We start from the raw sequence: 71,675 nt of genomic DNA, 5'->3' as shown, positions 1-71,675 counted from the left end.
TGGTTTTGGAACATTCGCTCATCGGTTCGGAATTGCGGATAGCTCACGAATCGCGATACCAACACATCTGACTCTAATACTTTTAACAGTTAGGCCATCACGCTTACCAAGTGAACCATAGGCATAATATGTGCTTTTAAAACCTCATCCTATGTTCTACTAAGCTCATAAGTTGGTTTCAAGTCAATAATTTCTCTATGCAAAAATTCACTCCTGTCTTGCTATGTGGATTTTGATATTAGTAAGCTGATACCCGTATCATGCCATACTATAAAAAGTTTTTTGTATTCCGTTAATTGCTATGCTATCCTTTTATCCCTGATCTCTCATGACCTTCAATAAAACATGCTTTGAACAACGAGGCATCAAAATATATGGCATAATATATGTCTAATATCATCCATCACCTTTGCCTGCATGACAAAATTTTATCAAATTTATTTTATGAATTATAAATGAGAAAGTGCAACAACATTATATTGCATTCATTAATATATAATGATACATATATATCTTATGGAGAATAGAGAGTTTGTGGGTTGAATCTGACTATGTTATATTCAGGGTAAAATTTCTTGTTTCCTAATAAGTATAAATTATTACCACATCAACGAAACAGGCGATAAAATATTTGATAAAAACAAACAAATAAAAACTGAATACAAAATCAGGAGAGAAAATAATACCTCAAATAAGGTCCAAACATGCAGAAACAAAGGAAAATAAGCGGTATGCTTCCTAAAACTGTGTTGTGGAAGTCCCTTTCAGCTAGTTATTTTTCTAACAGCGTCGAAATGATTGCTCCCAGTCTCATATCTCTCACTGTTCTAATCACATCTCTGATACAAATATAGCTCTTTCATAGCTTATAGCAAGTTTAGTGTAGGTAGTTGTGACTTTTCCAAAATTACTTTTTTCTCCTTTCGTTGGGTGGTGCTTTATTGTTTAGTAGCATCATCTAAAATGAAAATTTTTTGAAATATGCTAAAATTATTTCTATACACTTTGTTATTGATATGTTATTACATGACAGGTTTTGATAAATAATATTAAATAATAAATATATTCAGATCAACTTATTACGTCCAAACTAAATCCAATTAGGTTACATGCAAAATTAATAAGGATAGTTTATTTATTCGGAAGTTTCATGCATATTAAATTTACATCGTATGACCTTTGAAACTTTTGCTGCGTTGATCTATCGATACTTTTTAGGTTTATTTAGGTTTTATCTAAGAATAAGTGATACAAATATTTTTGTAATATTGAACAATTGTCCACTTTTATTTTTTAAGAGGGTTCATTTTCTCGATGAACAAATAATAAGTCTTAAATGTTTGACGTAAAAATGGTAATTTGGATATTTAATTGTGTTTATCATGGTTTGGTTGAATAGGAGAAATTCAACAAAAAATATATTACTTATGATATATTGTTTGTGTGGCCGTAGGAAATAGCTAATATTTATTGTCTTAATTCTTGTTCATATTTCGCTGAAATTGAAGACTTACTATAATGAACAATAAAGAAATTTTGGATGGTTGTATACATTTGTAATAAAACAGCTAATTGTTTTACAGGGTCAATTGTTTTATTTAAAAGTCTATATTGCTCTACCTTTTATTATACGTTCAGAAATTTCTCGAATGTTCCAAATTCCAAATTTTCTAATCGCTCTTACCTCTTTCATTTATTCTCTTTACACCTTGATCTTTGGTTCTGGTTTTTGGTTTGAAAAACCCTGTTAAATAAAATAAAATTGGCTGTAATTTCAATTTATGTGTATACAAGTTTTTTTTGACAGTGTTTCTGTAGTTTAACATACTCACACTCAATTTGCTTGAATTCACAATCTTCACTCCACAAGCAATTTGATCACAAAACATTTGTATGAATGTCACTTGCAAGTGTTTGTTGTTATATTACTTGTTTTTTTTTCTTGGTATTCAAACATTGTTTCACTATCATTTTGGTTTTATGCATGAAATTATTTTGTAACATTGGTGTTAATATAAACTTAAATTGTAATGGCAAAATAGGAGTTATTACTGATAGCAATTACTAAAAAGACACACAACCTATTGAAAGCCAAAAGTTGTCTCCTAAATCACTGGAGTTTAAATGTATTTCCTGTTTGTAAAACACAATCAACAATTTGCTTATTCAATAAGGGAGACCAATCTCAACTTTCTTGTTTGAAAGCTTGAAATTGTGTTGGTCTGCAACGGCTGGAACTGGGTGAACATGTTTCAACTCTTTGCAACAAAGTATTTGATTTGCCATTATGCTATGTTCAATATTAACAAAACCATGAACAGGGATTAAATTGTATTTCATTACTAGTACATTTTATATCTACCCTAATTTTTCATTTGAAGTTCAATGCATGCTACAATTTGGGTGTCATTGTATGTATACAATCTCCAGATGGGGAATTATTATCTTTTATTCTTTGTGTAAATCTAACACTTCCCATTCCTGACATAAATTTTATTAATGTGATGATTTGCTTGTTTGTTTTGTTAATAACAAATAATTTGGTTTCTAAGGTGAAGATTTTGTGAATCTATTTTATGTGTGTTTTTTTAATTTCTAATATTATGAAAGCATATCATTTTAAATATTCAATGAAAAAATATATTGGCAAATTGTTCGTTCAATGGTAATTTCAGTCATCAATCTGTCTAAGAGAAGCAATATTTTACTGTTTCAATCTCTACTCCTGAAATCTATACTTGCCTCACAATAATAATAAGGTATTCAATTTAATTCCAAGTAATTATGAAAAAACTTCCTAAGTCAATTACTTATCAGTGTCGAGAGTAAATGATCGTGCAACTTGAAATGTTTGAACAGCAGAACCATTGACAGAGCAAAGCATTTTCAATGCAAAATACAGAAATGGATTTTTTACAATGACACTTAATCAGTCTTTAATTTTTGAACAAGGTACTGTAGAAGCAGCAACTGATATATAAGGAACTACTATTTTCAAAAGGATCAATTTTTTCAGTTCAATTTACTACAGCCATGGTGAGGTGGTGGGCATGCGATTTGACCTACCAGAGATATGAACCTTGTGATGCCAACACTGCTAAGTCTAACGCTTTACAACCACCAGGCCATCTCACAACAAAATTAACTCATTCATTAATTTTTGTATATAATTTTTCATCAAATATTTTTCATACGCTTTGCATGTTGTTTCAACATGTTATATATTGGTTAAAATTTTGAATATTCATTTTGTTTCTAGAAAACAATGGATTCACCAGGACCATCAAATCTTCCACCTCAACCAACTCGTTCTACAAAATCTCCACCAAAGAAGGTTAATCCAAAGAGAACAAAATCGCCAACCTTAACATCACCTATTCCTGATAGAGAAGGTAAAGGTCAAAAGTCGCCATTAGGCAACTTTTTCAGTCAGCTCTATGAAGTCTATTCTCTTGAGCCATTTGGAAAACGATTATCGAATTCGGAACCTGGTTTAGTGGAATTAGAATTACATCTCATAGCTATGAACTCTGTGAAACCAAATTTTGTTCATAAAAGCTTTGGTGTATGCAAGCTTTTTATATTTGCCTGTTGAGGGTGAATTATCGATAATCAATTTATGCTTACTGCATACACTCTAGGTGGTTTTACAATCTGCATCGACATTAAAAGCGTAATAAACTCTTGACTCAACAACCTTGATTTTGGTGCCCTGAGTATCCAGTAATGCCTAATGTAAATGATAAATACTCTTCATTTTGAAAATTAGTATTCTTATAAAGATTTTTTTTACTACTTTTCGATAATTGGGGATGGCGGCATTTGTCAAGGATTACACTTTCACTCTTCAATTTTCATCCGTTTTCATTTCCAGCTTATGTCTTGCGACCTGATCATCATGTAGCAAGACCAGGGTACGAGGAAGTATATGTCATTGTTCATGGTGCAACAAGCTTACCTTCACGATCTGATGGACAAGATCCTCTTCCATTTGCATCTTTGTAAGCATGAACTCTTTTATCAATATTATCACATGCTATTCATCATTATGTGTGTTATTTGCATTTACTGATGCACAATTTGACACAGAGCATTTCAGTGGTGGTTCCCAATCTCTGGCCCACGGCTTTCAAGCGAGGAAAATTTTTCGTTTTCTGTTATTTCATCGTTTGGAGGTTATTTCCAGTCACAAGTTATTTTATTTAGTTTTGCATGAACTGTTGGATCATAATAGGATATGGGAGCTACCAATTAAAATAACACATAATTACTCACTGCATCGCGAATTCTAAACTTTTGTAGTTACAAAGGATTGCAATCTTTCCCGTTCAGCATTACTTAGCCAATTTATTACACCCCAGGTGGCGAGCATTGGATTTGAACACGAGACTTTAACTAATTTTGATATGGGGCAAAACTTTTCGTCTATTTTTCTAAGTTATCAGTGTCTGTATAATATGCTCTTTTTGTCAAATGCCGGTATTTGAAATATCTGCTGAATTTTCAGATTATAAAATTTCTCTTGTGTTTTGGATTACAGGAAGAGTATAGCTGATGAACGTGGTGTTAGGAAAGCGCAAAGTGCAACTCATGCAACATTACAAGCAACTCACTCACCAACATGGGAAGAAATATTAACTATGGAGGTATTTTTTTGGGATGAAGACATATTGTTTTGAGATAAATAGGGGATTAGCTGGGGTTGAGACAAGAAAATAAAGATGTGTTTTCTCAATTGTCCACATTAATTGGTTACTATCAGATGGGGGCTTACACAAGTCCATATGCATATAATGGAAGGATGCTGGAACAAGAGCAAAGATGACTATTTTGAGTCTTCCGTAAAATTATCCACTTTTAACTCAAAATTATTTTCTAATCCCACTAACAACCCTGTCACTTTCACCAAAGTTAACTATTGAATTTATGTTTTTATTATTTTTCAGGTTTCTGAAGAAACTGCTGACGAAGAGGAAGTTATATTAACAATATCAGATAGTGCATCAAAAGAGAAACTAGTCACCTATCGTGTGGCTTTGAAGAATTTAATTCCTTTCCATCCATATCATTTCGAACTCGTACAGGTATATGATATTTGTTTGCTAAACTGACATGGTTTATATACTTTTAGCCCCAATATTTTTGGATATTTACTCACCAAATTAGTTCCAGTACAACCCTAGCTATGCCCACAGATGTCCTATAAATCCACATATACCGTATTTATTCGATTATAACGCAAAAAATTTTGAACTGAATTTTAGGCAAAAATCAATGCTGCGCGTTATACACGAGGTCTGAGAAATGCGGTATTGAAAATGTGGTTTTAAACATCTGAAATGTGCGTGCGCTCGCGCATGCACATTCCAATGCAGGACGATTTCGTGCAAGCACACGCACATGCGACAGCTCAGCGTGCGTTTGACATTCGTGCAAGCGTTCGATTTCGTGCAAGCACACGCACATGCGACAGCTCAGCATGCGTTTGACATTCCCGCTGTGTTGAGAATATTTATTTGCCATTATCGTACTGTACTGTAGATACTCATTATATATTACCCATTATCTATTATGGCAAGACAAAAACGTTCTGCATATAGGGCTGCATTCAAACTGGAGGTTGTTGATTATGCGGAAACTAATGGAAATAGAAAAGCTTCTAGAGAATTCAATGTACCAGAGACAAATGTCAGAGATTGGAGAAAGCAGAAAGTTGTTCTAAAAGATATGAACAAAACAAAGAAAGCGTGGCGAGGGAGACAAGCCCGGTACCCAGAGTTGGAGAAGGAGCTTTATGATTGGATAGTTGATCAAAGATCTAGTGGGTACATCGTCACTTCGCTCCATATTAGACTCCGTGCACAAAAGATTTGCAAAGATTCAACCTTTAAAGCATCTAATGGTTGGGCACAAAAGTTTATGAGAAGGCATGGACTTGCACTACGCCAGAAAACAAAAATTGCACAAAAGTTGCCTCAAGATTTAGAAGAAAAGATCCATTTATTTCATACATTTATAATCAGTATGCGTAAGCAGCACAACTTTGAACTCTCACAGATAGGCAACATGGATGAAACTCCCATGACTTTCGACTTACCAGCCAGCAGAACAATTGACACCAAAGGAAAACGCACAATTCAAATCAGGACCACAGGTCATGAAAAGACTCACTTCACAGTAGTGTTGTCTTGCATGGCGGACGGCACAAAACTAAAACCTATGGTAATATTCAAAAGAAAGCGCATTCCAAAAGGAGAAAAATTTCCGCCAGGTGTTGTGATTCACTGTCATCCTAAAGGATGGATGGATGAGGAGGGGATCATTTTATGGCTCAACAAAGTTTGGGATGCTAGGCCAGGTGCCCTATTGAAGAAAAAGTCCATGCTCCTATGGGACCAGTTCCGATCACATTTGACAGACACTGTTAAGGCGAAGGTTATTCTTCAGCCATTGGATGTCGTGTTAAATAAACCTTTCAAAGACAGAATTCGGGAGAAATGGATTGCCTGGATGAAAACCGACGACAAAGAGTTGACTGCTGGAGGAAATCTTAAGAAGCCTGGTTTATGTCTTGTTACATCCTGGGTTAAGGCGTCATGGGAGGACATCCCAAAAGAAATGGTCATCAAAAGTTTTTTAAAGACGGGCATTAGCAATAGTATGGATGGTACAGAAGACGACTTGTTGTGGGATTCAAAATCAGGGTCAGAAGAAGAGGTTGAAAGTGATGTTCCCGCCGATTGGGACACTGATTTAAACATAACCCAAACAGAAATCGAACAGTTGTTTGGTGAATCAGAGACCGAATCCGATTTTGAAGAGTTTTGAATTACTGTGTGCTTTTAATAAATATTTGTTCATGCTGTGAGTTGTTACCTTATGTGCTTACCAGTAGTTAGTAGAGAAAAAATAAAAAAAAGAATTTTATACCAATTTTCATTCAAAATTTAAAGGTGCGCGTTATACACGAGTGCGCGTTATAATTGAATAAATACGGTATATATCATTTTTGAAGTCGATAAATTCAACCTTCTTATGGTTGAGAAAGTCCTTGGTGCAAAAAGTCTGTATACCATGTGACATGGGAGAACAAAAAGAGCACCACTTGTTAGCTCTACATTTTTGATATTATTTAGGTTTTAGGTTACAATTATCTGTTTCTAGCTTTTTCCAGCAGTTGTTTTTTGATATGCTAGATAGACTGGATCGGAGAGCTTCACTTGTCCAAAACCTAGTCTGTTTTATGAAACCGTGTTTGGAGTAAAGGAATAAAATGCCTTATAGAATGAAATCACTGTTTCATACTTTTTTATATTGTTTCAGCCGACAAAGTCGATTGGATCTGGTATTCGAGCATATGTTACCATACAACGCCGAGGAAGTTACCTGCCTCGATTGCACAATTTTGGATTCTGCGGACTCGAAGTTGTCTTGAGGGGTTTACATAGACAATTAGCAACACCTAGTGGTCCTCTCATTGCTGTGGCAAGAATTGTTCCTGATTACACTGTTTACAAGTAAGCTGATTGTTGTTTCACAATGTGAAACCTGAAAGATAAGATAGGGAAGGATTTACATATTTATCTAGAGGGGAGAGGAAAGCCGATAAGACAGCCCAATCATAATTCAAACCTTGGCCACTCGTCCGGTTACCAGTCCATGTCGTGTATTGGATTAGTTAGCTAATTAATTGTTTTCAGACTTGATGGCGGAGGAAGCCGTAACTGACCATCGGCTCTCTGAACAGATTCGAAAGACTTCAGATCAACCAAAAATACTTCCCTGCCTTAGCCCTACTAATGATGACTCTTGTAACGAGCTATGTGTGGAGTTGATTAGTAAAATCTCCATATAAAAATATTGTAGTAACTTGTTTTTGAAAATTTAACCTTTTTCAAATACTTGACTTCGGTAATTCAAAATTGAAGTTATCTTTTAGAATGCAATACTTTTGATTGTTCACCAGCTTGCTCCGGTATCCCTTGGGCCATTGATGTGCCCCACAATTTCACTTTAAATAATTATTGCAGTCGTTTCAATCAGTCGTTTTTAAAGCTATTCAGGCCAGCGAAATTTAACAATAGCAATAGTAGTGCTGTTTTGTTTTGCCTAATATTTGAGAATTACTCTTTGAATTTTCTCAATTACTGTTTATTGACTGACTCTGAGTGCCTTCTGTAGGAACCAGCTTCGAATGCCTTTGAAGAGCATCATAAGTATTTGAATATCTGGAATGATTATTATATCTAATATTATTTTCTTTTTTTCATAATTTGATAATATTTTTACAGTATTTTTACTTTATTTTTCTTGTTATGTGGGAGGATCAAATTCTGACTCTTTTTTATTTTTTAGAGAAAGAATGTTATCAAAACAATCTGCTGGAATAACAACAACAACAGTAACATTTCCATCACCCCATCCTAATGCTTTTGAAGTTTCTAATGAACAGATGCAAGGATTTCCTCAGGTTAGAATTAGTAACAAAAATGTTGTTCTTCCGTATTACATTAATGACATAGTTTGAAATGAATTGTTTTATTTCTTGCGACCAAAAAAGAGGCCTTTAATGTCTTTAAAATGGTTCAACAATTAACTATAGCACCATTCGGTAACGAAATTTGACATAGGCTTACATGGATGACTGCGCTATTGTAAGCAATACAAAACCTGGTTTTCGCATCATTGCAAGCTATACGAAACCTGGTTTTCACATTTACGCGGATTCGACAAATCCGAAAAACAATGGACACATCCCATTCTTAGATAACTATAAATGAAAAGTCATTGTGTCTACAACATTTTTCATTTTGTTTTAATTTCAAACTTGCAAATAATGATTTGTCAGTTACATAACAAACAAACTTTCTGATTTATCTTTTTTTTTTACAGCTGACAACAGCAAGTACAGGTTCTGACCAACCATCTTGGGATCATACCTTCATGTTTTGTGGAAATGATACTGCAACTATGTTCAACCATAATTCTGCTCTTGTCATTGAATATTATCCAGCTACCAGTAGTAAGTTTGTTGTTTCTGGAATTTGGAATTTTTTTAATTGTATTTTCTTTCCTTGTCAAAATTTAGTTTTTGCATAATTCAACTTGAAAAAAGTTGTACTATCTGAACGAATTGCCTTTTTAATTCCAATACTTGAATTTGTTTTTCTGGTAACAGCTCTGGTTATTCTAAGACCTATATAAAATCATTTTCGATTTTTTGAAGAGTGTATTTAAATTTAAACCTTTAACCTTTGAACTTTTCATAATTCAAGTAGGCCTATTGGTTTTATAAATTTATGCCCGCTATTCATTTTGGTTTTGATAAATCGTAATGAATCCATTGTATTTTATTTTTGACAATCAGATAAATAATAGTTTTTTCACTGAATTAGATTTATTTTTGTGCTTTGTCAACTTTTCATGTGAAATATGTTTGTGTTTCTCAATTGTGCCGAACTCACTAACAACAGGTTCTTTCATTCGAGGAATGTAAACTTGAAATGACACGCTTTAAATAAATACAAAACATAGCAAACACCATATATTACCTTAGTCGTCAACAGCAGTGCACGTACAACGTCTAAAATAAATAAAACAAGAATTTCGCAAGCTCATGCGAACCGCTTAACCTGACCACAGGTTTAATCATCATCCATCACCTAATATAAGTTCATGCTCATTTGAATTTCAGGTATGACAACTGTGACATGGACAATTCGAAATCCAATCGGTTTTTCAACATTATTATTGGATGATGAAGTATTCAGAGGTATGTGTATTAATAATACTCTGGAAAAATGTTTTTGTTGAACACAAGGATGTTTCTCTGATCCTTGTGCCTGCCGGTTTTTCCCCTTTACCTCATCAACTCTAATTTTTTATGCTTATATTGAGTGTTTTCAGGAGTTGGCGATCATAAACTAGTTTTTTTTTCCCGCAATCATCATTGTGAATCAGAGTATTTAACAACATGCCATTCAAAATTACTGATAAATAGTTTTGTTGCCTTTTTTTCGGATCTAATTTTTTTAATAACTGAACAACGATAATCTGAAACTCCCAAAAGAGGAAATTTCCTTCAAATTTATTTGATTTATACCAAAATTTTGGGGAAAACAAAGGAAAACTGACAAATAACTAGCAAATATACTAAAACCAGTAAATATGAATTAACATTGCTGAAATCTGTCTGAGTGAATTTGCTAAAATTCCAATTGTTAAATCACCTTTGAGATCTTGCTGATTAGTTAAATAGTATGGAAGTACACTGTAGATGGGGAAATATCCATTGATGTTTCAATTGTTATTTATTGAACATTTTTTGCAGCATTAACATCTGAAAGTGGTAGACTTGGGGTCAGAGTTGAAGATCTCTTAGTCCAGTCTTCAAGATTCAGAACTTTAGCCGGAACTTTCCCTAGCGTTGATCTTGTGTTGAGGCTCATTTATACAGAGGTTTGTTATATAGGAAAAATTTTGTATACATTGGTGCAGAAAAAATACTGACAATCAGAAATAAGAAAATTTTGAAGGAAATACCTATGATTTTGATATTTATATATATATATAGATTTTGAGCTCTTTCACAAAATAAGTCTTCACCTATAAATGTATGGAACAACTTGGTTCGGAAGTTACATAGCACCACTCAATTTTTCATGGGCTTGATGAAGAAGTAAATTTTAATTGGGGAAGGGCTTGAATAATTAGGCTTCAACCTTCAAGTAACATTGTTTAATTGGACATTGTTTCAAAAAAAAGCATCATACTTCTTTTTGTTGAATTGAACATAACATATGCAATCTGCACTCTTATCATTTTTGAATTCACTATTATGCAGAATCAAACTATAAAATAATTGTCTTAACCAATTCTGATAATAGCATGCCGAATTATTTAATTTCCCTAATTTTTCAAGAAATAGCCATTCTTCTATACAGAATTGAGATTTGAGATTTTTTTTCTTGTATGACACTAATCTGTTGTGTTGTTACCTCGAATAAGGCCCTTTATAAGCAGTTACTGATATCTAACTACGTGTATGGAGCTTCTATCTTTGGAGGGACAGGAAGCTTACCGGTATTACAATGCCTTCTCAATTCATTTTATCTTTGGCAGTTATCTGATTATCATCGTACCAATTAGATAAAGACTTCTACGAAACTAACTTCAAATTAGAAAACATGTTTAAACATCAATTTATTTCATTTCTTAGAGGCCTGATTCACTCGCAACTGCGGCCGCTCTCACACTCCTTCCTTCGCTCGACTCAATGCCGATACCAGGTAGTGCTGGTAATCCCCTTGTTCAAGATCACTCACTGACAGCATCACCTCATCCTCAAACAAGCTCTAGTGAAAATCCAGGATTACTCGATACCGAACCATCTGATTTATCATCCCAACAAGCTCCATTGTATAACAGAAAGAAAACTCAGATTGTAAGTTGTTTTTCAATTTTGTTCATTCAGTTTTCTAATCCATTTAGGATCCCAAAGCTCATCAGTGCTATGGAGCGCAATCGTATATCTGATTTTTTTTAGACATTATATCAAAATAATATGGAATAAGTCTTCACTAGCACCCGCTTGCAGAGAGCTATAAATGCTCATGGTTGGTCTAATGCAGTGATTCCTAACCGTGGCTCTTAGAGATCCACATGCAGCTCTCAACTATTTCTTCTGCTGCTCTCATTATCTTCTAAAAATTAGTCCTTTTCAGTGACATTTTTTCATCGAAAATTAATCAATGACTTGAAATTGAAAGACTAAAGTGACACTGATTTCATTGTTTCCAGCAATCACAGGCAGGCATTCCATACACTGCAAAATTTAGGTATTTTCCAACACTTTGTTACTCCATAAAAAAATTATTATATGACTAGTTCAGATATATTACAATTTCCGATATTTAGATTTTTTCCTGATATTGTTCTGGCCCAAGCATATCAAGATAAATTTCTTATGTCCTCCGCATATTTGGTATAACTTGAAACAACTTTAAGTAAAGACATTGTTAATACAGTGATTTGAAAAAAAAATTCTTAACTTGCTCTGATGCCCAACCATGCATTTTCCATTCGTTGCCTAGATCTGTAGATACATATTATGTATTTTTTCTCTCCATATTATCTTCGTGTACAAATTTGTCCCCAGCCTTCATGAACCATGCATCAGCACAGTGCCCGTACCGGGCACAAGCTTCGCAACCCAGCTCGGCTTGTGTTATTGTACCCCAGTTACATTACTGTATCTGTGCTGTAGTTGACATGGTTTTCTGCCAGTCTGCGTTCGGAGTCGTTTGCTACTAGTGAGTCCAGAAATATCCGGTGTCTTTAAACATATTCATGCCAATGGCAATTTTGGTGTCCGACTTTTCACTTCAGTATTTAATGTTAGATTTTTTCACAATTTACTCTTGTATGACCTAATGTTGGACTTTTCATAGGTGTTGCTGCTCGATAACCAATATTGGTTTATCGTGTTCTTTTTCACCATGAAATGCATTTTTTCTTTTACCTCGTTCTGTATGTACAATGTGTATTTCCAATATGGTGAACTGATTACTGTTAGTTTGAGGTACTTGAAAAAAAAATGATAGCTCACCAATACAAAATGGTAATCAAACTAAAAAAAAAAACATTTCCAAGTAATATAGTTTCACTTTTTTATAAAATAAACCTGTTCATAGATCAAAATCATGTATTTCCATCCTAACATGTATAAGCAAACTTCAATTGTACTTGAGTTGAAACTTAAACACAACTTCGAATTCTTAATTTCAAACATTAGTTAGTAGCCTGGCAATGCCTCACTCGTCATTTTAAGCTAACAATGTATTTCATTGTTATCCTAATATTTATTAATCCACCAGCTAAGACCTATTGTGTTTCGTCACAATGTGTGAAGAACGAAAGCAAAATGCTATTGTTACAATAAAAAATGAAACCTATTATACCATAACACTGTATCAACTTAAAACACAATATACGTGATATATGCTCATATCATTTATTCAGCTTAGCGAACTGAAAATAGGTTGATAATTTAGCGTGAGTTTCAACTAGTACAGCCAGCTGTAAATTTAATTATACAAAATAACTCAATTGGGAAAGTTTTTTTCTTTGCGAATTTCAACTTGTGATAGCGTACTATATCATTTACCAATATAAATATATCTATATTACAAGGTTATTGTTTGTAACATAATAAGGCTATACTATGAAATTTGATATAGGTAAGACATGATTTCCTTGGAAGTATTTTAGGTTTATTGAAGAAACAGTACTTTTTAATAATAATGTATGAAATTTTGGTTAAATTTTGTTCATACAATGTTCTTTTTTCCTGTTTTGGTCTATTCTACAGGAAGCCCTCTGAAAACAACCCAGGTCATTTGGAATGGTACTCCCGTAATATGTGTACCAGGTTAGGGTTAGGCCATAATTATATTTCAATTTATCTCATTTTAGTTCGATTACTAGTTTGGGACTGTCTGTGTTAGCCAAGTGAACGGGCTTCCGTCTCTTTACACAACTTGATGTAAAATGAGCAAACAAAATTAGTTATCTCCATATTGGTAGTTTGATACACACTCTTCTGGAGCGCCTTTCGAACATATTCTAGATAGAACATAACTTTTTTGCAAAGAATCCTAGATTACTGAAATTCATGGGTACAATCACACATGAACAGAAGTTAAGGGTTAAAGAATTTTGTTCATTTCCAGGTAGTAGTACAGTAGTCTGTAAGTAACTCTATATTTGAAAACCTTAAGTAGTGTGTTTATTTGGTTGAAACTGTAGAAAGTTGGTTTAAAAATTTGTAACTACCAGTACTTAAAAATGAGGTTTTATTAAAATTGTATGTTGTTTGATTTTGTTGTTTTAATCTGGTTTATTCCAGTACAAACCAGTTATTCAGAAATAAACTGACTGGATAAAATATGTTACAGCACTGTGGTAGTAGGCTAGTTGTTAAGTATTTGAAACACTCATTGTTGCTCATTTATGAGAACACTTGAGCTATACTTGACAATCACTTATCACTCTGAGGAATCACTTTTACTTTTGGATCTTTTTTATTTAGCAATTGTTGGGAATTTGTTAATTATATAGCAATAGTTTTTGCACATTTTCTCAACAGTCTCGTTGAAGTTGATATGTCTGTGCCCTATCACAGACCAATTTCTGGAAAGGTGTGTGTTTTGAATGTTGTTAGGTTACTGTACTTGTTTGTATATTTATACTGGCAGTATAATATATAGTTAAGTGATTGGAAGTAAATGGATTATGCCCTGTTTTTACATTTAGCAAAGATTGGGAATTGAATAAGTAGGATTTAAATTGAATTTTATGGTGGCAACACTTAAGCAAAATCGTAGTGTAATTAGGAATAGATTATATCAATAAATTACTGTGATGTTGGGATTAACATTGAGTTGATAAATTACACTTAGAATTTTCATGATTTGATTTTGTGTTCCAATTATAATAATTTGTAAAAATACCTGGGGAAATGGAAGGAATATCATATGAACTTGCTGGTTGGAGCTGAGTGAAAGGCAGAATAGAAAGTTTACTTCAATTCAAGCTCTGCTCACTTTCGTTGGACCGCATTGCCTTACATCTTAACCCATATTGTGAACTAATCTACTTCTTTTTTTACATATATTCTAAAATAGAAAGATTATGTAAGACCTTGTAGCTTTCTTTGCCAACAAAAATCTAGTTTTTGTGGAATTGGTAGATTACATCTTAAAATAAATTCAAATAAACAATTATGGGTTACGAACTGGAGCCCCTTAAATTTCTGCTAGCTCCAACCAAAATATCATGGCTTCTGTCTCCTTTGATTATAATCATCATAATATGGCTTCAATGGCTTCTTTTTATTTTAGTTGGTAAAAGAAGACGAATATCCACCAAGTGATATTTTGGAAACAATATTACCTGAATATGTTTTAACTGAGAATGATCCAAACTCCGGAATGGATACTAGGTGAGTAAAATTTGCAAATATCAATTTCTATATTTCTAACTCTTTTTTACTATTTTCTGGTTAGTGATAGGAAAATTATGGTTAAATATACTACTGCTTGTTGGTTCAGAGCAGTGTTTACTAATCAGAGAGGAATTTTGGTGTTTTCGGAGAGAAAAATATAAATATTAGGCTACTTTGTTTTCAGTGTCGTTGTACTAATTTTTTGATTATTTAGTATCACAGTAAGACACAATGCTGATGGATGCAATACAAACTATGTGAAAGCCGAGTGCGAGCAAGCATAATACCTCCTGCTAGGGATCTTTGAAGTTTGAATAAGCAATTGAAACATAGTTTTTATTAAGTTGGGAATTACTGATCTAGAATGTTACTTTGCTCATTGCTGGCCTATTTGTGTCAGAGGACTCTATTCAGTACATGATCTAATCTCACATCTATCAAACATTCATTTATATCAAACTTTGAATTTTTATTCTCAATTACACAATTTACTCACAGAAATATGATACGATTATGAACAAACAGGGACAAAATTGTAATAATATTAATAAACTATGTCAACTGTTTTTCAGAAAAAGACACCCAGATAAAAGATCTGCCAAGCAGCCTTTGGATAACAATAATTCAATGTCTCTTGTAGGACACCAATCTAAGGTTAGTTTCCTGACAAGATGCCCTCATTATATAGCCTAATGTGAACCACCCTAAGATGAAAAGGAATCCGGCAACCGTCTGGCACATAATTATCCCCAAACGAGTTCAAACCTGCAACCTTGCGAAGGGTAATAAAAGGTGTAATGGCAAGTGCACGGATTTTATAGTATCTTTATTGGAACTATCAAAAAAAGTGATAATTAAGAATTTAGTTCTCGAGGATTAATAAAACCTAAAGATAGAATACTATGAAAGCAAATTTTTGAATGAGAGAATAAATATTTGATATGTAATGTTCACTACTTTGATATAAAACAGATAGCAGGCGCAGGGTGTTCATGAAGTACTGCTACAAAATCAAAACTTTGTTAGGAAGTCTGTTCTCTTTATATCTTAACGGGGCTTGTTTTATTTTAATCTGTGTTTTTCTACTATATTTAATACACCTGCCTACAATTAGGGTAGTTGCACTAAGCATATCAAAGTTCTTTCACCTCAGTTTAATATAAAATTGTATGAACATTGTGTATAATAGCTTGGGAATTTGATAAACAACATCATCCATATAATTGTGAATAATTATAATTATCCATATAATAGAATCAACCATTTCTGGTAGCCAGCATCTGTTAACAACACAATTTGGATAATATCAAAATTGTATAAATTTTTGACGAATTCCAGCGTTCGTTAATATTTTTGTGCCCTGCTTTTACAATTCCATCATTTTCCAGTTTTCAGAATAAACCATTTGCTGTTACCAATTTTATAGGGTAATATGTCTCTTGCGTTACTCATACAGGGTGTTTATTAAATTAGTTTAAAGAATGTTGATGTGCTTTGTACAATTATTGATGGGCATATAAACATGTAGAAACGAAATAAAAAAAACTTGAGTAAACACTGATTAATATAAGACAAACCTGGTCAAATTATATTGAGAACTACAAACTAGGAATACGCTCTCCAACGCACCTCTGATTACCCAAGGGTTCTATTCCATGCAGGGATAATTTTGAGTGAGAGGATTGCTGGACTATTCGCTGCTGCAGGGTGGTTCACGTAAGCCAGGGATCGGCAACCTTTTGTCGCTCGCGGGCCAAAATTACGAGTTGCAAGTCATTGGCAGGCCACACACATTTTTAGAAATTGGAAAACCGAACAGACGATACTTTTTATAATAAAAATCATGCAGTGATCTCTCAAATAGAATATAGAATTATTTTCGTATTGCATTGCATCTCAAAAATACCATTTGAATATTTTCGGTGCCATTGAACCCTTTACACTTAGCATCAACTTTTCTGTGTTTTTTTGCCATTTGTCTAATTATAATTATAGGCTCATTAAACAAATAATTGTGAATTTTATACTTGTTCGATTATATTATAATTTAGTCTACACGTGTCTCCCAATAAATTTTGTTACGTTACGAATAAAAACGTCAAAAATCCTGTTTTGTTATTATAATTCAGTGGAGCGTCGCAGGCCGGATTATATTACTCCACGGGCCGTAGGTTGCCGACCCCTGACGTAAGCCCTGGTTGGTTACGGCTACCAGCGTCTGAAAAAAAAATTAGCTTATCAATCCCATACCTGACATGGACCGGTAACCGGATTAGAGGCCGTGGTTCGCCATTTGATTAAATCTTGTGGGCTTTCCTTTCCTCCAGGATAATAATGTAAATCCTTTTCTATTCTAACATAATTTTGAAAATAACAGGTCTTTACGAACACCCAGTAAGCCTATGTTCTGATGCATTTTGCTTGGGTGCAGATAGTTCAACTAGTTCATATAGGTCTTTTGTCGAGCTTTTATTAAATCTATTTTGATGATAGGTTACCTAATCCGTTAGCACATCTACTGGAATTTAAGCCAAGGTCGAAAAATTTTGATTCATGTTTACCAAGCATGTGGTATGGATAACTTACTCTTGTTTTATTAATTCTCTGAATTATTAATGTCCCACACATAATTGGGCATAATTTGTACAAAATAGTAGTTTTTCCGAAAAGAACTAAACAATGTATGATCTATATTTTGGGTTTTAAAATATCAGCTACCGGTATATATGGTCCGATAATCCATTGGGAAGTCCAATATTAAGTCATACCTGGCTGTTGTGTGTAAAATAAGGCATTTAGTCCGATACCTACTGGTAAATAACTTCTTTTAGGAGTTGGAGCATTATCGTGAAGCAGTGAAGCGAATGGCAAGCGATATTTCAACACTTCGATCGACTGTATCAAAGTTGCAGGTAGATAGTAGACTAGTCAAGTTTTATTGATTGCTATCAAAAATCTAATGAGTGGTAAACATTTGCCTAATTTTTTTGATTTGTAAATAAGTAATAACCCAAATTGAAATTTTGGAAAGAATATCCTGAATTTTTGGCATTTTGTGGAGACAGAGGCCTAGTAGTTAAAGCATGGGTAGATATTGCCGAAGCAGAGATTTTGGTCTTTCCAAAATAAAGTATCTCCTCACATGTCAGTGGCTGGCTACTTGTACTGTGCCTTGTTCAAAACGAAAGGTGTATAAATACAGCTTTGTATTCAAAGATTTATGAATAAATCTCGAACTCTGGAGTTTCTTTTTTTAGTTTGATTGATGGATCGCTCTGTGGTTTTCACTTTCATCCAATGTTGTATTTGGCAGTTTATTGTGTTTTACGGTCCTAATCACATTTTGTCAGGATGAAAATCATAGTCTTAGAAGAGAACTGATGATGCGTAAAGAAGTGGGAGATATTGTTAGAAATGATATATCAACTGGTGTCGTTACTACTGAAGAATTTGCCGATAAATTTGGTAAGAACAGAAAAATGTTGTTCATCAACCAGATATCAGATAAATTATATTTTTTGAATTTCCTAGTTTTTTGATGAAGCCTTTTGTTTTATACATATTTTTTTATGCCCTTTACTCTGTGAACATTGCTAGGTATTGAGCTACTAGGGAGTTTTTGAGTGCCAGAATCTATAGTTCAGCAATGCATAGCAAATTTTCTAACAGGTCAACGTGCAGGGATTAGGATTAAAAAAATAAAAGAATTTACTTTCTCCACACTTGTAATTTTAAGTCTTTAAACTGAGTTCTCCCGGGACTACATTGAGCAATCAAAAGTATAGCGAAGTGTGGCGAAAAGAATTTGATCTATTTGTTGAAACCTTTTAGTGATATGCGAAGTAAAATAGATTTAATTTCAAACACTTTTCATTTTCTTTCAACAGTTGCAGTAAAAACCAAACTTGATTCAGAAAAAGGAGAATTGAAGAAATACAGAGATAAAGTTCAACATTTACAAAATCTTCTGATTAAGGTCAGTTTAAGACTGGTAGGGCCAAAATTAGAGATAATTTTCATTGTGCAATACAGGGGTAGCCAACACGTTGATTGTAATAGGCTGGTTGATCATCACGTCTAAAGTGATTGATGGCCTATAATTTGAGTGAACAAGGCATGCTAAAAAATTGTCTTCAACTAGTATTCATGCAACACTGTTTTGTTTTCTGAAAACAGGAATATGGTTCTGTACATGCCCAAAATACTACATAGCTGAACGCCCGCCTGAAAAAGCATATTATTATGTAACAATCACATGTTTTGTCACTGTCAAGCTTTAGAAATGGGCTATGAGTGATGTTTCACTTTGCTGTATTTTCTTTGGCATCCAAATTATCTGCTGTGGGGTGTAATAAATTTTATTGGCATCGGTAGCAGTAACATCGGAACATTCAACGCTTTAACCACTTGACTATACGCCCACTTAGGCAATTGTGCCCATTGTAAAATTATTTGATATGTTCAGGCGAATGAACGAGAGAAGAAACATTTAAATGAAACTTCTCAGAAAAAAAATCAAAGAGATGTCAAAGACTCTAAAATAAGTAATGATAAACTACAAAAGATGAAAAAACTAGAAAACACATGTGTACAGCAGGAAAAAGTGATTGAAAAAATGGAAAAACTGCTTGGTGACTATTTAAAACAAGAAGGTAGGTAGACGGTTGGCAAGAGTATAACAAATTTTAAATGAAATCAATCCTTTTGTATATTGTACATTTGTAAAACATAATGGTGATCTTATTGATTTTTTCCTTAGTACTCATATAACTTATTTGATAATTAGAGTCTATTTGATAGAGGATGGGTCCAATTTTCATGTGTGTATAGTTTATTACAATATACTTCTAAGCTTATGGGACAATGGAATATCATGGAGCATAGTCGTGTGCGAGAGGATTTCTGGATTTGTAGGATGGTTCAGGTTACCGCTGGATCCTTATGGCTTACTTCAGTATCCAGATAGTATGGTATTAACATATTTATTCTGGGGGAGAGGAAAACCAGTAAGACAGCTTAATCATATGGCAAACCATATCTCCAGTTATCTGGTAAACGAAGTTGAATTTGGCAGGATAAGTTCTATTAATATTTGATAAATAGGAAAGACTTTATGGGTTGTTTTCAAACCTCATCTTCATACAATAACAGTGATGTAAGAGGATGTTTTGATTTTGAACTGCTGTTAACCAACATCATTTTTAGATGTCAGTCGCCCCAGGAGAAATAGAAAAACATCCAACGAACATGATGATTCCGATCCATCACATCAAGTATCAACTTTATTAACACAAGAAAATGCAAGACTCAGAATGGAACTCGAAGAAATGAAGGTCATATTTTTTCTGGTTATTCATGTTCATTTCATATCCAACACTGATATATTCACAACCATTAAAACAATATACTTGATTTTCCTGGAAAGAGATTGTGCCATTCTTATTTATCACTGTAATACTACCTTGTTCAAGCATCCTTGTGGCAACTGCCACATACCAAGAAGTTGGAGTGGACAATGATCTGCAGTTCAATACACATTATCCTAGTACTCAGCAACTATCTAAGCCAGGGGTCGGCAACCTACGGCCCGCGGGCCGGATCCGGCCCGTAGAGTCATTGACCTTTTGACAATCACTCGTTTAATGAGCTCATAATTTAAAGTTGATGCAAAGGGTTCAATGGCGCCGAAAATATTCAAATGCAATTTTTTATATGCCGTGCAATGAGGGAAGGAATAAATCTATATTCTATTCAAGAGATGTCTCACTGCTTGATTTTTACTTATAAAAAGTATCATCTGTTCGGTTTTCAACTTTCTCAAAATATGTGCGGCCCACCAATGACTTGCAAGTTGCAACCCTTAATTTTGGCCCGCGAGCGACAAAAGGTTGCCGACCCCTGATTTAAGCGCTGTTGTAATATGATTAATTTTTGGAAAACTTATTTTATATCTGGTTTAAATTGTTGTGAAGTATTGATGTTTTTGTGTTTTCCAGTGTTTATTTACTTGTTTTCTATTGTTATTATTAATTTATGTAATAAACATGTGTAAACAGATACAGAGCCAAAGAGATGAAGCAGAAAAGGCACAACTCCAAGCTAGATTGGAACGAGCAGAAAGCAGAATAAATTCGCTCGAAAACCAATTGGAACAAAATTCACGACGTTGGGCTCAAGAACGACATGAACTTACTGTTCGGTACTTACACTACACTTATATAAATTTAACTGCATTTGTTAATATCTTAGGAACAAGGTTTTATAAGTTCTTTTGTGAAGAAAATTTAATTGCATACCGAGGTTTTGCTGAAGGCCCTCATGGGACATTAATTGGAAAAAAGACCAATTGAGAAATAAGACTTGATCGAAATACCAACCTGTGCTGTCATCCACAGTTGCATATTCCCTGTGTCTGAACAGCTACACATGCTGACAAAACCACACAGTGTTGTAAGACGTCTAATCTAGCATATAAAGACTGGGCAGAACATTCATGGAAACTCTGGTAATATACAAATAGTTGAATGGCACGATAGTTAAAATTAGTCAATTCCAATTAACATGAATTTTTTTTTCTTCGATACTTGAAATGTCTTTTACATCTCACGTAAAATATATCTCATAATGGCATTCTGTTTTTATTACACAGCACTAAGATATTTTGATCTGCTTTATTATATACAATACCAATCATTGTTAACTGATACGTGTCTATCTCTTTAGTTTGTTAGCAATCATGTTTGTATGTTAACCCATAGGTCCTCAAAGTGCTCCATACGGAGCCCCAGGTCTCAGAAGCTTAAGGGCTCCGGGAGCTAGTTGTGTTCCTATTAAAATACTGACTAGGCTCATTTTGTAACTGTTCAAAGAAGCAGTAACGGCATTAATAAAATTTGTGACAACAGTAGCGTCTAAATGTAGCAACAAGGCTGTAATTCAAATGTGATATTTTCTATAGTGCCGAAAATAATATTTATTTCATAAATTTATTGTGGGGCTTCCTAAATAAATAATAGTCAACCTCTTCACAGGATCCACAACACCAAAAGTTTGAGAAACCCTGGTTTAATCCATGTTGTAGCATAAAAAAATGTGTTTTGTAACTTCTATTCTCGGCTTCATCGGTGGTATGAAATAATTTTATTTTACGTTCAGATTACAGGAACATAGAAATGGTTTTATGCGTACCACAGCAGCTGTTGGAGATGGAATGGGAACCCGTGACTCATTTTTGGTAAAATATCTTCATAATTTCAACTTTCCTTCTACAGCTAAAGCTGTATGAATATGCACAGTTTAACACATGCATTTTGGGTATAACTTTAATTTCAACTCCTACTTGAAAAATATGAGCACTGTGCATGAGCTAACTGGATTAGTGTGGGTAATTTATTGGTTTGATATTGCTTTATTTGTGGAATCCTTGATCACGATAACTGTTATTACAAAAGAACCAAATAAGATAGATACCTTATAGTCTTTTGAGGTTTTTGGCAACTTTACTGAATTTCTGTAATGTGTTCATAATAAATTATATCATCTGTTTTCTATGTTAGTATGTTGCATTTTGTGCACTTTATCTTAGCGTTTCTATAGTTATAAAAATTCCGCATGTCTTTTAAAACAAGAAATAAACATCCAAACTTAGCTTAAGTGTTGTTCTAGTTTCCAGACTTCCTGCAGATGAGATTAAAATCCAACACAGTGTATATTAGAGACATTGATTGCAAGTTTTATTATTCAAATATTGTTTTGGGTTGAGACATATTTACTTTGTATTCATATTTCACCAAAAAGATCCTGTTGCATGTGGGTAGTAATGGAACAATTGACAATGGTCCTCTCAAATTTTTTTTTAAATTATAAAATTATTATTTTAAATCTTAGCTCCATATTTTAGTTTAGTTATGCCAACTTGGTCCAATTTAAAGCAGTTTTTCATGCTTCAAGTCTTTCAACTCTGTTTATTAGGAATAGCTTATTTTGCACTAATATTTTTTTATGTAATCTTTAGACCTAAGCTGAAAGAATTTGCTGCGTATGGAATAATTGTTATCGAGACGATGACAGCATGTACTACTTCTCTACTTTAACTGCACGATATACTACTACTGTGGTTTAACTTTGCACTTTGCTCTCACTGTTTCTATTATTCTTTCCACTGTTTTGGTGCATAATGTTTCATGCTTAGCCAAAATCTGTCTTTGCAACTTTCAAGGCTTGAGACATATCTCATTTAATGTTCAAATGAGCTCATTTCTTGCGTATGAATATTTTTTATTAGGCACTTACCGCAACTAATCAATGCTGTGTGGGATTTTTATTTGGATTGTTGTCAATCCAACTAGAAGTATGATAATAATCTTATGTGTTATTTCAATGATATTATGATGCATGTTACGTTTCTAAACCCGACACTGGCATTTTCATGAGCAGTTTAAAATGCATTAGAAATTGTTATTGTGGTTATGGCAATGTAATAAATCCATTGCTACAACGCTTAAGGCTATGTAAGTTCTTTTATCAGCAAAATATCTCACAACAATGCTACAGTATACTTTTTTAAATAACATCTTATAGGTACTTATTCCATATTACTTTTGTCAACTTTTTATAATAGTAATATCCTAAATTATTAATCCAGGAACAGATTTTTTCCTAAATGCACAGACTTAGTACATAATTTAATTAGTACATAATTTACCTATTTAACCTAATTGAGGTGTGTGTTAGTTTTTTTCTAATTTCAGTTTTGAAAATTCGAATGCAATTTGTCTTGCATCAAAATTAGCTGGTAGCCTGGTATATATATTAGATACGAGCATATAGGTAGACTGATATCTTCTAAGGGACATATATATATTTCATTTTTGGATAATTTGGATCTTAATGTGTTTTTTTATGTTTACACTGTGTATTTTTTACACCATGAATAGCTGAGAGAATCTACAGTATATTCAGATTTGTCATCTGTAACACCATTTCTCGGAAAACGTCACCGGAAACCAACACCATTCGTTGCTCCAATTACATCGCCAAGGACGTTACTCCCACATATTTACTATTAAATCGGTACAGCCAAAGTGTTAGCAATAATATCTTTCCTGGAATGACATCACCAATACGATACAGCAATATTGAGTCGTAAAGTGATGAGTGTTACTTCATATAAATATCGACAATGAATCCTATTATTTTAAACTTTTTCTTATTATGATCTTCCGTCCCAACTTGAATATCTATTTTTCTATATCATCATTTCACATGATGTATGCTACATACTTAATGTTTAATTTTTTCTCCAACTTTTGAAGCAATTAGAATTTACATTAGTTGATGTTGTTTGTTCGCGATGGAATGGGTTGCGATGAGATCCGGTTTTAAATACAGTATCACTAATATGCCAAATGAATAATTTGTAATTTTTTTTAGCTTTTTCTATATTTAATAAATTGCAATATATCCGAATAATTATGTTTGAGGTATATATGGAGACTGGATTGCTTCTGTTGCGTTTGCAGTACGGTGTTTGTAGGTTTGGAAGATACACCGGCCATGTGTAAGCGGCATTGTCAAACTTCTACAGCAATGTTTGGGCATCTGTTTGCATAGTGGGTCTTGACATGTCATTGGTAAACCGAAGCGATTGTTTCATCGTTACAATCACGTGAACAAATGTCAACCTCTGTCAATACCAAGTTGACGTGAATCGAGATGTGATCTTGAAGCGAGGTTGTGAGGCGAGACTTATTTAACCGCCGAAGAATTATACACCCAGGGGCATTTCTGGTATGCGCCGATCAAGTCCGCTGACAGGAATTGCCAATTTTCACAGAATATGTTTTGGAAGCAATGCATGGTGCTGGTCGCGCAGATAACGACAGTTGCCTGGTATCGTTAGATTTCAATGTTATTTTTACACGCCTTCGGTTTCTGTGAATCTTTCGTTCGGTTAGTCACTCGTATTCCCTAGACTATAGCAGTGGGGCTTTTCCCACAAGGAGGGTTAGACAGTTTTTTGAGGGAGCTTGGAGCTGATTAAATAAAGATGTTTGTTATATTTGACCTTGCCCGCCTTATTATGGATATTTACATTTCTTTATTTTGGATATTTCCAACCCCGTATTTTAACATATTTTTCGAATGAAACGTACTTTCGACTTACTATCTGTTATTTGTAGCTTATTGTTAGTATTTTAGGCGGGTGAGAGACTTGACAAATTCTAAAAAGGTGGCGCGGCTTGAAAATTTGAGAACTACTGCTCTAGAGGGCGTGTTTGGTTATCCGCTTTTTCAAATATTCTCAGATTGATTCTGAACAATGAACTTGTATTTTTCGGAAGGTGGGATTTTATATCGTTTTGCGTTTGAAAATACGACGATTAACTAGAATAGATGAAGCTAGCAATATTTACTAACAATCCAACTTTGTACCTCCCCTTTTACTCATTTCCCAGTTCTGCGACTAGAGTCGGCTGAAAAGAGAACATGACTGAGAATTGAGAATATAATGTTAAGTCATATTGTACAGGCGCAAATAATTGGCAAACACGCATACGACCAATTTATGATATAAAAGTTTCTGAAGAAAAAAAAAAAGGTAAAACACCTCCGTGATATATATATCCGCATTCTGCCTACGTAAATGTGCGTACTTGACAAACTGGCATTCTCTTAAAATTACAACATTTGTTCAAAATGTTATCAGGATATTGCCGTAATGATATTTATTGCGGAATTTTTTTTGTTTCGCGCTATTACTCTCCGTTTCGCGCTGTTTGCGTTATTTTGCGCTGTATCCAGTAGTACAGGTACTAGTTTTAATTTTCAGTATGGAGTTTTTATCAGTGCCCCCTAATTTCTCGTGACTAGAAACAGGTATCATGATGTCGGGCTTTTGTTACCCTGACTAGTATACAGCCTTAATATCGAATTTATTTGGGTGATAGTGCACGTATTTTCCCGTAACTAAAATTTCTGACATCATAATATATTTCCCACAACCAATAAAAAAAGGGTAATTGTGCCGCCATAATAGATTATTTATGGAGTCATTGCCGAAGACGGACCTCACTTCGTCAAAAGCCGGCCCTGCCGACATAGTAAAAGCTTGTTGAATTATTTGTTAGTTTAATCAGTAGTGAGCGAGACATGCATTGAATGCAACTGTAAAAAAAATGTCGAGAACGGAACATAATATGATGTAGTTTATTTATTGCTTTAGTTACCAAATTAACGATATTTTATACAGACTCGATTTAGCCAAGTTCAACGTTGTAGCTGTCGCGCTCCATATCATCTAACTTAGAATGTACTCACGTTCAAATCTAATGATTTAAGTTAAGCATTTCATAGTTAGTCAACATATTGAGCCTATCTATGGATACTGCCATATAGCCTAGTCTAGTTCTGCTGAGATTTCGAGTACACTAATCGGGTAAGTTGGAACAAACTAGGTCATAAAACAAAGACAAGCGTCAAAGGTTATCAGTAGTCAGCTTCTCATAAGCGTAGTTTGCGTAAGTTCATTTTGTGCTGTGCTATCAAATTGACGCGACTGGATGTTCGCGTTGTACTGCGACGGCATTTCGATTGCAACTGTAACCTTGGAGAAGTTCAACGGCAATTTGGTAGTTCGCCCACGGCTGGTTCGCAAAGCATGATTGATGCGTTACTACGTCATCAGTTTGCTATATTTTGGAGCTTACAGAAGGGGAACTCCGTTTGATTTTATTTGCGTATTTGGAATGGTATACAATATATACAAAAATAATACTACTACGTTTGTTCATATATATTGTATTTCAGTTCAGTTGAACACAGTTGTGTAGGAACACCGCTGGTTTCAAAAGTAGATTTTTCATAGGCTTATATATTACACTTTCTTCACTAAGGGGTAATTTGACATGGATACGTTTATGAAAAAGATTCTAAAGAATTAAATCCTGTAATTCCTGTAAGTAATTCAAATGGACGTCGTGAGCCAAATAATATTATTAAAATCGTTGTCCGGGAACAATTAAAACTGGAATTTAAGGGCAATCCAAGTTGTTGTTTATAGCTGTCGCGCTTGTTACGATCAGGGTAATTTATATATTATGCCGAAATACTTTTTCAAATTAGAAGATGTTTTGGGCTAATTTCAAGTTTTACGAACTTTACTGTAAAAAATGTTGTCTAATCAACTACTATTCCCTACATGGTTTTGTTGGTTGAAGGAAATGAAAAGATAATATAGAGGCATTAGGATAAAGTAAGGGGGTCGTGGCATCTGCCAGTCATCTCTGCGTCGGTACCATAATTTATCGAAATGGATTTGGGGCAAGGTAATTCTGCTGTTCTGTGATTGCATTTATTGGATAGTAATTAATGATTTATACCAGGATTATAGCACAAAAGTAAGAATTCAATCACTCGTAGGTGGAGATCGACGATATAGCATACCGAATCCGGAGGGTTCGAATCCCTAGAACTCGGTTTCCGCCTCTTCGGCGCCGTGCGTCAATTTTTGTATTTCGGTTTTATACTTTATTAACCAGGGACCAGCGTTGTTCTCTATCGACGAAATCTGTCTGGCGTGATTATACTTGTGTTTTCTCGCAAAGAGCCCGCGAACGCGTTTGCGGCAGACTTGAATATTCAGAACGCGAAGACGGCGTTATTGCACGTTATATTATTGGTCCCGACTGCCATAATACAGGCGGTTTTCCGATTGCAACAATCTTCATTTTGGGAATAGTGAAGCATTTTCGAAGTCTCCCGGAAAATGCTGAGTACTGGACGTTAGATCATAAAATATTATTTGCGATCAATTTAGATCAAACTTTACGTTTCACGACACCCGGTTTCCGAAAATACGAAGTTATAGAGCAAAACAAAGCGTTTTGTTACATTTATTTTGCGCTCCCAATAAAATACATATATATATTTTGGATTTCGAGTCGCTGACAAATCCGTTCCTATGGCCCAAGCGCGACATACGCCTGGTCGGTTAAACTCTGATCCGTAAAAAAATATGATTTATTGATCAATGCTACTCGACAACCGAGTAACCGAGCGGGCGAATATTAGGCTACAGTTTGAAGCAAAATGCTAGCACAGACAGTATACAAGGCAGTTGAAAAAGCAAGGTCGCGGATGCGCTATGCCAGAGATATACGAAACCCTGTAATGGTGTGACCGACCCCCTAATCCTAAGATAATGTGTGCATTCCAACATTTCGTGTCCGTCCATAAGATCGTCAAATATAGTTGCCGGTCTCCTATCAAAGGTGACTTCAGAAGCTGAATAAAATTATTTTGGTGTTACTTGATTTTTGATCAAGACTGATAAATCCAGTTATAGTTTTTTTCTGGGGGGTAGGTCTTTCAGTTAATATAATCCCGAAAGCGTAGGTTGTAAGAAAAAAGTTTGTTGAGCGCCATCTTTATTCAATTTGTAAATATGAGTAAACAGCGAGCTCTTAAATCTTTTGATTAAATTGTTCGTGATTACGTAACAAAAATGTCGCTGCGCGTTCCGGCGTCCGATATAGTATAGTACAGTATCAAGCGTAGCCAAAAGGATTTGTTATACAATCGATAAAATACTACGCTTACAGATTGTGTCAATTCATTGAACTTAGAACTTAGATGCGAAATTATCAGTAGAAACAGAGAGAATGGAAGACCGCGCGCGGGAAAAGGGATATGTAAAATAAGAACTGTTGCTCAATCATGGCCAACATAGCTTGTGTGATATAGTTATTGTTACAACCCTAAAACTTAGGGGCGGAATTAGTAGTTAAAATTGGCGGGATATTTCTGAATTTTACAGAGTCAGGGGTATAAGTGTGTAATGTGTCTGAGTAGGTAACAATAGTAGCCTGCTGCGTCCAGGTTACTTAAACTAAAATTATAGCGGGGACTTTTCCGGAGACTGCAATTGAAATTTAGTAAGATTATGCCAAAGTTTGTTTGGTAAGCGTCTGACGGTTATGTAATCGCACGTGATCTAGCTTATGTAATAAAAAATCTCACGAAGACAGAGTACCGCATATTTTATGCATGAGTAAACATTCAATTTGTGTTCGATAGGTAGTTGACTGGCACGCAAGCTTATGTGATATCTACAGTTGATTATTTTATTTAAAAAATTTCCGATGACTCCTCTTATCATTCATAGATGGGAATAAAATATAATTTGAATGCAATTTTAGTGATGAAAACCGGGGGGACATATAATCAAATCCACCATTTAATTTTAATGATTGGATGATATTTAACGTTGTTTCCAATGTTTTGATAATTTTATGTAAAACATGCCTATATTCTTACACTTAAGACTATGAAAACACTTAATTCCATTCCTGTGTTCAAATCAACGAATAAATATGAATGTATCCACGATTCCGCACGGTTACCTAATTATATAACACTTATATAACAATTTTAAAATTAAAGTGCTTGCCTTGGCCCAACTATTGCACCATAAGTTTGTTTAATACATTTGCTTTTCAGAGTTAATATTTATTGTTTCGTTTACCCCTGACGATGAGATTTAGGCCTTTTAAGTTTATTTTCTGGGACAGTTTGGGGCAGACGCATTATTTTTCATCCTGATGGCTTCGCGTGGGATCAAGAAAAGATGTTCAAAGCTTTCAGGTTGGTTGCCCAAATTCCATTTTTGTATAGTCTAAATTATATTTTATTGGTTTATTCATAGCGATACATAATAACTGAACTTGGAAATTGTTCCATAATTGGAAGTATAAAGAGAAAAATCTGAATAGCTATAAACAAAACGTATTGGCTGAATATGAAGTATTGGGTGTATTCAGTCGACTATGTAAGTCTGACCTTGATCAGACGAAAGTTACAGAAATACATTTGTGTTAGTGCGCAGCAAGACTATTGGATCACTTAGAACTTCGGATCATCAGTGACTTTTTGTTTGGTCTTTGATACAATTTTCAAGTCAAATATGTTTATTATTATTTAAAAACATAAGATTTTTCGCTTCTTAAAAGTATTTGTATATCCCTTTTCCAAACTTACTGTAATTTTAAAACGTGTGTAATTTAGTACTTCCATTTTCATTATATATAAATACAGTGCAGTGCAATTATACATTTCATTTAGAAGTGTGATATATTCTAATTTATTATTTTTTTTCTTTTCCCTGTTATAGTTTTTACTTATGTTATGGCAGCGTGAATCCGCAACATAATATTTAAAACTTTTCACAAAGTTCAGCTTTTATCGCAGATTTTGCCGCCATTTTGTTTTGTTTAGGGCGATTTATATAACCCCAATTCAAGCAGACCACTGATTTCCAGCCCGATAAATCTTTTAATATATATACGTTGTCTGTACGACTTGTTGATGTAAATATCTCAAAGCATGGTATTGTGAATGCTGTGTAACTTGTATTTTTCGATGTTTTTTTTTTAAAAAAGTATAATTATTCATTTATGGATTCAAATTAGTTTGTCAGTAATCGTGTGCATCCAGTTGTCTTTTATAAATATTTATTTTGCTCTAAAATTTTAGCTTGCATCTCTGTCTTCTCTCTGCTTATTCTGGCATTTGGAATCGTGTTGATTGTCACCCGTTTCCCTCAGAAGTATATAGATGAACAGTTCAAAAATCATGTTATCATCAGTTTAGAATCCCCAAATTTCCATATATGGATCGAACCTCCTCCTCCGGTATATATGAAATATTACATATTCAACGTCACTAACAAGGATGATGTCATTAAAGGAGGAATACCGAATCTTGTAGAGCTTGGTCCTTATGTATATCGCATGTACGTGCCTCGATATAATGTCGCCTTTTATGTGAATGACACGGTGGCTTCTGAAACCAATCATACCATAGTCTTTCAGCCTCATCTCTCCAATGGAACAGAAAAAGATATCGTTTACCATGTTAATATGCCGCTGACGACTATAGCTGAAATGATAGAAACCATGGATATGCCTCCCATTGGAAACAAGATTTTCGCAAAAATTCTTGATATGATCGGAGAAAAAAATCTTTTTGAACGCCATACGGTGGCGGAAGTACTGTTTGGCTACGTCGATCCATTTTTCAACACATTGAATATGTTGATGTCTCTAATCGGAAAACACTACGATCCAGTTTTTGCACCTTTCCATGGCTTCAATAACACGGGGGATGGAGTTTATTTAACTTATACGGGACAAGACGATTATAGCAAAACAAATGAAATTCAAAAATGGAATGGGATGGAATATTTGAATTTTTGGACTTCGAAACAAGCAAACAAAGTAAACGGAACTGATGGATCGTTGTTTCGTCCACTCGTAGAGAGAAATGATACGAGATACATATTCTTTTCCAGTATGTGCCGATCTCTAAAATTGACGTATGAAAGTGATACCACTGTGAAAGGCGTGGACACTTTACGGTTTCATTTTGCCGATGACCTGTTAGCAAATGCCACAGAGCAGCCTGATAATGCAGGATTTTGTGTACCTGCCGATAACTGTTATGATAATGGTGTCATGAACGCTAGGTCGTGCCTGCAAAACGCACCTGTACTTTTTTCTCTGCCACACTTTTACAATGCGGCTCCTCAATATCAAAATGGCGTCACTGGTCTGAAACCCAGGAAAGACCTTCATGATTCACATTTCGACGTCGAAAAAGTAAGTGGTGTCGTTTTTTCCAGCGTTCGCAGTACACAGATGAATATGGAAATCCAAGCTTCAAAATACATCAAGCAAATGAAGAATATAAGACACACCATCTGCCCCATTATGTGGGTCGCTGGCACTGGGTTAATGGATGACAAGACATGCAAAGAATTTTGTCAAATTACTACCCTTCGTAATGTAATGAATGTAATTGGATACGTTCTTCTGGGGGTGGGCGCTTTTGTGTTCCTTCTTACATTTGTTTGGATGGTAGTGAGGTCGGAAAAAAAGAAAGAATCAGTTTTGCTTTCAAGTGACCATGACAATGATGATGATGAGTAAATATAGCAATTTACCATGAACACTTTCAACCGCAAAATCGAAACGTTTCCAGCAAGTTAAACTAAATATTTGAAAACTTGAGTTGTAGGAAATTCATAAATTTTTAGTAACAATATATATATTCCCTAAATTAAAAATATGATAGATATAGTAAAGTGTTTTATGTTATGTAGAAAACAAATCTACATGAATCGAAATGTTATTATATTTGGGTTCAATTAGTTATATGACATATTTGCATGACAATTATCGTTAGACAAAAGCCTAAAACATTGAATAGATTGTGATACCTTAAGAAAAGTATCAGAAAAGCAACACCAAGAATATTTATATTTGTACTATTTCGGTAATTGATAATTTTTGCATGATTTTTTTTTTTTTTCAAAAACGGGGTAAACCAAATAAAAATATGTGTGCCAGCAATTATTTTATTATCTAATCGTGCAGTTTGATTACTTCTTAAATTGTGCATATACATTTTTTTTATATTTTATATTGCATTATTGTCAAATTAACTGAATATAATTCATTAAACTAATTTTTGAAACCATATATGCCAATGTTTTGTTTGCTCAATTTGTTTTGCTCATCATGAACCTAGTTCACTTATGAACAATATTATTTAAATGTGATGTGTCACATAAGTACTATGCATTGTGTTTTTCAGAAGAACTTCCTATATTGCAGTATGTTAAATAACTGATAAAGTTACTTAATTAGATCGTTCCATCATAGTGAATATATATACGGCTCTGAAGCCCTGTTTTAATGTACTTCTTCCATCTTTTTGGTCGATACCTGCTCGATGGCATCACAATTTGTGAATACTAAAATTTCGGTACTAGTAAAGAAAACAAGAATCAACCCTATTTTAATACCAATCTGTCTCGATTTGCCCATGAAACTCCCAGTTATGAACCATCACATTATTCAATTTATTTCAAGTATTATTCGAAACTCAATTTTCAAAGGTTCACAGAATGGATATGTCGACTTATGCTTTATTATCAGCAAATTTTATTCGATGTTTATAAAATGAGGTATACTACTTGATCGTGGTCATTTTGTTTGCATTGTGTCAAAACACGGTAACTGTACAATTGTTATTATTGCATGATTGATTATATATTAAAAAGAAAATATATCAATGCCTGTGCTGATTATATGCACGCCAGAAAGTCACTATCCAAACACAGTACGACAGAGAGATCGCCCGGCGGCCACGAGTTTTGAAACGCAAAAAACAAATCATTCAATTTATCTGTAAGCTATTTTCAATATTATGTAAAGTTGGGAATTGTTGAGTATGTCATTCTATTTTCATTTCTTGTAAATTTCTGCATTATCATTCTTCGTCATCGCAATCATCAAATATTTGGTTGATAAACAATGCTGCGAAAAGAACGCAAATAATCAGAATGTTTGGAAAATCAGTTTAACCAGACCGATCGACTGCGTCCCAGCCACGATTTACCAAAGCGTACCCGAGTCGGACACCGTTTGCATTTTGAAGACCGAGTGGATCTAAAGATCGTTTTAATATTACTGCGCAAGAGTTAGATTATTATGTTGTTGTTGGTATTCTCTTGTTATTTTGATTAAATTCTTTTTAGCAACTGGAGCAATCGCTTTAAAATTTTCTCTGGGTAAAGATTGTTGTTATGGCTATTTTATTGGTTTCAAAATTTCCTTTGGGCTCTGTGGTATTCGTTTATCACTATAAATTTTTTGTGTGATGACGACATCAAAATTAAAAACTGCGCAACTTGGCTGTTCCGCGTTCTGGATCTGGTGGTCAGTCGAGAGGACAAAACCAAAGTACTGGTACTGTAGAAGATTTGATACCCGTACTACTTCGTTTTAGCCATAGTTTCCACACGTTTGAGAATTGCTTGTTTTACGTATCCTTCTTTCACTTGATGTGTCGAGGTGCTTCAATTAGTTATTTACCTACATTTAAATTACCATGCAAGATTCAAACCTGATACGGAATTAGAGCGAACACCAGGTGCCAACCGGTTTCAGGTGAATCCTATGATAAAACTGTCACTAAAATCTCGCCGAAGTGAGAGCAGTGGGTTCGACATGACATGAACAATGCACGACTAGTGCACATTTAGTACAAGACTCACCGAGTTGGTATGAAGCTAAAACGGTTCGAATAATTACAGTTGTATACAAAAACTTATGTTGTTCACACAAAAACTCTTTACCGCGAACGATTTGCGCCGAATATATTCTCGGTGACGTCTTTGTGGGACATAATCCTACAGGTAATTTAACATATATGATAAAGTGGACTTTGACCCCAATAACTGGCACGGGCATTTGATGGAGCTAAATCGCTCGTGATAGTTTCCTGATGGTTTGACGGTTTGACAAATACAGGGAGTCCTCGACTTATGGCGTTGATCCGTTCTTGAGACGCGGTGTAACCCAAATTTCAGTGTAAGTCGAAGCATTATACATAAATTACTCTATACATATCGTACGGTCAAACAAGTTACGAAAAAACGGCTTAAACAACCAAAATGGCGTATCATTGAAACTGCTGTTACAACAACTCCTACTATTATAATTATTTACATTTTTATTTATCATTTACTTGTCTTCTTAAATATTACTTCGACATCCCTCTGCAAGCAAAAAATAATATGCTGAAATAATGCTTGTTAGGCCCTATTCTTGTCAAATTTGATGACATTTGTAACGTAGCGGGGTTTTTAGGCGATGGCGTTCGACGGTGATATACTGTGTAGAAAAGACCGTCTACTTCCTCGCTAAACGACAGCTTAATTGACTTTTGAATACTGGCAAATACTCGGCTATTCTGTTGCCCCAGTCCACAGGTTCACACGATAAACAGTCAAGAAATAATCACGGTGCACTTTTGTATTCAACGCTAGGATACGATATCCAGCCATCAAGGTCAGATAACAGAAAAGAACAGTCTGCCCGATGCAACAGACACAATTTAAGAAAAAAGAACAAGTAATCAAAAACACGTGGCAACACAACAAATAAGCAACGCATAAGCGCCACACAGTGGAATGAACGTAAGACTACGTATTACGTTACACATTGCCCGAATGACTGATTTTTTTTTAAGTAGACAAATCAAAGCAGATTATGTTCGTTACGTCTTCATTGCGTACCTATGCCATGAAATGAAGCATTTCTGCTAATTCATAACATATGCGTATAAAATATTTAAATTCATTCAGTAACCTTTGGAATCTCTTTAGATTTTGAAATTCCGCTCCACATCCCCTCAGATTCTTCCATTTTGAGAATATAATTTTAAATTCTAGAATGTTCCACCCCAATATTTAGTCATCTGAAACTGGGAATCTTAAGCATGTAATAGCTTGAAGGGGGGGAGTTGACTCTGATGACCGTCTGGTCGTATCACTCCCTTCTGTCTATACCAAACTAATTTATTCCTTTTTATTATTATCACGATGACTGTTATTTTCTTTTGGTTGACGAAAAAATAAATCTCTCTCTCTCTCTGTACCATGTGAATCATAATAGTTCGCGATTGTCCACGTCATTTAAATCGAAAACCAATGAGCCCAAAGCACCGATTTTCTTGATCACAATGATCCAGTTTTAATTAAGGGCTTCGATATTACATATTTTTATGAAGTGCGTTCGTAACCTCGAAACAGCGTAAGTCGGAACATAGCAGAGCCATTGTAGAGGTACGTCCATGGCCGGATATACCGTTGGGCGAGGTAGGCTGAATCCTAGGGGCCTCTACATTCCATTTAAACTTTATTCATTTTCAAGTACAGTACAAATTCTACGTACGAAAGGCTCTGGATACGAAAAATCCAACCTACGAAAATTATTTTCGTAAAAATATTACTTCGACTTAACGTAAGATTTTCTACATACGGAAAGCCGAAAGCTTAAAAAACAAGTGTAGTGATATTTGTTTGTTTTGGGTTAATTTAATGCGGGGGTGTCCAAATCGAATTTGATATTCGAATATCGCGACCTTCGAATATATATAGTTTTTTCGTGTTTATAAGAATCCGAATATGGCGCACATATCCTAGCCCCGTCGTCCACGTTTTGATTTAAAAACCGTTTGCAATTATTCTTATCGCAATCGAGGGCAGCCATGTGCGGTTCGGCAACAAGTTACAGTCGGCAGGAAAGGATTTAAATAAGCGCCGACTTGAAGTGCTTATAACACGTCGTGGATGTTTTTGATTGAAAATATTCTACATCGTATCTTTCAATTTAGTCGCGATAGTTTGTGCGTCCTTGGCAATAAATTCAAGAGCAAATTGTGTCCTAATTAATTGTTTTCATACTCAGTTCCGATAGTGACTGAACATAACGGGAAATGTTTCCATTTCTTGCAATTTAGAGAGTAGAAAATAGCTCCTAAATAATATTTAGTATCTATCGCGGATTTTATAGTTATCCCGACGTCTCGTTGATGACAATATCGTTCAGTGAGTTGGCGGTAATAGTTTATGAAAATAAAAATCATAACAGCAGACATGAAATGCTTAAATCAGCGCCGACTCAAAAAAATAAAATAAGTTTTACGGTCTTAATTCTTCATCGTTGGCGGAAGGAAATTTGGGAATCGGGTTCACTCATCTAATTAAGAAGATGGTAAACAAAGGCACACAAACATACCGTTCGTAATTTTTATTCGCTATTTCTCTGTTGTTTCTTCTTTCCATGCGTAACACCGCGTTTCCTCGAAAATAAGACTGGGTCTTACTTCAATTTTCTTTCAAAAAAGGGTTTTCGGGGAAACACGGTATTTTACCTTCAAAAATTTAATACAAATATTACTTCAAGTACTAAAATAAAATGCAATTTCTGATTAAAGTTCCGCAATGCGGTGGTTGTGCGCAGAAGATAATGGGTTGCTTTTCCTTTTAAACTTCATATGCGAGGGGGGAATCTAGAAAGAAAATAGATGGAAAGGAACAAAATGGACACTTCTAGACTGTTGGCAAACCTCATCACCTCGGTCCAACATTTTTGGGTAAGCCCGTAGTATATGAACCAAGATGGCGGACACTGGAACGTAGTATATGCAGTGCAGTCTCTAGGACAGCGTTTCCCAACCTTTTTTGGTCGCGGACTATTTTCTCAACGGCAAAAACCTTTGCGGACTCAAGGTGCGTTTATTGCAACCGTACTCTGTGTGAAGAAGCAATGAAACCAAACACAACAAAAATTTAACATATATTAAAATCGGGAATTCGCTGCAATCACGCGTTCGTTAAAAGAGTCGACTGTTTCAGTGTTTAACGGTCTTTTCTGTGGCACAATATTCAATCCATGACAACGACAACAATTTAAAATGTTTTTCTATTTTAATTTAATTGTATTTTATGGAAACTCGCGTTTGTGTCGACTTACGACAAGATGAGAGCATTACTTATTTAAAATGCCACGGCAATCTGTGAACATACTAATTTGAGTATATATTGCCCGATTATATTTAGTTTTGATACATATTTTTGCGATCTTTCGAATTTGTTATCGCCGTTAGAAAAATCCTACTATCTGCTATCAATTTCCAGAAAGTTCAACTTGATTTAGTACTTATTAAAAATATATTTAAAGTATATTAGTAAATCAAAAATACGTATTCACTCCCTTGCTTTGTTATTAAAAAAAATGCGTGGTAAAGTGCTCGATTATGTTTTGATTTTTTTTTTGTAAATTCGACAAATCTGAGTTTTTCGTACAATACTTACGTCGCTCCAGTACTGTACGTATCAATATGGAGACAGTAAAGCAAAGAATCCTAAGGGAAAATGCCTTGATTAGTATACTACGGTAGCACCCGAAAATTTGCGATTTGCAATGTCCAAAAAAGCGTTTTTAATCGGTCGCGGACCATTATGAAGCTTATGGTGCTCTCCGTTTTATTTTAAGTATTTTGTATTGCCGCTTTTCAATTTAGAATATTTGGGTTGCCATCATTGACACCTACCAGGAAAAAAATTAATTCCTCGTTGTTGGAACTGGCGAGAAACACCACTTTCGATATGTATCTATTGACGCGTGTGCCGACTCGTGTTTTCGTCGGAAATCCACAAGTGAGTTGTGAAATCCAATTGTTTGATTAAGCGACGCGCAAGTGACCTGTTGTAAATTGCTATTCTAATAGTTGAATATATGCCCAGCCCTACTCAGTAACCAATATTTATTAACTCGATTAATGTTATGTGAATGAACTTGTTTTTTATGTTTCTTGTAAATTCTAACGCAAATCGTAACTTGGTTGATAGCTAAATTTCGCAAAAACGTTTGCGGCCCGCAGTGAATTTCTGGCTCGTTGCGGACTCATTCAAACGCTCCGCGGACTCATTTGAGACCGCGGACTCGGGTTGGGAAACACTGCTCTAGGAAGATCACAGCCTAGCGAGCTGTTTTCCTCGGTTGCACAAGTAACGGTAGTTTCGTTATATTCTCGATTCTAATGTGTTCTGCCCCGTTTTTCTAAATTAATTTTGGTAGTATTTATAACAAACAAAGCCAGCAAGACCACATCTCATCGTTTGATATATCCAAAATTAGAACACGTATACTATAATACCATCTTCACAAATTCTACTTTTTCTTCAGTCAAAGTGATTGACAATAAATAAATTATAATACTTTTGTACTTATAAATAAATATGTACTTCATTGAATAAGTTCCCAATCCTGATCATACTGATCCTTCTTCCTACTTAGATTACGTTTTGTATATAGTGTAAATAGGTTTTTATAAACGGAGAGTTCAATAAAAAAAAAAGAACCCGTGTCAATTTATTTATTTTTTTCACGTGTTGTATCGTTACCTCCCAGTAATACCGAATTCGCTCACTCTTATCGGTAGACTAGTTTGATGAATGGTCATGCTGATAAATACTGTTGTATTTTTGTTGAAGAAGCGCAATACTGAATATAAAAAATATATACTAGGTAGCATAATATCATCTAAATATAAGACTTGAAGACATAAACATGAATAACATTTAGAAAAAAATAGAAAAACGGCTTATACAGAATATAATTACATTATCCAACTAAATCGTATATATTGCCAAACAAATTCATGAATTACCGGTATATGTGTATAAATACAACTTGAGGCTGGATACGCAGACATTATGAAGTACAAGTGAGCCAACAGGCAAATGCTACATAAAAAAAAAAAAAAAACTATGTTTAACAGCGTAGTTTTAGAGAATATGTGTAATATAAAATATTTTCCGGCACCAAAACACATTCTAATTAAAACATAAGGTGGACACACCTCAAGGTCACAGTTGAAGATTGATTAATGGAAGAGGACTTGGTAATGTAACAAACATGTTAAATAATCATTTCATAAATTTCAGATAAAGTTGAACACTGTGGTCAAGTTTTTCACATGATAGAAAAAATTCGACATAATTGTCACTGGATATCTTTATCATTTCACATGGTATTCCACCTCGAGCACATGGATGTTTAAAGGTAGGATGGAAAATGAGTAATCAGAAAACGAAAAATGTTTAATTGATTTCAACCTAATTGAAATCGTCTTCAGGTAGTAATGGCTTACAGAAGATCAGTGCAATATCAAAATCCTAAATATTGATCACACATGCTTTTTTTGTCAATTCAATCTTGTAAAAATAATCTCACAACATTTGTCAACAGCTTGTCAAAAAACATTTATATGTTCAGTCCCGATGGTGCTAATAGACAGGCCAAAAGGCAACATTTGTGTGCGGGAATATGTAAGATACACAGTAGTTAATATGGAAAAATGCACAAAAATTCAAAAAACATTGTAAAAAAGACTTTTTATTCTGTGGAAGACATTGAACAAAACAAAATAAATAACCAATAAATGTACGAAACAATACATAAGTGTAGAGCGGAGATTCAGTAACTATATTTATCCGAGGTGCTGTGTACCTTCACCTCTTGAGGATATCTCAATAACCATGTTGAATGCTGCATAACATGGGATTATTACATGTGCAAAAATATGCTTTATAATTTACTCAAAAACAGGAATGGCTGAATAAGTAAGAAAGACATATTCATGCGATAATGAAGGTTTAGAGCACTCATTTTCCTTTATAGTGCTTTAGGATTGTTCCTTAAAATGTTCAAGCAGCTTTTTAGAAAATTTATTGCAATAATACAAGGGAACACTTTCCATACAGACCATGGTTATTTTAAAGAAAGTAGGTTATCCATATAATAACGGATGAGTAGACAGCAAAATATAGTTCACCAATAATTGTGATGTCAGCTTGAAGGAGCTAAAAACCTGCCTCCTTGCAGAAAAGTTGGCAACTATTGCAGTATGGTGCACTATATTGAAATCCACGAACAATCAGAGTAAGAAAACACTATTGCTAATTCTTTAGTTAAACACTTTTCGAGTTCACAGTTTTTAGAAGTTACCACTAGCATCACAAATAGCCCTGTCACGTTTTCCCTTTAACTCCTTTCCATTCATTTAAGATAACATTGTCTTTGCCCCGTTCTTTTATACAGTGATCAATTGTTGATAAAAGGTGGGGTAACCTGATAATTGATTATAAATGAAAGTATTATATATTAGGTCACATTGCCCAGTCGAGACAGCTCACCGACAGCTCACCCGAGAGAATGTCAGAAAAACAATAAAACTTATATTAATCTGCATATATCAAATTTATTACTTGTTACAAATCTTATTGAAAGATCCATAAAATAGAGTTGCATATTCAAACTTGCGGAAAGGAAACTAGATAAAACCTATTCATGGCCCAAAGTATCTTAGAAAAGTCTAAGACAAGTTTGAGATTACTTGTTATCTTGTTAAGTAATTTCTTTGCATGGTAGGAAGGAACCATGGTGATACCTAACCAGTGGTCAAACAATCTACCCCAAAGCATATGATCCTCTTGCCGTAGATATAAAACCATATATCCCGAATCAGCACTGCTATGAAGAGCATGATTTATAAGCTTGGGACAGCAAGCCAATCATACACGAAGCTATCAAACATCCACCACATTATGAAATCTTGAATGCTATGAAGGCACTACAAATTTAAAATTCCAGGTGAAGTCCTATACGTCGGAACTTAATTTGTTAGTGTGCTACACACAGCACTATGTTTCAACCCTAATTTAAATAAAATTGTACATTATACCTTTCATTCATTGCTTTAAAATGTGAATGATGTAGAACAGGAGAAATTGGATCATTTTCCATTGCTGCTTCTAATAATTTGGTTAATACTCCATCTTTAAAACGATGGAGTTTCAACCATGTTGAGTTTCTTAAACTGAGAAAAAAAACATGGATTTAATGAAACAAGAAAGCAATGCTCAAATAAATGCAAAATAGGGCAAAATGACTACTGCAATGTAAGCAGGATTGCAGCAATGTTGAGGGAATGTGACTTGTATTGCTAACTTAGGTTATCAATATCTCACAACTACAAGTCTTAATAATAATCTACAGTTTTTTTTACTTGTTATTCGTTTGTTAAGCAAACCACTACAAATTGTCTCTTGTATAGCCTATAAACATTTTCATTTAAAATTGATTGACTTTGTATAACAAAAGTTCATTCACTAACTTTAAATATATATTTCAATACATAATTATTTTTCATATCAAGTCATGCTTAGACAATTTTTTGTCAGATTTTTGATGAACTTGTTCTATATAGGCTATATAGCATAACATAACAATAAAATATTGGATACTTACATGCAGCATTGTCTTAATGGTGCTAAAATACTTTGTTCATGAAAATATGGATTTCCAAAACTGCAAAAATAATATAGTAATACTATTATGTAATATGTCAATACATGAATATGATGGATGCTTGGTGCCTGCACTTTGTATAAACCACCAATATGCTGAATATGTATGTACTTAAGGCAGGGGTCGGCAACCTACGGCCCGCTTATTGGCTTATTGACGAATCAGTAGAGAGAAAGCGAATGTATGCACCAGCACCACTAACCCTATTGGCAAATTATCATAGATTTCTGCCTGGATGAAGCACTGATGATTTTTTCAATAAATAGGTTTTTTAATATGAGATCCCAAAACCCCAAAAAAAACTATATTGATAGCAGAGTTACACGACCGCAACCACTACTACTCTACATCGGTTTAACTTTGAAACAAAGATGTCACAAGATAGTAGTGGATAAGAGGTTTTCAAGTTCAACATTGTTAGATATACAGCTAGGTGTAAGATAATTTCAAACTGAAGTTTTTTGAGATCTTTATGAAAGAATCTAGTTTAGCAATATTCATAAGGTCATTGTTATATTTTCAAATCAATTTAAAAAAAAAAACGTACCTTTTTGCATTATCCATCATAATTAACATCACATCTTTTCCTTTATTTTTGAAAACTTCATAATGATGTCGATCTGCATTACCAATTAAATAATCGAAAGCACAGGCATCAGCAATGTCTAACAACCTTGCACCACGATCATAAGGAGGTTTGTGTTTGACGACAGTATCACAGTATGTTTCATCTTTTTCCCACTTTGCAGATCGACCCTCAACATAGGTACGCTGAAAATGAAATCTTCGTTTTATAAGAATATTAATTTACCGAAATCAGGCTTAGAAATACAAGAACAAGGTAATAGCACTGATGATTATACAAAGGTATGACTTTGTGTATCCAGAAGATGATTTCCAACTGAGAATTTACATTTGATTTCACGATATTCAAATGTATGTGTGGGGGTGCTTCCAACCGCATTGCTGGGTAAGATTACCTTTCAACCCAGCTCTGCTTCATCACCTACCCAACTATTTTTTACCAAAGATCCGCATACAAAACTTCAAAATTATCCGCTTACAAATGTCAAAATTACTTGGGTTCGGTATTTCCAGAAATTATATTTTGGCATCCTTAGACGCACACTTCCTCAGCCGTTAGCAAATCAAGATTGTTCATTATGGTGTTAAAGTTGTTTTCATATATATTCAAAACTATGAACTTAAAAAGTGGACCTAATGATCCAAAATAAAGAATTAGGTGTGGTCCGAATCCAAATATTGAAATGTCCGGATTCAGACAGCGGTCCGCCAGTTGAGTAGTCCTGACCTATGGTACAGGAAATCAGGTGGAGCAATTGAACTCAAAATGGCTTATCGTGGGCGGATGGCCTGTCATTTGAAGTGCCAGACTTAAATGACAAAGTAGGTTAAGGTTATACATCTAGATTTAAATACCATGCCCACCATGTTATCCAGGGTGTAATAAATTAAGTAGGCAATAAAGAAATGGTCCTTCCAATAATAATAACTCCAACTCCTTAGACATCTGTAGATATCTGTACAGGGCCTCCTTCAGAATGAAAATCCTGACTAAGCATGGAATAAAAAAAACAGCATTTACTTAAGATGGTTTGAAAGAGAGTCTCAGTCAAAGTAAGAGGGTAATACTCCATCAAGAAATACATATTATATATGTTTTTGAAGCATACTAAAATTTGTAATAAACTACGTACCTGGTATGGATGTCTTAATTTTTCAAAAGTAGAATATTCTTCCGGTAACCATAATGTGACAGCACCTTCCATTATGTCACCTGCTGCACATGCTTTCTCTGATTCTTTGCAGTAATAACAAACACCAAAGTAACACAAATTTCCATCTGAATAAAATAAAAAAAAGTGTATAAATGAGGAGGGGTCAGTTTTTCATATACGTACTACAAGTGAATTTACCATAACATCACTGATTACACTAAATAGGGTTTACTATTCTGAAAGAGGAAGTGCTATTCCGAGTAACCTCTGGTTATTAACAGCCTCCTTCGCTAATCACATCCATAAATCTGAAATATCAACAGATTTTCCATTTTTATATACATTAAATGACCACAAACGGTTAGTCATATAGGAAATATATAAGACTATTTTGCAACATAAATCTATGTATACTACATGAATGTTTGTTTCAAGATCGAATAACCCTTCTGTTTTGTTTTATACACAATTTTACAAAAATTATTATTTTTATTCACAGTTCCACACCATAGGCACAAACCGCACAATAATTTAAAGGTACCCGTAATTCTGATATATAACGATATGTAAAAACTTACTATTAATTAAGTGTCAGAGGAATCTTTTCGGTCCGGAAATTGCCAACCCAATTTAATTATACACTCTGCGTGAATGGGGGACATGGAATTTGAACCAGCACTGAAACCTACGATGCCAATAGATAAGTTAGCACTGGGCCATATTTAATGACACCTTACCTTTCTCAAGAAAAGTTTTCTTCAATCTATCTGTTGCTACAGTTAAAACTTCATCTCGTAAATTGACAATTCTTCCTACGGTGATAGGCGATCTGGATCGATGGATGAAAAACAATGATAATTAAAGTTAACCCCTTAATAAAAGACCATACATTGAAAATGCCAGTAAATGTTTCAAAATAAATATTGTAGTAACACAGTAGGGAATCCAAACAAGAAGTAAACGCATAATACACCAATGTGTTATTGAAGGATATACATCCTACAAAATGATCAACAATCGATATTATGATGAAACATGACCAATATCTTCTAGTGTGCACCGGGCAGTTTTAATGAGATGAGAACACCTACCAATGAGTTTAGAAATATCTCTGACAATACATTCATCAAATTCCAAGTACAGCTCATAAGTATAAACCTATAAGTATACAGTGTAGCAGGGGTAACCTTGTTAGACTTCTGCCATGAGCACAAGAGTTGTTACATTTTGCATTGCAACTGTATAATAGGTCAACAACATCATAATATATATTCTGTGTGATATAATATTCATATTTCATATATTACTAGGATACCAATAATTTATTTGTAAATCAACAAACGAATAAATTGATCAAAATTAGAATTTGTGCAAAATATTGTAGTAGATTTGGCCACATTTACTGACAAATTAGAAAGCTAATTAAATTGATGAAATTTTTGAAAATTATTTTAGTTAAAGTCTGTTGGACTACAAAGTGGTATTAATTAAAACATGCATATAAATGATAACAATTCAATTTTTTATCAGAGTGCACTGAACTAAAAGTAGTAATCCGGCCTAACGATAGACAAGCTAAAAAAAATACCTTCTGAAGTTAAAAACTCTATCAAGATGAAAAGAAGCAATTTCTCCATTATGTCGATCAAATCCATCATATGGTTTTCCATCTATAACATGATCTCTTTCATATCTAAATATGAAAATAATACAAAAATTAGAAAAGACATGCAAGGTCACAGTCATGGTCTAACACTCTAGGCATTTATAATCTCATGAATTCTTTTTTAAGTATCCGCAATTCCAAAAATCGAAATGTTTTTGCATTTAATCACCTTTTTTGCTTGAAAACCACTTTTTGACCTCCATCCAAAATAAATAATAACTTTAATTGTGTTCCTTTAGGTAAAACATCAGCTTCTATAATTCTAGCAGTAGACATTGCATACAATATTGTCGCAAGTTCAGGGTGATTTTCAGGATATATCTGTCGCTTGTTTACCCAGGATGCAGCTATCTGGAATTAATCAAAAACAACATATTCTATATTCAATTGGAATGAATTAAAATTTAAATTGAATTAAATTTGAAACACAAAGTTCACAAAAATAAAAATTGACACAAATATAGCATCGGCCAATACCTCTTTTAAATATACGGTACTTTAATCAAATATAGCTGATCTGTAGCTTTGTTGAGTATAAAAGCATGAATGCATACGAGATGCGGCGCTCCAAAAGTGTGTATACCAATATGGAGGTAACTAATTTTGTTCGCCTACTTTATATCAAGTTGTGTAAAGGGACTGAAACCTATGGGCAGGGGGTAGATTACTATATTCAATTGGGTAACACAAACAATCTCCGAACTCGTAATAGAACTAAAATAAGGGAAATCTGAATAAAATTATGACCCTAAGCCGGTACACATACTACGGGAGTACCCGAGATGCTATGCATATCACTTCTCTTAGAAATATTTTGCTTGCAAAACCTGTTTCATTCTTAGAAATAAAACTCAAAGAAAGCAGCATAGAATAGTATTTTAATTTTGAAACCGTAATTCAACGATTTCCAATCAGGAGAGGAATTCCTTCCCAAGGCCATTTGGAGGGGGGGAGGGGTTGCTTTGTATTTGCTGCAGTATTTCTAGTATTCTTCAGTTTTTTATTATAGCTACAATACTTATTCATGAACACATACATCAGATATTAATGGAACTGTACAAAATGACAGTGCTACTCACGACATAACATTAGCAAAAGATCGATTAAAGATAGAACAAATAAAGTAGTTTTATGCATAGTGGGGGAGGATTAAAGAGAACCAAAACAGACAAAAAGAGAAATTTAACGAAACAGATTGGAAACTACTGTAGTTAGCGATGCAAATCTCTATTAAATTTTTACCTGCCATGGCCAGTTTTTGAAGTTAGATGCAGCAGATCGTACATCTATTTGTAGTCTCCGTAATTCTGATTCAATAAATTGTTCTTTTGTCCCTTCATTCAAATTTGGAGGCTTCAAATTAACCTCAAATTCATTAACATTTACCAAGTTGGGGTTGGCATTTTTGGATTCTTTTCCTATAAGTTGTAATCTGAAAATAAAATAGATTTCAAGTTTGTATAAAAATTTGATAAGGATCAATTTCCAATGCCTTTAACTTGAATTCTGGGTTTGTAAAGTATAAAGTACCAATACAGTGAGGCATAGGTCTTCGATTCAATGATGTCCCGATATTTGGATGAATAAAACGAAATCTAATTTTATAAGACGCCTTGAATATATATGGCCATCCTTGTAATCTAATTACTATGCTATACTGAATAAAATGATTAAAATATACAAGATACAGAAAGGTAAAAATTCAAGAAAGTTGCCAAATATTAGAATTTCATTCATCACCCACCTGACTTGTTCTTTGGAACGATGTGAATATTTGGAAAAATTAATGGTCATCACAATCAGTGTAAATATTATTACAGCTAAAACAATCCTTGCTTTCAATTTCATTGTGACATGCCACAACACTTAAGGCAATAGGCTTTTCCGTTCCGACCAACGTCGGTTGTCCAAGAAACCATGTAGAAATGCGAAGTAAAATTTATTTATTAGTAGACGTGTTTGGTTTTGGTGGCATTAGAAAAATGCCAGTGACGCAGCCATGTGCGTCACTGCGTCGCGTAAAGCATGCCACTTTATGCCAACAGTAAACAAGAAGTAGACTACACAATGAAAAAAAATACTTAAAAATTGATTGCTATGGCACATTTGAGTATTGGTACGAAATAAGATCAAAAGCACTAGGAATGTTGGTCTAGCCCAGGGGTTCTCAAACTTTTTGTGTTGCGGAGCCCTTGAAAAAGTTGACTACTATTCACGGAGCCCCAAAATATATGTTAAAATTGTTACTTTCCGAATAATATTCCTGAGTAAGTTAAAAGTACTTTACTTAATTTAAATGCTAAACCTCTTTTAATAGGTTTAATACAAGTCATAAATAAATCTAAATGTAAATGATAAATTGTATATGCTAAAGCTGTAAATTTGACACTTGACAAACATATTAGTAAATTAGGGGTCGAATCTTTTTTCTTTAGACATTTTTGAAAGACTTGAACGGCCGCTAATAACGTACGCGATTGCATTTCGTTACAATCGCCGATTGTTTTCGTCAGCATGGCGGTGTTTATTCTCCCTTAATCAAAAATTTCCTTCGGCATAATTATACATGTATTGTTCCACAGTATTGCTTTTTTGTTCTCGTGGGGAATTATGAGTTCAATGTGAAAAACATGCTACCATATTATAGTCATCGGAGATGAAATGCTAAAAATAATAAATAATAAAGAGATAAATCCGCAACTCAAATTTCTTGATTAAAGAAGCGGCATTCTAAAATATTAAAACTAAAACTTAAAATGAAAGATAACACGTTAAGTTTTGTTTCAGCAGACTCACGTAAAATTAAAAAAGCTTTAATAGACACTGTAAATCACAAAATTTTGTGTTATGTTAGGTTTTCTTTGGTTTTTCATCGTAGTAACTGCAAAACCGAAACACAGTCGATTGTGCGCGCGATGTACCTTTTTTTTCATTCTGAAACCACCGACTGAGCATGATGAAATGAAATAAATTTCAATCTTTCGTATTTTGCCCAGACCTCACAATTTTTTGAACGACAATATCTTGTTCTCGAGTGCGAAAGAACGAAATCAAGCTTGACAAATCCCAAGATCGCAAGAATACGACTGCAATTTATTTATAGTTGGAAGTTTATCGCGCATTTTATGTTATTTTAGAATAGTATTCTTTCATTTTAGTAATCCTAATCGTAATCTCGAATCAAACGTGAGTAACGATGAGCACAATTAAATCATTACGACAAGACACTTCAAATGCTCGCATCGATCATGGATTGAATATTTTACGCAACAGAAATCTCGTTTTCTGTTTTTTTTTAATCGCGAATATTGTTGCGTAGAATTTCCGATTCCAATTCTGAACCCCCTCTGTCTTAAGAATCCTGGCTACGCTCCTGCTTATAAATAATGCCATTTTTTAATTCCGTCTCTTTGCCATATTTCGAGGCTATTTCAAAATTTATCAAAGCTGTTACTTCTTCTTTTAACAGTTACAAAATTAACCAATTCAGTATTTTGAAAAGTAATTGAATAGCTCGCGGAGCCCCTGGGTTTCTCTCACGGAGCCCTGGGGCTCCGTACGGAGCACTTTGAGAACCTATGGTCTAGCCCAGTGCTCCGCAACTGGTGTGCCGCAAGACGATGCCAGGTGTGCCGCACAGGAATTGCAACTTTTCTCTTCTTTTTCAATTTTTTTTATTTATCTTTTGTTAATTTTACGTTAGTCTACTACTCTACTAAAGTGAACCTGCCTTTACGTTAGCTTGAGCGACACCAATTCAATTTCCTGACACCCCCCACTGCGCATTTGTGACGTAACAAGGAATAGGCCCATATGTCAAGCAGGTCAAAAGTTTAGCAAAATGGATAAATTTTTAAAAAGAACATCCAAAACATCTGATACTGAGCAACATATTGTACCTAGCACAAGCAACGTTATAAAAAAAACTCATCAAAAGGAAATACAGAGAAGATTACATAAAATATGGATTTTCTTGCTGTGGTAACGGAGATAGGATAGGATAGGATAGGATTTACATATTTATCCCGGGGGAGAGGAAAGCCGATAAGACGGCTTATCCATATGGCGAACCACGGCCTCTTGTCCGGTTACCATTCCAAGTCGGGTATGGGATTAGTTTTACTGTATTGTTTGTTTTCGGAAGCATGGACTTGGTGGTGGAGGAAGCCGTAACCGACCAGCGGTTACGTGAACCACCCAACGACGGCGAGGAGTCCAGCAATCCTCTCGCACATAACCATTCCTGCATGGGATTCGAACCTGCGAACCCACGCAGAGTAATTAGAGGTGCGGTGGCGAGCGTATTCCTAACGCTTAGCCCGTTGAGCCACACCGCCGCGCCGATATGTCCAAATTCCAAATTCAGTGAAATTCCACTTGATGTGTTCTAGATTTCAATAAAAGAAGAATATAAGCGCACATTTCCAATGCAGCTATTGAAGTATTGCTCCATTTTTGCACTATTTATGTGTGCGAACAAAGCTTTTCCTCTTTATTACTGAATAAAAACGATGAACGATCCTACATAAAAGATGTTGATGGCGAACTTCGAGTTGCTCTTTCACGTATTGATCATAATATAGAGCGATTGTGCTCTATATACAACCACAAATCTCTCATTGAAATATGAACATAAAACAAAGTTACACTTCGTTTTTTTCGTTTGTTGTGGTGTCCCGTCGAATTTGGCAAGTTTTATAAGTGTGCCGCAGGGTAAAAAAGGTTGCGGAGCACTGGTCTAGCCCACCCTACAATACCGCGCAATCAAGTACCTAATCTGTATATATATGCATGTTCGTTTACCGTCATGGTCGTGGCGTCTTTAATTGTTCTTTTATTTGTTTATATTATATTTACTGCATCCTACTGATAACCATACCGTTGGCTCGGTCTCCTTTATATAACCTTGTTTATGAACAAGACACAAAATTTCGAAGTGAATAACGAATCACACAGAATATGCTGAAATAAATAAAAGTAATACTCTTCAAGAGACAAATACAATCTCTAACCGTTGAGAATTTCACAAAGTAATTGGTGCAGTAGTTGTAAGAGAAAAGCGATTTTCATAACAATAAGAAGAACAACAACAGCATGATAACGAAACGATCGATTGGAGAGATGATTTTTCAATCATATATGCCGAATAACAAAATGTTTAAATATTTGTACCAAATATCATACCCAGGTGTCTTCGTAATACAGAGTAACCCAAAACATTCCCATCATTTTTCGAATCCTGTTACAAAATGGGATGTTTTCAACAAAAGTTATGTTCTCTCCAGGACAGTGGTTCTTAAACTTTTTGAGCCGCGCCCCCCTTTGAGAATTTGCGTCATTGCTCAGATTGTTCAGGCATAAAACGCATCAGAGTACAACTTCGCCATTCACTGTCGTATGTATAAAGCCATACTCAAATAGTGGTTATCATACATTCTCCTTTTTCCGCTCAGTTTGCAATATCTGGTAAAGTCAAACTAAGTTTTGAGTAAAACTAAACATGCAATAAACGTATGCTTTTTGCGCTCTAATGTATTTTCTGCTTAAATGTATACATGAGACACGTAAAATTTCAATCAATTGTTTACTTCCTCACTATTGAGCGATGCAAAAATTATTTACTGTGTGTTAAAAATACACAACAATTACAGACTTTTTGGCTTGCCTAACGTCTCCAAAATTCCTTACCAATACCTTTGGACAACCACCAGGTTCAAAAATACAGTTTACAAAATGGAGAAGTGGAAATGAATTTATGTACGTTTTCAGCATGAAGAAAAGCATTTCATTTTTATTAGCTATTATGCATGTGCACGTTTTTCCGACCCTCGACCGCTGACAAAATAAAGCTGCTAGTGACGTTTGCGATTGCATTTTGTTTGAATCTCCATTGTTTTTGTCAGTGTGACATGTTATATCGTAAGTAGCCTATATACTACTACGGTTATATAAGCCGTAAAAATCTTTATTTCGGTGTTTATTCTCCCTCGATCAGACATTTTTTCGACATATTTTTGTGCCGCGAAGACGATGATAATTATTTTTTTTTGTCTTCGCATGAACCATAACACCTGTGAGGAAAACGAGTTAGTTTTTATTATATAATCATCAGCAAAGATATGTTGAAGATAGAATAAAGAAATGAATCCGTAACCAAAACTTTCTTTATTGAAAAAGCGACATTATAAAATACTAAAAATGAGACGAAAAACACCATGAGTTTTGTTTTGGGGTGGACTTTCTTAGACATTGCAAATCTCATATATTTCCTGTGCCTACGGCACACCTGTAGTGTTTTAAAGCTACCGACTTGAAATACATTTTATTCCGTGGGATTTTATCGCAGATTTATTTTATCGAGTGGCAACATTGCGATAAAGCGGAGTAAGAGTTGCAGGGACAGGTCATATATATTGGTGTAATTGGCAAGTGTACGAATCAAAACAAAAGGTAAACGGGCACTTTGCCACACATATATTTGTCCGCGGATTGCCGTGGTATTCTGAAATAGTGGTGCTTTTATTTTATCGACGTAATCGCAGATTTGATTCATCAAAATTAAATAAATAAAGCAACCATTTTAAATATGTATATCGGTCATGGTTTAAATACTTTATTCAACAGAAAAACCATTACATATCCGTTGAAAAAGTCGGCTCTTTTAACGAGTGGCGTAATCTCGACGACTGACTCAGGAGCCGTGCCGCGGGGATTTCGAGTCGATGAATATGTATTTTTCAGATATATATATACTTTATATGTACTAGATATCAGATCTTTTTAACGACGATACCGAATTCGCATGAGCGCAATATATATCAAAACTAAATATAATCGGGCAGTTGATCACACATTATTATGGCCGCGGATTGTCGTGATATTTTAGAACAGTTATGAGTTTATTTTGACGTGAGTCTCCGCAATCGCAAGTTACCTTGAACACAGATGAATTAAAATTGGAAGCCGGTATTTTCAACGAACGCGGAGTCCGTTTCAGGAGCCGTCACATGGAAATTTCCGATTCCATCTTTTTATTATGTTCACTAATTGTTTGAGCAGTGTACTCCTTCGAATACCCTTTCAGAGAAAAATGCGAGGGGTTCAAGTCCAATGAATGAGTTACCCATTTGACGTCACTGCTGACTGCTGATCAGCGTTTCCTGAAATCGTTCTGTCAGCTAATCAAGGGTGTAATTTGATGTGTTCAAGTGATATACAGAACTTCCTAGACATATTCACGTAACGTTCTGTTGTGTTGGTGGATTACCGCTTCCGGTGATCAAGAGCTCTGACGTCATCGTGAAGCACGTTGCGTTGCGGACATTCTTGAAGGACATTCGAATATTGAAGCTGGTCTTGCTAACATGTCTCTCGCTGGATCTACTCTGAAAGACTTTTCAGTTAACCGGTATAATTAGCGTGCTTGCTCTACATATGCATTATAAATAAACATTACACGTTCCTCCGTTTGAGCTTTTTCCGGTCTTCAACCCAATACGGACCGATTACGCCATGTTTGCAAATGATTACCCTGGTTGCGTACATAACTGAGTGTAATGTTCTCTAGAAAGCTTCCTTCGGAAGTGCTGTGCTTGTGCCCCAGTAAACATTTTTGCTACCCTGACAGCAGAAAGTGCGTAGCAGCTTTAGCACAAAACTAGGGTGTCTCCAATGCCAAGGAGGTAATTTGGAGTACCAAGCGCCCTAGATTTCTGAAATCTTTGGGTTTAGCCATACGCAAACAGACCTTCAGGCGCAAACACAATTAAATCCTGTTTTTCATTTTCTTAGAAGTAAATCAAATCAAATCTTTAATGCAAGGTTACACATAACACGCGATATCCAAAGCATGGGGCACAACACAAAAGATTCTATTTCCAACAATATATGTACTAACAAGATTTGAATCTATCGTTACTCCTTGTGACTTTCACTGTTTGTGTCTGTGTGAATATATATAGATATATATATATATATATGTAAAATGAATTGAATCAATTTGCCCCTTGGAAGTTCAAGAAGGCGAACATCAATCCCGTTTTGTATTGCAGACTTTTTTTGTATGTTACCATTCAATATATTTTTTTTATCTCTGCCCCAAGACAATTGATAATAATCTTCCACCGAATTCAATCGATGGAACAGTTCAGGTCGCCCGAGAGCAACGAAAAACCTAATTCCGACACTTAGTCAAATTCACCGAATTTCGAACTGTTTTTATTAGAGTTTGGTAAATTGTTTAGTCACAAGAATATTATCTGAAATAAGCCGCATTACTAACAATGTTTTCAGTACATAGTATTGGTACATTAGTCATCATTCATCAGAAATCCAGATTTCGAACACGTGTGACGTCTTTTCCCTAGGGCATACGATGAGAGGTTAGAATAACAAACCAATCGCTTCAGCTTTAATAAGTTGAAGCCTTAAATTAACGACAAACATTTCAAGTAAAAAGATTTAATCATGACCGAAAATGTATGACTTGCTTCAGGCGATTGATTTGGATGTCAATATGGATAAACAAGATGATAATAATTTAATACTAACTTTTGGCATTTTATTTTGATATGTAAGTCGAGGTACAAAAATGATGGTATAATACATGTAGTACCTGTTGATTCAAAGAACTCTGTCAAATTGTGATTGCCAGGTTTAGAAATTCCACTATAATTTACATCATGCGAATTTAATATAATCTTCAAATGGATGGGAAATTATATTGCTAAATATATATAGTCAGCTTTGTAGATACTTGGAATATTAAGTAGCCTATTATATTTGATGAGAGATATTATATATAAAAACGTGGCTTATTTGTAATTTCAAATAAATTATCTGGCAGAAGTTATTTTACTGAGAAAGCATGAGACAATAGTTCATGAGGTATATATATATTTATATGTACAGTATGTAAGATCCTCCTATATTATTTCATAATGCACTTGTTACAGAAAATTAGCCGCGATGGCTGAAAATAGGCCTCTAGCTATTGTGTATTCTATAATGCTTCTTCTTGGAAGGACGGGTGCGTACATACAAACGACAATGAACAACGAATTCATGATATGTACTTCCGTAACCGGCGTATTTGGCACAGTTGCCAGTGAAAACGGTGTTAATGATGATAGGCCTGTTTTACAAGGACCGGGCGGTGCTCGTGGCCCAGCAGGAAAATCTGGGCTTCCGGGTCCTAGAGGAGAGCCAAATTATGATAAGGTTACAAGCATGGTGGAAAATAAATTGCAAACAATACAGGGTAATGAATTTTGCATTCAAAATGGTTATGGGTTATGTGTTTAATGTCATTTTCATGCAGCAGGGTAATTATAGTAAGCTTGTTATTTGATAACTTCTTGGAGCAAGTATATAGCTATAAATAGAGAATTAATGAATGTGTTGCGGGTATCGTGTAGAACATTTGTAAGACGTGGGAGATGGTTCGTGGGTATTGCAAGTAACCTGACAGATTCTTTATATTGCATATATAAAATCAATATAGGCTGTTAATGTAATCTAGATGTCATGATTTTGTAAAAAGATGGGTCGTAACTGGATTAATGAACAATATGAATAAAAAAAATTCATCATTCGTCATTTTATTTTCAGCACGTGTCTTCAGATTAGAGTCAGAAATACAGCAACTCAAAGGTCTGTATATAGATAGGTTCATGTTTAATCGTTGAACATATTTTTTGAATCGTCGATGTTTCACAAGCACCAATGTATTTTCCCTACAATGTTAGCGTGGTGAATCAATTAGATCGATTCACTTTATGAGTCAAGTCAAGTTTATTTTTTCTTGCAACCAGTAAATAGTTACCCGAACACAAATTACGAGAAAATGATAAATACACAGTTTTATAGTGGGGAAGGAAAGCCATGGATAACAAAAGCTGGTTATCAAGCAGCGACACCTAAGGTGCTTATATCCAATTTAAAAAGTTTGAAACTATTGAAATTGAAACTGATTCGAGATTACTCATATGAGTGATTTTTCTAGCCTTCAATATTTATATATATAGAATGGATAAATACGGATATGACTGAGTAAATTTAATTTTCAGCTAATGGTTTTAGTGGAGGCTCAACAACAGGAATTGTGGCGCCGACTCTCTCTCCAGAAGAAGCGAAAAATGGTATTTAAATTTTGCTGTAAATTTCACAATTTATTCGTTTGTTAGTTTCGTTAATTAGAATACATGTCAGTATTAAAATGGGCTAATATCAATATTATTGTGTTTATATTTTCAATCGAAGCATGATGTGTTTACAGCTAGAGATTGCATGGATAAATTCAAAAGTCCTTTAAACATTGACACAATGTGCTACAGCATTATCGGAGGAGACGGGCTTCAATGGACATTCAAAGATGCAGAGGTATAAATTTGTCTAAACTTCATAATATAAGCACAATCTCAAAACGACATCCAATAGTTCTATCTAGTCATTTGACTAAATCAGACTTTAAAATAATCAGATTTGGCAACGACGTCGCGAATAATCATGATGAGAAAGGCCTGCGACTTTTTAGGTCTTGATTTATTTCATTTCCTGCATTTCAAATGACTGGATTTTATAGAACCTCGTGCAGACAATGTTTAAAGTAATAATTCGAACATGGAACTCTGATTCCATTTAAATGCAGTATAGTTACTTCAGGTTCGTAGAGATTGCATAAGTACACCAAAAACAATTAAAATGCCAATCTAACTGTTTTTTCTTTTTATTTTGTCAGTCGAACTGCACAAAACTTGGAGGATATCTAGCCGATTTGAACGCTCGATCACTATATGATAAAGTATATGATTACATCGATAGAACATTCAGTACTGTAGTGCAGGCATGGACTGGAATGCGGTATGAGGTAAGCAGGAATACTTACGATTTATAGCTATTAATCTTCAGAGCTATCATATGAACTTACACACGGGCACCGTGTGTTTTTTATAAAACAACAGAGTTTACTAAATGAAAACCGTTTGTTTATAAGCTTTATCCGTAGAATTGGTATTTCATCTTTATTTCAATTACCATTTCTAGAAGGAAAATTTGATACAAACAGACGGAAAACAAGCTGGGTTCGTCAAGTGGATGGCCTATAATCCTCGAAAGTCTTCAACTTCGTACTCTACTTATTACAGTAGTTATACATATGTGTACGTCAACATAGATACAAGTTCACGAATAATGGGATTACAAAACACACCTGCTAGTAAAAAGCTGGCATACGCTATCTGCCACTATGACATGTCAAATGCCGCCACCACTCGAAGAAGTACGACCACGCAGAAGACAACTACCAGTAGTTACGACGACTATGATTCAGACTATTATTATTACTCTAGCTAAATATACATATATATATAATCAAAGGTGAATACTCGGAGAAAGCCGCTTGAAATACCATCAAAATTTCGAATGGTTCCACTCTATCTTTATTGTTGTTTTGAAATAAACTCTAGGTTAGGCTGAAAATACCAGAGGCTTGAATACTGTTTGAATACCATTTTGTAAAAAGGGCATTAAAGACACTAGAAGTCCAGAATACCGTGTACAGACCAAGCATAACTGGGCTCCTAGCGTACCGTTACCAGAGGAAGCAATTGGGCCACCTGGACTGGAATCTGATTCTATGATATCCTGTTTTCTTGTACCAGCACATGTTCTGAAAGCTTTGACCATTTAATGTAATTACGAATATCTTTGTACATTAAGAGTATGAAATAAAGTTCGACAAAGTATTACGCCACAAAGTAAAGTCTCACTTTCCCACCAGAAGTTTTTAGCAAGATAGATATTTTACATTACGCCTTATAAAGACTGAGTCAAGTGAACTGTTTCACTCTAACGCTTCAAAATTTAATTGCGAAGGATTGATTTAATTGCGAAGGACCTTTAGCTAAGGTATGATTTAAGATGATTTCATCGATGGAGTATAGGTCTACAACCACCGTCTCTAATTTGTTTGAAACCTATCACATAATTTGGTACTCCCGTAATATGTGAACCAAGATGGCGGACACCGGAAGGTAGTATGTCTACCAGGTTAGGGTTATATATATGTCACAAGTCGATGGAGGTGAAAAATCTTCATCTTCTTTAATAAATTTTGCTTGAAATGCATAGGTGTTATTCCCAATAAATTAGGAATGAGACCTAGTTGATGAACCTACCTGGAATTTTGTGCCTAATTCAAACCTTCAATTAATTCATTTTCATGGCATGATATTTCACGCAAGTCAGGACTCGATAGAAGGAATGTCACGTACAAAATGAACTTGATAGCATCATTATTTACCTAATCTATACCGAACAACCATTATTCATCCTTTCAATCCGAATGACCTTTTAAAGCAAGCATCGAGTAATTGATAGATAGCAAACGTCCGCTCATGGCGTTAAAATAGTGCCCAAAGGTTTCTAATTCGCTTGAATTGCATAAAATAACTTAAACTGTGTTCATATGCAAGTGTCCAAATTCAACGAAGCGGCAAATAACATAACTATAAAATGTGTGAAATTTGCAATCTAGGACATTTTTTAAAATCTCATTACAACGAATAGAATCTGCATGTTCGGAGTAACTTTGCAGTTCGCATTTTCATTTTTACATAGTTTTAGCATCTCGATGTAAGATTAACCAGGACTATATACTTGATTTGTCTTTCCATACATGAAACAAACTTGGTGTAAATCAATCAATAATTTTCAGAACGAAATTTCTATAGAGAAGGTGCAAATGACACAATTATTAATAAAAAAATCACCATATTGTCACCTCATTGAGTTCACGACGTTTACGTTGTCTTACAACGTCACGTGAGCAGAAATATCTGTGCTGCATTATGTGTCTTTTGATTAAATTCAATAATAGACACAATTAGCCTCCAGCAACAGAGGTTACGTAAAACAAAATCTAAATATCGGATGAATGTGTCCAAATTAATGTTGATAACACAAACTGCAGTAAGTTTGAAACGTTAAATGTTTTAGTTTTTAAAATAATTCTCTTCAGTAATAATCATTCCCGAGACCTGGGCGGTAGTGGTAACGCCTGTTTGCATAGGGCATGGTCTTTGTCGTTTTCTGTGTCGTGGTGCTTCTCCTTGTAGTTGCAGCTCCAGATGTGTCAAAATGGCAAATAGCGTATGCCAATTTCCGGGTACCCGGTACGTTCTGAAGTCCATTAATACGCGAACTTGTATCGATATTAGCAAGCACGTACGTATATGTTCTATAATACGATGAGAATGAACTTGTCGACTTACGAGGATTGTAAGACATCCATTTGGCAAATTTTGGCTCTGTACCATCTGTTTTAAGAAGTCTGCTGCGCTGTGAAAATTAAATAAAAACATAATAAGTCGAATTTCTTATGATAACGCATGCCAAACACAAGATTTATAGTAGTCCGTTTATTGGAATATATCTTAGCATCACCCAGGTTCAAGTGAATAGACAGGCGTAATCACTCACTTGCTTGGCAAATAAACGATGGCCCAAACAACTACAGAAGCGTCCCCAATAATCTAACTTAATACGTGTCAATATATTGCTCATATATATATTATCCCTATTTACCATCTGAACTTGCAATTTGCATTCTAGATTGGGCGAAGCGCGACGTTCCGTTCTTTTATATATATACATTAGTGCTGGAGAGGATCGTTTCGAAAGAGGTGGAGAATTTCAGGAACTATAATATACATTTTTAGTGCTTTCTATCACAAAGTCATCATTCAATTTTGAATTAGAAACGTGAATTATATAGCCTACTTTACGATTTATGAGAAAAATTAGACTAAATATGAATACTCTATCAATTTGTTCGTTAATAAAATGTTGATTAATTAGTGTAGTGAGATTGATTAGAATACGTATGCAATTAAATCTGTTAATTGTACCGCAGCAAGTAACCACATATATGAAATGTTACAAGCAAGCCTTCAAAATTGAAATTAAATTTTGAGCAACTTTGATATGAAAGATTTCGCTGAAGTCAGTAGTAATCATCTCCGATATTAAGTGGTCGAACGGGGCCGTATGATATGCGCGTGTATGGACGACGAGTTTTTCGTGTAGTTTCTGTTGTGATTCTTCTCGTGGTTACAGCTCCAGATATATCAAAATGACAAATTGCGTAGGAAAGTTTGCGAGTGCCCGGCACATTTTGAAGGCCATTCACGCGGGAACTGGTGTCAATCCTGGCTAAGATGTATGTGTATGATCTGTAAAACGAAGTTCCGGACTTGCGAGGATTGTAGGTCATCCACTTCGAGAATTTAGCTTGTTTGCCATCAGTTTTGATGAGGTTGTTATTCTGCCAAACGAAAATACATATTCGAATCATTAGTATTAGACACGACGTGGACCTATAAGTCTCTTTGTTGGTATTGTTTTGCTGTTAGTATTTTAGTTATTGCTTTGACATTCATTTTTGGTGGTTGAAGATTAATGTTTCAGCTAGACAGATATTACTTTTATTTGTTTCAGAAATTCCTTGAGGTTCCATGGGGTCGGTTTGTTTTTGTGTGATGACGTCACAAAATGAAAAATTGCGCACATTGTTCCCCGTTCGCGATTGTTGCGCTCTGGTCACCAGTCGAAGTCGGGAGGACTACAGTACCGGTAGTGTACAAAATTTGATACCCGTACTTCTCCGTTTCGTCCATATTTGAGCATTGCTCTCTCGTTATTTAATCACCGGATGCCGAATTTCATAGATTTTCAGCCTCGTTGAATATCTTCATATTAGGGAAAATGCTTCACTAGATTTTAATTTGACTAAACCGTGCTTAATTTGCGGCGTTGTGTATTGTATCTCATTTTTACGCAATGCATTTGAATTACTGTAAAATCTTGCCTAATGCACTGATACAAAGCATATAAATACCAGTTATATTTTTATTCTCATCAATTGTTACAGCAAATACAAGACGAAAAAAAGAAGCAAAAATCAAGCAGCATATTAAACAACAATTTGAAAACCTTCAGTTTTGTTTTCTTTAATAGAAAGCAAACTCTTGTAAGCGCTGTTTTCCGCTAGTTTTATAGAGCATTTCAAAATTCAAATGGAACAGCACACCAGTCACGTTATATTCTATCCTGTTGTTGTGGGAGTTGCAGAAGTTGTGGAGTTGCCTTTTAGATCATAACTGCAAATGGCGTATGCTCTTTTGGTGCTGCTGCGAGTGTTGGACAATCGTCTAATGTAGGCTGAGGTGTCCATATATATGTAGACCTTCTGGTATGATGCGTAGTACGAAGTAGTTGATTGTCGCGGATAACCGGACGACCACTTAGCGTAAACCGCTTCTTTCCCATCACGAAGTAATAATTTGTTATCCTGCAATAAATGGAACGAGAGCTGATTTAAATTTTTTTTTTTTTTTCAATTTTAGTCATTTTTGTTTTCTATTTCCCAGTAGTTGTCCAAATAATTTCCATTTATCGCGAATGAACAAATTAGAACTTCATTGAAGGATCTATCAAATTTGCATTCTCATGCCAACAACTAGCTGGATTAAATTATCCCGCATTGCTGTATTCTTCAGTGTAGTTATCTTTCTATCTATCTGTTTGTGCCGAAGTATTTGTATGTGTGAACAATGCAGTTTAACAACGAAAATTTATGGAGCATGTCACACACTTTCTTTATTCGTTTGAGCTTTCTCAGCATTTGACAGTGATTGAGTTAAACAACATTGCCAAACTGAAAATAACTTGAGTTACAATCGCTCTTTTCGTCAAAGGTGATGGATTCAGATGACTTATTACACAGTTCAACGCACAATTGAACTTTGAACTACGTATACGCATTTTTGATTGAAATATCTTACCTCGTATCGCATACCAGTCCAGGCCTGCACCACTGTGCTGTAGGTTTGATCAATGTAGTTGTATATTTTGTCATACACTTCACGAGAATTGAGATCGGCTAAATATCCTCCAAGTTTTGAGCAATTTGACTAAAACAAACAAAAATGGAATAAATGAACAATGTACAAACAGGATATCTGTCCTATTGCCTTCTAACACTCAGATACATAAGTAGAGTTATCGATGTACTCATTTATTACACTCACCTCTGCCGCTGTAAATGTCCACAACAACCCTTCACCGCCAATTATGTTATAGCACATTGTGCCTATGTTGATCGGACTTTTGTATTTATCCATGCAATCTTTGGCTATGAGAAATTTACACGTTAATTACTAATAGTTTTAAAATTGAGTGATGGGATTTTGGATTGGGCATTGGAAAAAGTTCAATATTGTAGCCTAAGTTATTGTTGTCTATTATTGTAAAGTGTAAACCATCGTGCTATTGTTGAACAATAATGGAAACTAGTGAAGTGTGCACAGTTGATTATTATACAATTGTTCAGTCCCATGACATGATTGAAACGAAATGAAAAGTTTGACAGAATTCCTCGCAACGTTGTTATGTTTGAGATTTGCTTGCAAATCAACTACTGTCATAGAGGCCTTGTGGCTTATTTGATAAAATGATCTAGACTAATTCCTAATGACGTGTTTTCCGTATTCACAATAGACCAAAAATATCATATTAAAAAAAGGGAAAATCAAAAATGTTACCATTTTTTATATCTTCTGGCGATTGTGTGGGTGGAACATAGCCTCCAGAACTACCTCCGCCTCCGCCTCCGCCGCCACCACCACTGGCTGAAATTTAAATATATATATTTATAAGTTTACATTAAATAAAAAATGTTTACATATATAAAAATGTGTAAATATGCGGGAATTTCTAAATTCCGTATAGTTTCAAGACGGAAAAGAGATTATTACTTCTTTTTTGCATGAAATGAGAAGTATTAAACAAAGATATTGATCCTAGCCGGTGTCATATACCATGCGTATTTTTCAATTATTATAATAAGCCGTTCAATTGAATATGTATATCGTTCATATTAAATATATATTCTTTAATTGCGTTTACCTTTTAGGCTTGCGAGTTCGGATTCAAGTTTGAATAGTCGAGCTAAAAAGTGAAAAATATATTGTAAATATCAGTTCAGTACGGTTACTCAAAAATGATTTCGTTAGTACGTGGATATGATAGCTTTTTTCATATAATGAATTTCAATACCGAAAAGTTAATTTATTTCATTACTTCCCTGTGAGCCGACCTGTAAATATTCGTAGTCACGATTGTTGGTAAGCTTCACAATACCACAAAAACAATTAAATTATTTACCATTAATCGAGTGCATTTTGTCTCCAACAATTGTGGAAACTTTTTGATAATTTGGTTCTCCTCTTGGACCCGGAAGTCCTGTTTTTCCTGGTGGACCTGGAGATCCTTCCGGTCCCTGCAAAACAGGCATGATTCCCTTTTCTGAACTATTTTTTCCATCGCCCAAGGTTCCAAACACACCTGCAACAGGTCTGCAAATCATGTACTCATTGGACATAGTTGTCTCAATAAAAGCACCGCATTTTCCAAATAGAAATACGGCAAATACCGCTATTCCTATTCTTTCTGCCAGTGACATGCTGACGGTACTTAATGTAATCTGTATAGAACGCCGACGTCGTTTGAAAAATAGCGAGAGTAATGGCTGACTGAATAATAAGAAACAGTACGTTTTGTGGTGTTTTTGAGAATCGCCTCGAGCGAGGTAGAAAAATAACGCATCATGAAAAATGTCATGTGTTCTAAATACAATGGCAAAACAACGTTCTCATCATAAATTGTAGCAATTCCTATTCGCCTCGGGGAACGGTAGATGCCAATCTGAAGTGTTCAAACTCTTGTTATGCAGTGACTAAGCACACGGCAATAAAATAGGTTAAAGCTGGGAAATACCAATCGGATTAAGACATATGATGTTAGATAAAGGTTTCGATAACTCATTCCAAAAATAAATATTAAATTTTGTACGGTGCATGTATTTTTCCATTTCAATAAAAATCGAAGTCCTTTCTTTGGCAATTTTGTATCGCTGCACGATTTGGGAAATTGTGATCTACAATTGTTTATTATATTTATATATCAGAAAAGTATAAAGTAATAATGCCATTACACAATATACCTCTATAGTCACCATTTGGAATTAGAAACAAGGTTGTACTATATTTTTGTAACACAATAACACTTTTCACTATGCCTAGCGTATTTGACAGTGAAAGTGTGTTTGAAACAGCTCATTTGAGTTTGTTTTGAAGAGTCATGATTACGAAAGGCAAAAACCATACTCTTTACTCAAACAGAAATAGCACATAATATTTATATTTGACAACATTATATAGACCAGTGTTTCCCAACCCGAGACCGCAGTCTCAAATGAGTCCGCGGAGCATTTGAATGAGTCCGCAACGAGCCAGAAATTCACTGCGGGCAGCAAACTCTTTCGCGTAACTTAACTAACAGCCAAATTACGATTTTACGTTAGAATTTACATAACACTTAAAATTTATTCAAATAACCTTAATCGAGCTAATAATTACTGGATACTGAGTAGAGCTGAGCATATATCCAACTATTAGAATAGCAATTTACCATTTGAAAATTTGGTAACAGGTGACGCGACAGGTCACTTAATCAGACTTGCGGATTTCCGACGAAAACACGAGTCTGCACACGCTTTGATGAATACCCAAAGTGGTGTTTCTTGCGAGTTCGAACAACGAGAAGTGGTGGATGTCAATGGTGGAAATCCAAATTTTCTAAATTGAAAAGCGGCAATACTAAAAATAAAACGGAGAACGCTATCAGCGCCGTAAGTGTTGTACCAACAGCTCAGATTTATCGAATTCACAAAAATACGAATTAATTAAAACAAAATATAATCGGGCCACGCATTTATGTGTCCACAGATTGTCATGATATTTTCTGAGAAGTATTGCTTTCATTTTGTCAACACAACCGCAGATTAAAATGATTTTTGATTTACTAATGATTTTTGATTTACTAATATACTTTAAATATATTTTTAATAAGTACTAAATCAAGTTGTATTTTCTGGCAATTTATAGCAGATAGTAGGCTTTTTCTAACGACGATTACAAATTCGCAAGATCGCAAAAAATATGTATTAAAACTAAATATATGTAATGGGGCAATATATTTTCACATTATTATGTTCACAGATTGCCGTGGCATTTTGAAGAGGTAATGCTTTCATCTTGTTGTAAGTCGACACAACCGCGAACACAATTAAATTAAAATAGAAAGACATTTAAATTGTCGTCGTTGTCATTGATTGAATATTGTGCGACAGAAAAGATCATTATACACAGAAAGTTGGCTTTTTTAACGAACGCGTAATTGCGCAAATTTCCAATTTTGAAATTTGTTAAATTCTGTTGTGTTTGGTTTTATCGCTTCTTCTCACAAAGTGCGGTTGCAAAAACGCACCTTGAGTCCGCAAAGGTTTTCGCCGATGGGAAAATAGTCCGCGGACAAAAAAGGTTTGGAAACGCTGATATAGACAGTTGAACAATTGTAAAACAATGCGATGAGCAGGGATTTGTTGTCCCATGTGTAGTTGATAATCAAATTTTAAAGTAAACCAATCATGTTACAATCAAATGTACTACAAAAATGCAATGCTCTAAGTCTAACAAATGAACCCATTGTTGCAATATCGAGCTGCCGACGGCTCGTACAGCACTTCAGTAGTGGGAAGAGCTTGTTGCAATACCCACTAGATGGCGCATTCTCAAAAGCCGCCATTTTCGGTATTGAGACCGATAAAAAGGGCATAACTCTAACTGAAGTAATTAAAATTTAAAGTTTGACAAATAAATTGATCAATTCAATATTTTATTTTGCATTAAGAGCGTCAATTACACAAATTTTAACAATGGTTTCACAAGAATTAATTGCGCTGCTTTGGATTTTTATTAAGATTATGAAAATAGCATTGAGACCGATAAAAAAGGCATAACTCTAACTGAAGTAATTCAATTTTTGCAAGTTTGACGACTCAAAAAAATGACCAATTTTTTTTCTATATTGCATTAAGATTATTTTTCGAAAATGCTGCCTTTTGTTTCAAAATATATACAAGGTATATTCAAAAGTAGTAAGATTATAAAATATAACTCCGGGTGAGGTAAAAAAAAAGACATATATTGTTTCAACAATAGCCTTAATCCCGCAAAACTATCCAGGTCCAAATGATCGAACATATTTCAGTTGTACTTTCTAATTACAGGTAACTTCTAAAAAACGTGAATTTATGACTGATCTTCGACAAAATATAACAGAAATAGCACCGAAAGAACAGATTGTACTCAGGCTTTCAACAAAAGCGAAAACATTGCAGAACATTTGTTCAAAAATTGGACGGTCAATAATGCATTTAACATAAAATCCATGCTGCCTAAACAGACAATCGAAATTTGACTTGACAACTTCCTAAATTTTCAGCCATTATGCCTCAATGTTTTTACTTTCGATGCTATCTGTTTTAGTATCTAGTATCTATAAGTGGAGTCACACTTTGTTGATAAGAAAGGCGATGCAAGTTCAAATCTAGTTACGTACCAATCATATTCACAACTTTTTTGAAAGCAGTTGTTGAGGTAAAGAACAGTCGTGGGAACACAAGCTGGTTTGAATAACATTAGCTTCAGAAATACGACAGATTTCCTCAAGCTGTGACTGAGTTCTTCTTTAAAATATGTCAATGCCAGTTGCTTACCGTCATTATGATAATAATTTGCCGAATGTTGTCAGTTTTTTATTTCGTTTTTGTTTAATTTTATGAGCATTTCTCTTTTTTGTTATCCATTTTTAAGAAGAATAAAACCTTCAAAATAGTATTCCCCTAGGTATGCACACAGCAAACGTGAAAATATATTCGAATACGTGAGAAAGAGTATTGTTAACAAAGCTATAGGAAGTATCCTAAAAACGTTATTTCCTATCTTGTCTGATAGTCTTACATCGGCGGATATAACTTCAAAAGCGTTGTTGTTATTTCCTATCTCGTCTGATAGTCTTACATCGGCGGGTATAACTTCAGAGCGTTGCTGTGAGAAGGTTGTGTAAAGCCTAAAATAGCTATGTTGATACATAGTCTGTTGGTAACAGTGTACATCGCTGTCGGTATAGATGGTCATCCAAGTTCGTTCATTTACGATAAATGTGGTTTGACACCAAAGGAGAATGTAGACTGGTCTCAGGCAAGTATTAAGTATTTAATTATAGTGTTTCAAGCCTAAGAGTTAAAACATGAAACGTAAGACTTCGAATAAAGCAATATATACCAGAAATCTCAATGCCAATCCAACAGAATACTTTAATAATTAAATTACGAAATAACTCTCTCTTCAACATAAGGTGCTGCGATTTGTACTCAGAGTCAATGAGCCTACAATAATTTTGAGAAAAACCGTAAACACAATCGCAATTAAGATCATATATATAATTATTTGACTTTGTTTTAACAGATTTCTTCTTCAGGTATAGTATGGTATCTTTCATTCAAATCTCCAGATGCAATATCGTCGAAAGTTGTCAGTTGTCAGGTGATAAAAAATATCACAAATGACCTCGAAGGCAGTGTGAAATTCCATTTAAAGAACTACTATTATTCTGGGTGGGTTACTGTGAAAATGGGATTCTCTATTCAGTTTAAATGAACATTTCGATTTTGCATTCTTTTGTCAAGGTGCGAAAGCAAATCAAATGTGCTGCTGAAAAATAGATTTAAGCGTGCTTTTAGCAAATAGTATAAATCTTTTACAATATTTGGTGAAATATAGCTGCAATGGCTTTTCAATTGGATAATGAGGAATACAATGAGATATAATTAGGATTTCAAGGAAGCAGCCTTGAAATTATATTTTGATACACAGCATATTACACCAAAATTCTGATTATGTGAATTCAAAAATACAGATCCCAGCCTAAAGAATTCGTGGTTGCAGCTTTTAAAACCGGAGGAACAGCAGCATATCGAGGAATACGTGAGTTCGCATTTGTTGTACGTCTTATTTTTTTATTATTTTCGTGCTAATTATAAATATTTTTATAATTGCAGAAGACGAGAAATTTATAGAAGCCGACTCTCAGGTTTCTTGTCACCTTCGCAATAAAGCAGCTAAGGAAGAAGGTATAGTGTTATTCTCAGAAGAAAACAAGCTACGTCAAAATTTATACAGCGATGAGGCTTTAATTACCAACTCGCGTTTAACATGGTGAATCCCATTTAGGTTCATGAGGTAAGGTCTACAAGCCGTGGGCAAGTGTAGCTGCCAAATGCGCTAACATTTGTGAGTATTAGGATTAGTGGGCCATAATATCTTCGCGTGTTTTCGCCCAGTACTATTTAACGCACTTTAGTGAAGTAAACCCCAACTAACTCTCCCGGAGGTCGAATAAGCACACAGTGATGTGTTGACGATTGTTCGTATATTTTTGCACGATCAAATTAAAATGATCCATAGACATAAAAATATTTTTTTTTATAAAAAAACTCAACACTGTCTATGTAAACCTATTAATTAATAAAACCGCGACGCGACGTGTGATACTCGGGTATAAAGTACCAAATAGCTAACTCATTGATAATCGATAGAAATATAATGATATTTCATTTTCTGATTGATTTAATGTAAGTGTAAACAATTGCTGCGATTGTGATCATTATGCTTGTAACACAACCATTTGTATTATTTATGCGTTTACTCTTGCAGTTGAATCAATTGAAAAAGGCAACGCGGAGATGATATTTGCAACTGATTATTTAACATACTTCATTAGTATTGTGTGTGATATACATAAAGGTAATTTTTGAAAATTTTGAAATTGTAGGAAAAAAATTATCCTTAATTTGTATATAACTGCAAGTTGATAAAAATGAGTAAAGGATTTTTCTTGATGGTGAATTACTTCGAGTAGCCTTTAATTCCAGCCAAATCAGACAGTACAAGATAGCAACTGGCATATTCATTCATAATGACATGCATCAAATATCGTAGCAAAATTAATCGTATCGCACATGTTGTTGGTCTTTTGAATTCATACAAATATTCAATATACAATACTTATTTTTAATTTTAATTATAACGTAGTCTTGAATATTGCAGGGATTCAGTGGATCGCAGGATATACATCTACAAAATTTTCCGACAGCTAAAGACGTTCTCGACATTAAGAACGCTTTGATTGAATTGAACGTGACACAGCATCTTTCCCTTTCTGAATGCTCAGATTTAGTTGTTGTATCCGATTTCTCAACAAAATAATGCAACGACGCAAATTACGTTGACTCGCAATTATTAGGACTTATAAATATCCACTCATTTTATTATAGGACAGGACAATATAGTAATATATTATTTAGACGTAATTTAGAATGAGATTAACGGTGACTTCTTCGGAGCTACAAAGCATTTTTCTTAATTTGAGTTTAGTCTAGTCAAATCGCTTTGTTGTGAAGTGGAAATACGTTAAAGAATCCAAACGAAAGGTGATCAATCGGGATACGCAATGCGACATGTTTCCAACGGTGACAGCACATTTTCACCCACGTACATTTGCACCCAAGAACCGCACCCAGGACATTTGCACCTGCATACTTTTACATCCACGGACATTTGCACCCATATATTTCCACACATAAATTTTAGCACCCGCATATAGAATGCATCCGCGGACATTTGAACCCATGTACATTTGCACCCATGAACGTTTGCAACCATGTACATTTGCACCCATGTACACTTGATTAATAGTGAAATGTTCATTAGTGAAAATGTACATGGGTGCAAATGTACGTGGGTGCAAATGTACATGGGTGCAAAGGTATGTGGGTGCAAATGTCTGTGATTGCATATATCCGCGGGTGCAAATGTCCGTGGGTACAAATGTACGCGGGTGCAACTATACGCGGGTGCAAATGTACGCGGGTGCGAATCTACGCATTTGCAAAGGTCCGTGGCTGCAAATGTACAGGTGTGAAAATGTAGGCCTACGTGGGTGTAAATGTTCATGTGTGCAATCTATATGTGGGTGCCAAAATATGCGGGTGCAAATGTATGGGTGCAATTGTTCATGGGTGAAAATGTACGTGGGTATAAAGATAATGGAACCGTCGCCAACCATTAGAACCCCTATTATTGCTTCACATATTATTATGACAAGCTATACTACAATTGGAAACTCATGAGCCCACTCGATTTAGAGCCACAATTCTCATTTCAATGTTCGTTTGATATGCAGTGTTGGACATACTTTCTATACACCTGCATTGAAAGAAAATACTCTCTGTTCACAGCTCACGGGGTGGACACTTGGTGGGATTAAGCCGGTTCTATAGAACCGTCTCACGGAATTTCCTGAAATCAGCGAACCGGTTAGCATTACTGATTACTGTCAATGAATTTTTGCATCTTATCCGACGCACTGATTTTTTGAAATCAAGTAGCTCACATGTTTTATTTCAAAACGTAAAATGATCAAATTCGCACGAAACAGTTGTACATTGTGTTAATATTTATAATTGTAGTAATTTTCCTTTTGTTATTATTTGCCTGAAAATTGAATTGTTATGTCATAAGTACAAGTCATGAGACGATTGCTGTCCTTTAGTGTGGATGTTAGCAGTGATGGGATTGTGCCGGTTTGCACCTTTTGCTAGAACCTGGGGCTGCATTCTGTTCTTAAAACTACTTTAATATCAAGAATAGATTGTTAGGTAAGTTTGGTTTCAAAGAATGTGATAGTGAAAGAATCTGTTGTTAGCAAGTCCTGGAGTGAGAAAACCTGTTCCAAAAAAATAAATTTTACCACTAGCTGTTAAGATAATTTTGCTATTGAATTGCGTTTTTTTTTTTATAGAATATCAACATTCAAGCATGTGTTTTCAGTAGATCAACATCATCCTCAACATCATCAAAAATTTTGATGCTAATTCTGACATAATGATGCTTACTTAACCATTATTTTGAAATGTTAATCATGAAGTAATCAAAAATAATCAGTTAATTTGCTAAAAAAATATGACTTTTGGTAACAGAACCGGCTGAAAATATGACCTTTGTGATGGAACTGGCTGACAAAAAATTTGAATCCAACTGTCACAGCAAGACTACCGGTACCACAATCGCGACTTCGCCTGAACAGACTGCGAACGCGGAACCGCCACAACAAACGTAATTTTTAATTTTAATGACGTCATCGCACACAAAACGATTTCCACAGAGGTCACGGAAATTTTTGAAATCGATAAAAATAATAGCATTTTAGCGAAAAACTTGATCTTTAACCACTAAAAATTTCAAATCAATTGTTCCAGTAGTTGATGAAAAAGACGATTTTTTTCATATCAATAAAAATGAAAATATGAACAAGAACAACAACAACAGCGTAATAAGGAAAAAACGATAGGGTACATATGCATACTTAGTAGCTTAGTTACTTAGCATACATAGTAGCTTATACTAGTACCGGTACCCGAATTGATCTAGCTTTACATTTTCACAACAACAACAAGAAGAAAAAAACATTTCGTGCCCAACAAGAGAGCAATGCCCAAACAAATAGATATATAAGGTCAAAACTAGTAGTGTGGGTATGCAATCTTTCACAGTGAACTAGCGGTACCGAAGTCTTCACGACTTCGCCTGATCACCTGAAAGCAGATGCAAACGCAATTTTTTTCAGAAAATGATGGTAGCCTATTTTACGTAGAAACATACCGTAAATCAAAGTTTTGAATGGTCTCCTCCCTTCCTACGTAATCAAAGGTCCCTCTAAGCTCTCCGAGCATTAGAACGGCTGCGATTGATTTTTGCTGATTTGGTTTTACACCTTGTAAACTACGCCCTAATCCTAAAAAATATGTAATCCTAAAAAATATGTAAATCAAATTCATCAATATAAATGTTCGTGACAACCCACCTCTAAAATCGACTGAAACACAAGTATAGATTGGTGGAAAATAAAGAAAGTATTGTGTACACTGTGTATTAATTGAACCTCGTAAAACGATTGGTGGTCGAAGGCAAGTGAGCTTGATTTAGTATAGTCCCTAGTAGCATTGGGAGAATAGGCAGTTCCTTTTTTCGAAAGATTGGCGACACGTCTCATTGTGTATCCCGACTGCACGGCTTTTGTTTGATTTAATTCCACGTATCTCCGCTTCCCCAATGAAACAAAGTAGTCGGATTAAACAAAACACTGCCTCCTCTGAGATATGCAGAAATCTCGGCATTTATTCCCAAAGATGGATTTATTCCAGTCAAAGAGATCAATACGCAAATGATAGTGTAAGTACGATCTCTTTGAAGCATAAATGACTGATGGGACCATGCAAGTTGGAATAAAAAGCGTACGTAATGACAAAAGAATAAAGTGAATATTAAAGTGAAAAGCAAAAATAACATGATCTCTTTCAACGAAATAGTAAGTATATTTGTGAGCTTTCGTTGGATCATGGTCTAACTTCTTCAAACAATACAAGATATAACTTAATCTAAACAGCAATAATGATAATGCTT

The 71,675-nt window shown here is 34.7% G+C and overlaps 6 protein-coding genes across 9 annotated transcripts in view; 4 read left to right on the top strand and 2 right to left on the bottom strand.

The window, feature by feature from the left end:
* The window catches only part of LOC120344042 (coiled-coil domain-containing protein 33-like), a 42,386-nt gene extending 17,911 nt beyond the window's left edge, over window positions 1-24,475 (top strand). Inside the window, exons 8-27 of one of the 2 annotated variants that reach the window (XM_078113024.1) lie at window positions 3,260-3,392; window positions 3,875-4,001; window positions 4,541-4,646; window positions 4,947-5,084; window positions 7,324-7,517; window positions 8,356-8,470; window positions 8,893-9,022; window positions 9,695-9,772; window positions 10,331-10,458; window positions 11,219-11,443; window positions 14,901-15,001; window positions 15,577-15,658; window positions 17,836-17,916; window positions 18,355-18,469; window positions 18,892-18,980; window positions 19,470-19,656; window positions 20,210-20,337; window positions 21,061-21,203; window positions 22,160-22,238; window positions 23,941-24,475. In XM_078113024.1, the coding sequence (XP_077969150.1) occupies window positions 3,260-3,392; window positions 3,875-4,001; window positions 4,541-4,646; window positions 4,947-5,084; window positions 7,324-7,517; window positions 8,356-8,470; window positions 8,893-9,022; window positions 9,695-9,772; window positions 10,331-10,458; window positions 11,219-11,443; window positions 14,901-15,001; window positions 15,577-15,658; window positions 17,836-17,916; window positions 18,355-18,469; window positions 18,892-18,980; window positions 19,470-19,656; window positions 20,210-20,337; window positions 21,061-21,203; window positions 22,160-22,238; window positions 23,941-24,072 (2,511 nt within the window). In that variant the 3' untranslated portion in view covers window positions 24,073-24,475. Of the gene's footprint in view, window positions 1-3,259; window positions 3,393-3,874; window positions 4,002-4,540; window positions 4,647-4,946; window positions 5,085-7,323; window positions 7,518-8,355; window positions 8,471-8,892; window positions 9,023-9,694; window positions 9,773-10,330; window positions 10,459-11,218; window positions 11,444-14,900; window positions 15,002-15,576; window positions 15,659-17,835; window positions 17,917-18,354; window positions 18,470-18,891; window positions 18,981-19,469; window positions 19,657-20,209; window positions 20,338-21,060; window positions 21,204-22,159; window positions 22,239-23,018 lie in introns of both variants that reach the window. The other variant, XM_078113025.1, reaches the window with a different exon arrangement.
* Window positions 24,476-28,120: 3,645 nt separating this feature from the next.
* On the top strand, window positions 28,121-33,152 carry LOC120344044 (lysosome membrane protein 2-like). The gene is made up of 2 exons (XM_078113026.1): window positions 28,121-29,647; window positions 30,536-33,152. Exons 1-2 carry the CDS (start codon window positions 29,605-29,607, stop codon window positions 31,987-31,989), a joined length of 1,497 nt encoding a protein of 498 aa, XP_077969152.1. The 5' UTR covers window positions 28,121-29,604; the 3' UTR covers window positions 31,990-33,152.
* Window positions 33,153-38,664: 5,512 nt separating this feature from the next.
* LOC120344046 (glycosaminoglycan xylosylkinase-like) lies at window positions 38,665-47,339 on the bottom strand. Its single transcript, XM_039413131.2, has 10 exons — window positions 46,937-47,339; window positions 46,435-46,624; window positions 45,362-45,543; window positions 45,115-45,219; window positions 44,264-44,355; window positions 43,506-43,651; window positions 42,335-42,558; window positions 41,728-41,787; window positions 41,162-41,296; window positions 38,665-40,548 (listed from the first exon to the last, which is right to left on the bottom strand). The coding sequence occupies exons 1-10, from the start codon at window positions 47,038-47,040 to the stop codon at window positions 40,449-40,451; spliced, it is 1,338 nt and encodes a 445-aa protein (XP_039269065.2). The 5' UTR covers window positions 47,041-47,339; the 3' UTR covers window positions 38,665-40,448.
* Window positions 47,340-54,127: 6,788 nt separating this feature from the next.
* Window positions 54,128-56,940, top strand: LOC120344050 (uncharacterized). The gene is made up of 6 exons (XM_039413136.2): window positions 54,128-54,451; window positions 54,802-54,843; window positions 55,260-55,331; window positions 55,469-55,572; window positions 55,931-56,059; window positions 56,236-56,940. Exons 1-6 carry the CDS (start codon window positions 54,160-54,162, stop codon window positions 56,542-56,544), a joined length of 948 nt encoding a protein of 315 aa, XP_039269070.2. The 5' UTR covers window positions 54,128-54,159; the 3' UTR covers window positions 56,545-56,940.
* Window positions 56,941-57,710: 770 nt separating this feature from the next.
* On the bottom strand, window positions 57,711-62,817 carry LOC120344048 (uncharacterized). Of its 3 annotated transcripts, none has more exons than XM_039413133.2 (6): window positions 62,416-62,812; window positions 62,158-62,199; window positions 61,794-61,880; window positions 61,281-61,384; window positions 61,035-61,163; window positions 57,711-58,530 (listed from the first exon to the last, which is right to left on the bottom strand). In XM_039413133.2, the coding sequence occupies exons 1-6, from the start codon at window positions 62,711-62,713 to the stop codon at window positions 58,207-58,209; spliced, it is 984 nt and encodes a 327-aa protein (XP_039269067.2). In that variant the 5' UTR covers window positions 62,714-62,812; the 3' UTR covers window positions 57,711-58,206. The 3 variants fall into 3 exon arrangements, with proteins under 3 accessions (XP_039269067.2, XP_039269068.2, XP_039269069.1); XM_039413134.2 differs by lacking the exon at window positions 57,711-58,530 and adding an exon at window positions 58,572-59,515 and having other exon boundaries at window positions 62,416-62,817; XM_039413135.2 differs by lacking the exon at window positions 57,711-58,530 and adding an exon at window positions 60,082-60,541 and having other exon boundaries at window positions 62,416-62,798.
* Window positions 62,818-65,226: 2,409 nt separating this feature from the next.
* On the top strand, window positions 65,227-69,731 carry LOC120344057 (uncharacterized). The gene is made up of 6 exons (XM_039413144.2): window positions 65,227-66,353; window positions 66,621-66,769; window positions 67,072-67,139; window positions 67,214-67,285; window positions 67,869-67,958; window positions 68,262-69,731. Exons 1-6 carry the CDS (start codon window positions 66,234-66,236, stop codon window positions 68,309-68,311), a joined length of 549 nt encoding a protein of 182 aa, XP_039269078.2. The 5' UTR covers window positions 65,227-66,233; the 3' UTR covers window positions 68,312-69,731.
* The last annotated feature ends 1,944 nt before the right edge of the window (window positions 69,732-71,675 follow it).

The sequence above is a fragment of the Styela clava genome, chromosome 5 (genome assembly GCF_964204865.1).
Source record: "Styela clava chromosome 5, kaStyClav1.hap1.2, whole genome shotgun sequence".
Taxonomy (NCBI): domain Eukaryota; kingdom Metazoa; phylum Chordata; class Ascidiacea; order Stolidobranchia; family Styelidae; genus Styela; species Styela clava.
The sequence above is the reverse complement of the archived record's forward strand: the minus strand, read 5'-3'. Positions and strand labels throughout refer to the sequence as shown.

Bases quoted from the DNA above. Each gene is read 5' to 3' on its own strand.
- LOC120344044 (XM_078113026.1), top strand. From the start codon at position 29,605: ATGGCTTCGCGTGGGATCAAGAAAAGATGTTCAAAGCTTTCAG. The intron at 29,648-30,535 runs GTTGGTTGCCCA...CTAAAATTTTAG, and splicing joins AAGATGTTCAAAGCTTTCAG to CTTGCATCTCTGTCTTCTCT.
- LOC120344046 (XM_039413131.2), bottom strand. From the start codon at position 47,040: ATGAAATTGAAAGCAAGGATTGTTTTAGCTGTAATAATATTTACACTG. The intron at 45,544-46,434 runs GTAAAAATTTAA...GATTAATTCCAG, and splicing joins TCAAAAACTGGCCATGGCAG to ATAGCTGCATCCTGGGTAAA. The intron at 43,652-44,263 runs GTAAGGTGTCAT...TATTTTATTCAG, and splicing joins GAAAACTTTTCTTGAGAAAG to ATGGAAATTTGTGTTACTTT.
- LOC120344050 (XM_039413136.2), top strand. From the start codon at position 54,160: ATGGCTGAAAATAGGCCTCTAGCTATTGTGTATTCTATAATGCTTCTT. The intron at 54,452-54,801 runs GTAATGAATTTT...TTTTATTTTCAG, and splicing joins TAAATTGCAAACAATACAGG to CACGTGTCTTCAGATTAGAG. The intron at 55,332-55,468 runs GTATTTAAATTT...ATGTGTTTACAG, and splicing joins TCCAGAAGAAGCGAAAAATG to CTAGAGATTGCATGGATAAA.
- LOC120344048 (XM_039413133.2), bottom strand. From the start codon at position 62,713: ATGTCACTGGCAGAAAGAATAGGAATAGCGGTATTTGCCGTATTTCTA. The intron at 61,385-61,793 runs GTAACATTTTTG...AATTTCTCATAG, and splicing joins GCCAGAAGATATAAAAAATG to CCAAAGATTGCATGGATAAA. The intron at 61,164-61,280 runs GTGAGTGTAATA...TGTTTGTTTTAG, and splicing joins GGACATTTACAGCGGCAGAG to TCAAATTGCTCAAAACTTGG.
- LOC120344057 (XM_039413144.2), top strand. From the start codon at position 66,234: ATGTTGATACATAGTCTGTTGGTAACAGTGTACATCGCTGTCGGTATA. The intron at 66,770-67,071 runs GTGGGTTACTGT...TCAAAAATACAG, and splicing joins AAGAACTACTATTATTCTGG to ATCCCAGCCTAAAGAATTCG. The intron at 67,286-67,868 runs GTATAGTGTTAT...TTACTCTTGCAG, and splicing joins TAAAGCAGCTAAGGAAGAAG to TTGAATCAATTGAAAAAGGC.